This window comes from Leptodactylus fuscus, chromosome 1 (assembly GCF_031893055.1).
Source record: "Leptodactylus fuscus isolate aLepFus1 chromosome 1, aLepFus1.hap2, whole genome shotgun sequence".
In the NCBI taxonomy this organism is placed as follows: Eukaryota; Metazoa; Chordata; class Amphibia; order Anura; family Leptodactylidae; genus Leptodactylus; species Leptodactylus fuscus.
The window spans coordinates 361,327,291-361,399,379 of record NC_134265.1 but is presented as its reverse complement, the minus strand read 5'-3'; the positions used below and the strand labels follow the sequence as shown (position 1 = coordinate 361,399,379).

General features: G+C 43.1%; 1 protein-coding gene across 1 annotated transcript; it reads right to left on the bottom strand.

Moving 5' to 3' along the window:
• Positions 1-12,858: 12,858 nt before the first annotated feature.
• Positions 12,859-71,468, bottom strand: VAX2 (ventral anterior homeobox 2). The gene is made up of 3 exons (XM_075261845.1): positions 71,210-71,468; positions 55,170-55,357; positions 12,859-14,116 (listed from the first exon to the last, which is right to left on the bottom strand). The coding sequence occupies exons 1-3, from the start codon at positions 71,466-71,468 to the stop codon at positions 13,652-13,654; spliced, it is 912 nt and encodes a 303-aa protein (XP_075117946.1). The 3' UTR covers positions 12,859-13,651.
• Between the last annotated feature and the right edge of the window lie 621 nt (positions 71,469-72,089).

Sequence of the window (72,089 nt, the reverse complement as noted above, 5' to 3'; positions counted from 1 at the left end):
ATATATATAGCATCTCAGATACATGTCCCCGGCCTTATTATATATATACCACCTCAGATACATGTCCCCGGCCATATCATATATATACCACCTCAGATACATGTCCCCGGCCATATCATGTATATACCATCTCAGATACATGTCCCCGGCCTTGTATATATATATCATTTATATACCACCTCAGATACATGTCCCCGGCCTTGTATATATATAGCATCTCAGATACATGTCCCCGGCCTTATTATATATATACCACCTCAGATACATGTCCCCGGCCATATCATATATATACCACACCAGATACATGTCCCCGGCCTTGTATATATATAGCATCTCAGATACATGTCCCCGGCCTTATCATATATATATAGCATCTCAGATACATGTCCCCGGCCTTATTATATATATACCCCCTCAGATACATGTCCCCGGCCTTATCATATATATACCACCTCAGATACATGTCCTCGGCCTTATCATATATATACCACCTCAGATACATGTCCCGGCCATATCATATATATACCACCTCAGATACATGTCCCCGGCCTTATCATATATATACCACCTCAGATACATGTCCCGGTCATATCATATATATACCACCTCAGATACATGTCCCCGGCCATATCATGTATATACCATCTCAGATACATGTCCCCGGCCTTGTATATATATATCATTTATATACCACCTCAGATACATGTCCCCGGCCATATCATATATATACCACCTCAGATACATGTCCCGGCCATATCATATATATACCACCTCAGATACATGTCCCCGGCCATATCATGTATATACCATCTCAGATACATGTCCCCGGCCTTGTATATATATATCATTTATATACCACCTCAGATACATGTCCCCGGCCTTGTATATATATAGCATCTCAGATACATGTCCCCGGCCTTATTATATATATACCACCTCAGATACATGTCCCCGGCCATATCATATATATACCACACCAGATACATGTCCCCGGCCTTGTATATATATATCATTTATATACCACCTCAGATACATGTCCCCGGCCTTATAATATATATATAGCATCTCAGATACATGTCCCCGGCCTTATTATATATATACCCCCTCAGATACATGTCCCCGGCCTTATCATATATATACCACCTCAGATACATGTCCCCGGCCGTATCATGTATATACCATCTCAGATACATGTCCCCGGCCTTGTATATATATATCATTTATATACCACCTCAGATACATGTCCCGGCCATATCATATATATACCACCTCAGATACATGTCCCCGGCCATATCATGTATATACCATCTCAGATACATGTCCCCGGCCTTGTATATATATATCATTTATATTCCACCTCAGATACATGTCCCCGGCCTTGTATATATATAGCATCTCAGATACATGTCCCCGGCCTTATTATATATATACCACCTCAGATACATGTCCCCGGCCATATCATATATATACCACACCAGATACATGTCCCCGGCCTTGTATATATATAGCATCTCAGATACATGTCCCCGGCCTTATCATATATATATAGCATCTCAGATACATGTCCCCGGCCTTATTATATATATACCACCTCAGATACATGTCCCCGGCCGTATCATGTATATACCATCTCAGATACATGTCCCCGGCCTTATATATATATATATCATTTATACACCACCTCAGATACATGTCCCCGGCCGTATCATGTATATACCACCTCAGATACATGTCCCTGGCCTTATCATTTACAGTATATACCATCTCAGATACATGTCCCCGGCCTTATCATATATATATATATATATATATATATATATATATATATATATACCACCTCAGATACATGTCCCTGGCCTTATCATTTACAGTATATACCACCTCAGATACATCCCCGGCCTTATATATATATAAGGCCTTATATATATAAGGCCCTATATATATATATATATATATATATATATATATATATATATATATATATATATATATATATATATATATATATAATATATATATATATATATATTATATATATATATATATATATATATATATATATATATATATATATATATATAATTTATATACCACCTCAGATACATGTCCCCGGCCTAATCATATATATACCACCTCAGATACATGTCCTCGGCCTTATCATATATATATATATACCACCTCAGATACATGTCCCCGGCCTTATCATTTACAGTATATACCACCTCAGATACATCCCCGGCCTTATATATATATATATATATATATATATATATATATATATATAATTTATATACCACCTCAGATACATGTCCCCGGCCTTATCATTTACAGTATATACCATCTCAGATACATGTCCCCGGCCGTTATATATATATACCACCTCAGATACATGTCCCCGGCCTTATCATTTACAGTATATACCACCTCAGATACATGTCCCCGGCCCTTATATATATATACCACCTCAGATACATGTCCCCGGCCTTATCATTTACAGTATATACCACCTCAGATACATGTCCCCGGCCCTTATATATATATATACCACCTCAGATACATGTCCCCGGCCTTATATATATATATATATATATATATATATATATATATATATATATATATATATATATTTATATCATTTATATACCACCTCAGATACATGTCCCCGGCCTTATCATTTACAGTATATACCATCTCAGATACATGTCCCCGGCCTTATCATATATATATATACCACCTCAGATACATGTCCTCGGCCTTATCATTTACAGTATATACCATCTCAGATACATGTCCCCGGCCTTATCATATATATATATACCACCTCAGATACATGTCCTCGGCCTTATCATTTACAGTATATACCATCTCAGATACATGTCCCCGGCCTTATATATATATATATATATATAACTGACCAGGGCCACCGTATATGACCGTGAGGTGTCAGAGGGTGACGACTTTTGGAAACTATTTAGGATCTAATGGCCAGGGATGCGTGGAGTGCGACAAAATGTTACCAAGCCACGCCCCTAATTACATGCCCCACCCCTTTTTACGTGTAATGCATTGTCTGGAGAAATTAGTGCAGCGGGCTAGGGTCCTTATTCTGCGCCCCTCCACCCTATATAATGCCCCCAATGTGGCCGCCGTACAGTATACTGCCCCCATAGTGGCTCTCACATTGTATAATGCCTCTTGATTGGCTCACACATTATAATGCTCCCTTGTGGCACCACTCAGTATACTGCCTCCTTGTGGCCCCACATAGTATACTACCCTTTTGTGGCCCTACATAATATAATGCCCCTTTATGGCTCTCACTCAGTATAATAATACATATAAGACCCCTCCCTTAGCAGCACTGATTGCTCGGGAATGGTGGGGGCTACAGAAAAAAATCCTACTTTGATAGAATCAGTAGAGAAGAGTCTATAAGACTAGAGCTGCAGTTGGCAGGGTCATCCCATGTGTCCTCCAACATCTTAGTCTATCAGTGTCCCATAGGAGTTAATTAATTAATTAGTTAGTTATTAGTTAGTTTCTACCTAAGAGTTATGGAGGTGAAATTCTTACAATCTCCATCTATATCCAATAAGTGAATGGACCAAAAGGGGTTCTCCAGTCTGGGCAAGAGGGATTAAGAAATCTTTTTGATCCCTGTGGATCTATAGAAAAATCTGCAACAAAAAACTGTGTTTTTGCATCATGGGGCCTCAGCCTTGAAGTCAATGCAGCAAATCTCTAAAGACTGGAATCTTGTAAATAATTCTGAAGAAAAAGCAAATTGTTTCAATGAATTGCCCAAAATATCATAAATATATCCTAAGTTTGGCCGAGCTATGCTGCCCCGCCCCTATGACTACCCCTGCCCCTACACCTGCCCCTACGACAGCCCCTGCCCCTATGACTGCCCCTGCCCCTACGACTGCCCTTACACCTGCCCCTATGACTGCCCCTGCCTCTACACCTGCCCCTTCCCCTATGACTGCCCCTATGACTGCCCCTGCCCCTACACCCGCCCCTGCCCCTACACCTGCCCCTACACCTGCTACACTGCAGGAATTATTTCATCATTTTTATCAGAGAGGGAGAAATTCAAGTCCCTTGTTCTGATCTTAGTGTCTCAGTGCACCAGGGATACTGCTATTAACCCCTTACTGCCCTAGTGCACCAGGGATACTGCTATTAACCCCTTACTGCCCTAGTGCACCAGGGGTACTGCTATTAACCCTTTACTATCCCAGTGCACCAGGGGTACTGCTATTAACCCTTTACTGTCCCAGTGCACCAGGGGTACTGCTATTAACCCCTGACTGCCCTAGTGCACCAGGGATACTGCTATTAACCCCTTACTGCCCTAGTGCACCAGGGGTACTGCTATTAACCCTTTACTATCCCAGTGCACCAGGGGTACTGCTATTAACCCTTTACTGTCCCAGTGCACCAGGGGTACTGCTATTAACCCATTACTGTCCCAATGCACCAGGGATACTGCTATTAACACCTTACTGCCCTAGTGCACCAGGAATATCGCCATTAACCCCTATCTGCCCTAGTTCACAAGGAATGCCGCCATTAACCCCTTTCTGCCCCAGTGCTCCATGAATACTACCATTAACTCCTAACTGCCCTAGTGCACGTCATACCCACCTACCCCTACAAGTCTGATGTACAGTCCCTGTCCCCTTTCTCTCCTCTGCCGGGGTTCATTTAGAAAGAAATGGAGACTTTCACAATCCCAATGAGCCCAGGACAGTAAAGTGGAAATAAGAGGTAGACAATATGGATGGCCCGGTGCCTGGCACTGAGGGCATTCAACTGGTGTAAAGACACCTTGGCAATTGTTCAGTTTCCCTGCAGCGCCACCATAGGGGAAATGAAGCATTACACAGTGTCCTTAGAAATGAATAGGTTGTGTTTGCTGCAGGACAGGACCGGCCCTTCAGAGGACACAGAGGAGCCTTGTTCTAATAAAGCGGGACTTGCAGTATAGGAGACTGTATTCTAGCACTTTGTGTGTCTTTAGATCTTCTGCTAGTCCTCCAGAGTAATACTGAAGACCATGGCTGCCCTCCATAACACCACATGACCTGATTGTCAGGACTCTCACACAGACACTTTCCATATTACTGACAAGATCTGGTAAAGTAGAGTATAAATATTTCTTCTGACAACACGAGAGGCAGACAATGGATATAATATAATGTAATAACAAGCCTCTTATCTGTGCGCCCTATGGAAACATCTAAAGTGGAAAAACCAGTTCTGCAGTCACACCGCCCGCGCCATAATCACCTACATTTATCCATCTTCCCACACAATTATCTCCCGGTAAGTGACTCGCAGATGTCAGGCTCAGGGTGACGGCGCAGTCCGTGCTCCCAACACAATGTCTACTATAATAGGGAATGATACACACTGGGCTCACACACTGCAATATAATGGCAAATTACAGGCAAGACAGCGGCCACCGACAACATAACCTAAGGGTCCCGCCTAGATTAGATCATGTGTCTATGTATACAGTGTGTGTGTACATACAACTGCTGTACAATGTATATACTGGAATGGACGGTGCCGGTATAACCTGGGTGTCTCCTGTATATAATTATATATCTACAGCTGGTATAACCTGGGTGTCTCCTGTATATAATTATATATGTACAGCCGGTATAACCTGGGTATATACTGTATATAGTTATATATGTACAGCTGGTATAACCTGGGTATATACTGTATATAATTATATATGCTGGTATAACCTGGGTATCTCCTGTATATAATTATATATGTACACCTGGTATAACCTGGGTATCTCCTGTATATAATTCTATATGTACAGCTGGTATAACCTGGGTATCTCCTGTATATAATTCTATATGTACAGCTGGTATAACCTGGGTATCTCCTATATATAATTATATATGTACAGGTGGTATAACCTGGGTATATACTGTATATAATTATATATGTACAGCTGGTATAACCTGGGTATCTCCTGTATATAATTATATATGTGCAGCTGGTATAACCTGGGTATCTCCTGTATATAATTATATATGTACAGCTGCTATAACCTGTGTATATACTGTATATAATTATATATGTACAGCTGGTATTACCTGGGTATATACTGTATATAATTATATATGTACAGCTAGTATAACCTGGGTATACACTGTATATAATTATATATGTACAGCTGGTATAACCTGGGTATCTCCTGTATATAATTCTATAAGTACAGCCGGTATAACCTGGGTATCTCCTGTATATAATTGTATATGTACAGCTGGTATAACCTGGGCATACACTGTATATAATTATATATGTTCAGCTGGTATAACCTGGGTATCTCCTGTATATAATTGTATCTGTACAGCTGGTATAACCTGGGTATACACTGTATATAATTATATATGTACATCTGGTATAACTTGGGTATATACATTACTGTATATAATTATATATGTACAGTCCGGTATAACCTGGGTATACACTGTATATAATTATATATGTACTGCTGGTACAACCTGGATATATACTGTATATAATTATATATGTACAGCTATTATAACCTGGGTATATACTGTATACAATTATATATGTGCAGCTGGTATAACCTGGGGATCTCTTGTATATAATCCTATATGTACAACTGGTATAACCTGGGTATCTCCTGTATATAATTAGATATGTACAGCCGGTATAACCTGGGTATCTCCTGTATATAATTCTATATGTACAGCTGGTATAACCTGGGTATCTCCTGTATATAATTATATATGTACAGCTGGTATAACCTGGGTATATACAGTACTGTATATAATTCTATATGTACAGCTGGTATAATCTGTGGATCTCCTGTATATAATTCTATGTGTACAGCTGGTATAACCTGGGGATCTCCTGTATATAATTGTATATGTACACCTGGTATAACCTGGGTATACACTGTATATAATTATACATGTACAGCTAGTATAACCTGGGTATACACTGTATATAATTATATATGTACAGCTGGTATAACCTGGGTATCTCCTGTATATAATTCTATATGTACAGCTAGTATAACCTGGGTATCTCCTGTATATAATTATACATGTACAGCTGGTATAACCTGGGTATACACTGTATATAATTATATCTGTACAGCTGGTATAACCTGTGGATCTCCTGTATATAATTCTATGTGTACAGCTGGTATAACCTGGGGATCTCCTGTATATAATTGTATATGTACACCTGGTATAACCTGGGTATACACTGTATATAATTATACATGTACAGCTAGTATAACCTGGGTATACACTGTATATAATTATATATGTACAGCTGGTATAACCTGGGTATCTCCTGTATATAATTCTATATGTACAGCTAGTATAACCTGGGTATCTCCTGTATATAATTATACATGTACAGCTGGTATAACCTGGGTATACACTGTATATAATTATATCTGTACAGCTGGTATAACCTGGGGATCTCCTGTATATAATTGTATATGTACAGCTGGTATAACCTGGGTATACACTGTATATAATTATATATGTACATCTGGTATAACTTGGGTATATACATTACTGTATATAATTATATATGTACAGTCTGGTATAACCTGGGTATACACTGTATATAATTATATATGTACTGCTGGTACAACCTGGGTATATACTGTATATAATTATATATGTACAGCTATTATAACCTGGGAATATACTGTATACAATTATATATGTGCAGCTGGTATAACCTGGGGATCTCTTGTATATAATCCTATATGTACAACTGGTATAACCTGGGTATCTCCTGTATATAATTAGATATGTACAGCCGGTATAACCTGGGTATCTCCTGTATATAATTCTATATATACAGCTGGTATAACCTGGGTATATCCTGTATATATTTATATATGTGCAGCTGGTATAACCTGGGTATATACAGTACTGTATATAATTCTATATGTACAGCTGGTATAATCTGTGGATCTCCTGTATATAATTCTATGTGTACAGCTGGTATAACCTGGGGATCTCCTGTATATAATTGTATATGTACAGCTGGTATAACCTGGGTATACACTGTATATAATTATACATGTACAGCTGGTATAACCTGGGTATACACTGTATATAATTATATATGTACAGCTGGTATAACCTGGGTATCTCCTGTATATAATTCTATATGTACAGCTAGTATAACCTGGGTATATACTGTATATAATTATACATGTACAGCTGGTATAACCTGGGTATACACTGTATATAATTATATCTGTACAGCTGGTATAACCTGGGGATCTCCTGTATATAATTCTTTATGTACAGCTGGTATAACCTGGGTATCTCCTGTATATAATTATATATGTACAGCTGGTATAACCTGGGGATCTCCTGTATAAAATTCTATTTGTACAGCTGGTATAACCTGGGGATCTCCTGTATATAATTCTATATGTACAGCCGGTATAACCTGGGTATCTTCTGTACATAATTCTATATGTACAGCTGGTATAACCTGGGTATCTCCTGTATATAATTATATTTGTACAGCTGGTATAACCTGGGGATCTCCTGTATATAATTCTATATGTACAGCCGGTATAACCTGGGTATCTTCTGTACATAATTATATATGTACAGCTGGTATAACCTGGGTATCTCCTGTATATAATTATATATGTACAGTCGGTATAACCTGGGTATCTCCTGTATATAATTATATATGTACAGCTGGTATAACCTGGGGATGTCCTGTATATAATTCTATTTGTACAGCTGGTATAACCTGGGTATATACATTACTGTATATAATTAAAAATGTAGAGTACGGTATAACATGGTTATATACTGTATATAATTATATATGTACAGCTGGTATAACCTGGGTATCTCCTGTATATAATTATATATGTACAGCTGGTATATCCTGGGTATCTCCTGTATATAATAATACATGTACAGCTGGTATAACCTGGGTATATACTGTATATAATTATATATGTACAGCTGGTATAACCTGGGTATCTCCTGTATATAATTCTATATATACAGCTGGTATAACCTGGGTATCTCCTGTATATAATTATATATGTACAGCTGGTATAACCTGGGTATATACTGTATATAATTATATATGTACAGCTGGTATAACCTGGGTATACACTGTATATAATTCTATATGTACAGCTGGTATAACCTGGGTATCTCCTGTATATAATTATATATGTACATCTGGTATAACCTGGGTATATACTGTATATAATTATATATGCTGGTATAACCTGGGTATCTCCTGTATATAATTATATATGTACAGCTGGTATAACCTGGGTATCTCCTGTATATAATTGTATCTGTACAGCTGGTATAACCTGGGTATATACTGTATATAATTCTATATGTACAGCTGGTATAACCTGGGTATATACTGTATATAATTATATATGTACAGCTGGTATAACCTGGGTATACACTGTATATAATTCTATATGTACAGCTGGTATAACCTGGGTATCTCCTGTATATAATTATATATGTACATCTGGTATAACCTGGGTATATACTGTATATAATTATATATGTACAGCTGGTATAACCTGGGTATCTCCTGTATATAATTATATATGTACAGTCGGTATAACCTGGGTATATACTGTATATAATTATATATGTACAGCTGGTATAACCTGGGTATCTCCTGTATATAATTATATCTGTACAGCTGGTATAACCTGGGTATATACTGTATATAATTATATATGTACAGCTGGTATAACCTGGGTATATACTGTATATAATTAAATATGTACAGCCGGTATAACCTGGGTATCTCCTGTATATAATTGTATATGTACAGCTGGTATTACCTGGGTATATACTGTATATAGTGATATATTTATAGCCGGGATAACCTTGGTATATACTGTATATAATTCTGTATGTACATCTGGTATAACCTGGGTATCTCCTGTATATAATTGTGTATGTACAGCTGGTATAACCTGGGTATACACTGTATATAATTCTATATGTACAGCTGGTATAACCTGGGTATCTCCTGTATATAATTATATATGTACAGCTGGTATAACCTGGGTATCTCCTGTATATAATTATATATGTACAGCCGGTATAACCTGGGTATATACTGTATATAATTATATATGTACAGCTGGTATAACCTGGGTATCTCCTGTATATAATTATATCTGTACAGCTGGTATAACCTGGGTATATACTGTATATAATTATATATGTACAGCTGGTATAACCTGGGTATATACTGTATATAATTAAATATGTACAGCCGGTATAACCTGGGTATCTCCTGTATATAATTGTATATGTACAGCTGGTATTACCTGGGTATATACTGTATATAGTGATATATTTATAGCCGGGATAACCTTGGTATATACTGTATATAATTCTGTATGTACAGCTGGTATAACCTGGGTATCTCCTGTATATAATTGTGTATGTACAGCTGGTATAACCTGGGTATACACTGTATATAATTCTATATGTACAGCTGGTATAACCTGGGTATCTCCTGTATATAATTATATATGTACATATGGTATAACCTGGGGATCTCCTGTATATAATTATATATGTACAGCTGGTATAACCTGGGTATCTCCTGTATATAATTATATATGTACATATGGTATAACCTGGGGATCTCCTGTATATAATTCTATATGTACAGTCGGTATAACCTGGGTATATACTGTATATAATTATATATGTACAGCTGGTATAACCTGGGTATCTCCTATATATAATTATATATGTACAGTCGGTATAACCTGGGTATCTCCTGTATATAATTATATATGTACAGCTGGTATAACCTGGGTATCTCCTATATATAATTATATATGTACAGTCGGTATAACCTGGGTATCTCCTGTATATAATTATATATGTTCAGTCGGTATAACCTGGGTATATACTGTATATGTACCGTTGGCTTCAGAAATTCTTTCTCCTTTGTATTTCCCATTAGGTCAGACCTTTCTCATATATGAAGGACACAGTCACAAGTCTAATTTACCAAAAGCAGAGAAGTTTTATTTTGTGAGGATGAAGAAAAAAAATTATTTGTCAAAACAATTTTCAGTACCGAGCACCAAGCACAACATCACTTTGTCCTTAAAATTACATAAAATATGAATTTAGATTTTTTTTCAAGAGGACAAAAGATAAATTAGAACTGGTCACAGGACAACTACAACATCCTTCTCTGTCTATGTCGGCAGCAGGGGATACACAGTATTACATCCTATGTGTGGCCAGACGCTACCTACATCAGTACCACCCAATACCCCCAAAGCCATGTTCTCATCTGGGACTCATTACATCATTTGGGGTTCAATTAATTCCAAAATGGCGCCACCATTAGGTTAAAGAACCATGGTGTAATCCATGGATGTCTTATTGGCACCAGATACTTATGACCAGGCCAACCAACAGTGGTCAAGATTAGATAAAACCACAGATGCCAAGAGTCCTATGACCGAAGGCTTTCAGGGCATGCTATGATTTGGGCCACAACTGTGTCTAGAAATAAGTTTCTTGGTTGGACAATCCTTGGCATCCCAGCAGGTCGCCAAATCTTGTAGTGCAATGTGGTCACCACTTGAAGAAAGTACAAATTTGAAGAGTTCCTGTTATAAATAGTGTAAACCAAGTTTGAAATGAGTGGTTGGCTAGAATTTGAGGAGAACCAAGCACCTCAAGCAGATGGGAAGGTTGACACCTGAACCCATCTTTGGACAGTACTGGTTAATCTTCTGTCCCCAACAGGTCTGGACATTGGGGCTGGTTGAGCATTCAACGTTGGGTTCAACTGAAGGTCTATATATGCCAATTTTGGTGGGTTCCAGTGGTGGAACCCCAATGCCAATGCTTTCTTTTTGGTCAAGTCTTCCCTTAGATGATGTCTCCCTACCAGAAGTCCCATCCCGGGAGCACAACACGGTGTTCAGACACCTCAAATAATTGTACAACTTTATTTTTGAGGGTTTACCTGGGTTTGGGAAAAAAAGCTTATCTGCTGGCCCAACATTAATTTTACATGGAACCGTTCTTTCCCATCTACAGTTACTGAATTTTTAGCAACTACAAACCAGACGTCATCTCCGCACTAAGTTATAATAAATAGCAATGATCGATCCTTTTCTGTAGAGTTTAGCTAGGCTCAAACTTTCCGTCATTGAGGGGATTTATTCTGCAGGAAGCGATAACAGTCAACAGGGGTTCCTATAGAAAAACTGTATTGTGCAGGATCGGAGGGGGGTGGAATGGAGATGGTGGACTTTATGTCACTGTTGATATTTGATGTTCATAGATGGATATTCAGTACATGGCCAAAAGTACAGGAGCTCACGTCAACATGGGACTGTCTTAGAAGATCACCAAGATGTCAGTTTGTCAAATTCAGTTCTTCGGGAAAATTATTCTGAGGAACGACCCTCAACAACCCCTAGGAAATAGACCATGGTACCCTTTAAATTTAGATATATTCTACTTGACCATAATTGTGGGCCCACCAGAGGATATTCTCGTACTCTGGTGGACCATTCCAACATTGGTCAAATTTATCTAATACAAATTTCCAGTTTTGGTCTGCAGTGGAGACATCCAACCTCGAAGGGTTATGATGGAGCAACCATGATGGGAATGATGGAGTTACCATGTATAAGCCCAAGATCACCATGCTCAAGGCCAGGTGGAGTGGTGTGAAGCCACCACCATTGGTGATGTGATGTTTGGAGAGGAAGAAGATTGGAGGGGGCACAATAATTTTACTTGATGGACCATAGTTTTTTAATAAGATCTTCAAAAAGTACGTGTTGAGAGGTGCACATACTTTCTGCAATGGACTGTAATATACATGGTTTATATAATTATGTTACGAGAGTACGTTGCAGTAGATGGGACTAGTTGGGACATATAAGACAGTAAAATTTGTAGGTATCGAATGAATGTTCTAAATTAGTTGTCTCCAGTCAACATATTGTCCACTTGTCTCCATCCCCTCTCACATGAATGGACATCGCCCCTTCACGATCTGTGCACTTTTCTCCTAGGACGCCCTGTGATCCAGGGGGCCCTGCTCCTTCCACCATGTCCCTGATTTTGGTCAGTTCATGATTTTTCACAGTGATCTCATAAATTCTGGATAGACAAGGTGACATGGTTCCATATGCATTAAATGACACGTATGTGTTAGAAGAGTTTTACCATACAAGTATAATGAATGCCCCACCCCCACCCCCTTTTTTCAGTCTTGAATGAACTTCTTGTCGTGTCTTTTCTTAGTTCAGCATTTACACAGGGCGATCACACGATGGAACATCTCACTTAGCAATGTGGCAAGAGTGCTTACGGACCGATTAACAGCGGCAGAAAAACTCAGGACCGGCGCCCCCCACTGGACGTGCCGTAGAGCTGCCTCTATACTCTGTACAAATTTTTGTCATCACCGTGAGAACAAACACACACACCACTAGACACATTTGGTTGAAAAGTCTCTTGATTTTTGACTTGCAAGACCAGTAAGTAGGTGTGTGGGCAGAAAAAGCAAACACAGTGGACTTGACTTTGACACCTTCACATCAGAACAATTCTTAGGAACTTGATTTTTTGCTGGAGATATTGTCTTTTCTTTCCAGCCGGGTATAAGGCTCAAAGGCTGAGCTTCCTAGTCCATACCCAGTGGGTATTTCATGTAGGCCTCCCAGTAGAGGGCCCGGGAAACAAAGCGGAGCTGGTAGCCTTGGAGAAGTGGAGGAAGCTAAGGATGGGACTTGGAGGGTGAAGGCACCAGCTCCAGGCGGGGTACTACTTATGCTGGGTGATGTGCTTCCCGATGTTCCCAGGCTGGACCCATTCGCTGATGAATTGCCTATTGGGTTTTGACTAGGAGAAAGCAAGTTGGGTGGAGCCGGAACCGATAATAGTCTACCTTGTTCCAACAACCGTAAAATATTACACGTCGCGAATGACTCCGAGGTTGACGAGGAACGTTTTTCAGAGTCCCTACTCTGGTCCTTCTTCTGTTTGGTCCTGCGATTCTGAAACCAGACCTTGACCTGAAAAGGAGGATACAGAGAGTGAGAACCATGTAGTAGATCATTTATGGACCAAATATACGTATACAGTAGTGAAACAGGATCCACTCAAGTGTAGGGGTCATGGGGATTTGATCGTTTGAGGCAAAACCATATGGCGATAAATCGTGGCATACATATTAGATTAACTTCAGCTAAACCTAGAGATTTCATTGAGACTGGCCAACCATCTAATGTGCATTGGATGTTCTTCTGACATTTGTTGGAAAAAAAATGGAGTAGACATGTTGATTTTCGATATGCCCTGTCCTATGTTCTCAAGGTAGATAATGCTGAGGTCCTATGACATGTACAACCCCATGCTTGTTATTCAGATTAGAAGCCACATCACTCACTGAACGTGCAACCTCTTCAACCAGCCGATCTCTGGGGGTCCCAAGCATTGGACCCCCACCAATCACATATTGATGATCTTTCCTAGAGAGAGGATGTATTCAGTCTTATTTTTACATTGTCGTTCTCTAGTCTTTCTGTTCTTTAGCTCAGTCCTCGGTTACATAATGACCTCTTCGTTTTCCTGAGCAAATTCTTCAATGTTTAACCATATCTCCCCGCAGATCTGTCACATCCCGGAGACTGGAAACTGAACTGGGTCTATTAATAGCACAAGAAAAGTGACTGCACATAAAATGGAAAGAAGTACATGCATGATGTCAAGGGCTACACAACTTCTTCTTAAAGGGATGGTATGACCTATGTTCTTTAAGGTGACCTTGTTATAGGTGTCTTCCTGATGACTAAAACGAAAGGTCTATCAGTTTCAAGTGATGATGCATTCCGAAGAAAAGAGAGATCCATTAAAACTTGGGGGCGCTGTTGCATTGGCATCTATGGAGGATATTGGTGGTGCAAACGAGGTACTGCAAGTCATGCATCGCAATATACTCAGTAGGTCATATTCCCTAATAAAACCTAGCACCTGAATCATAGAATAAAGGTCACCATTCAGTATTGAGTCCTAAAGGGATTGTCACATGATAAGAACTTATTATCTATGCACAGTAAGGGTCTATTTTTTGGGGGTCCTACAGCTGGAGCTCCGAAAGAATTGGGGCCTTGTGTCCACCAGTTGAATGGTCGCTTGATTCAGTTCTATTCAGTCTACATTGTCTTTAAGCATACATGCACAACCGTCACTCCCTACATACGGGGGTCATGGGACCCCATTCTCGCCATTGATGTGAACCCCCAGATATCAGATACCTGAGGCCAGGTGAAAAGTTGTTAATGTTGGACAACTCCTTACTAGAGATGGGCAAACCTCTGAAGATTTGTTCATGTGCTTCAGACCAAGGATTTGTTTCTGGACAAAATGGTTGTCACAAACCAGAAATGCTGTCATTACATTTGGGGTCTCCTCAGGCCTCAGAGTATAATAATAGGAGGCCCAGGGCGGTGTGGAAACAGAATAAACCGTTATACTCACTTTCCCTCACCTCTCTTGGGCATCCTCGTGGTGCCTGGTGCTTTCTTGGGGTCCTTTTCTAGCCTCATGGGTGACATTTAGCAATGTGTGGGCCTTAGTGGTCACATGGGCTACTCAGATGTCCCAAGATGATGGTGTTCCCCATGGGACCATTGAGGGCCAGTCATAGGTCTCAGCAGTCCCCTGACATCACCAAGGAGGCTGTAAGAGGCTAGAAGAAGACCTGAGGGAGTGTTGGACATCACCAAGGAGTCCAGAAGAGGTGATGGAAAGACTATTAGAGATGGGTGAGCCTCTAAGGATTCATTTAGATTACAATTTAGGTGTTTTGGGTCCAAGATTTGTTTTTGGGTTGAACAAGTTAATGACATCATGACTCTCAGTGTGCCCATGTAACCACTGGTGTCCCAAGTCCATGACGTCAACCTCTTATGATCCTCCACCTGTTATACTCTGGAGTCTGAAGAAATTGTGAACTCAACAGACAGATATTGACCACAGAACAAGGTTACTTTAAACGCTGGAGTCTATTTCCCCGGGCGTCTGGTTTCCGTATAGTCTGGGTAGACATGACTTCTGTCTGGCACGATGGATGTGAGAAGAGGCAGAACACATTCAGTCTTGTATTTAAAGCCCTCGAGGGGCACGAAGACCATTAACTGATATGTAAGAAGAAATCAGAAGGAAGATCCTTATTGTCCTTCTATTAGGGTTTTCTTACAATTTAGTGACCAACATTGACAATGAATATTCTTCTAAATCCAATAGACCTACAATATCCATGTCTGATGTACCCAGAGCACGAGTCTGGTCCTCGTACCGAAAAATAGATGAATTTCTAGATGAAAGCAGACAAGTTTTTCTAATTCTAGACAATCCACTTAATAAATGGACGCCGACTCTACCGACACCCAGATTGTAGGTACAAAATCCTGATGACACATAGTAGTATTGAGATATCTACATTCTGGGGTACAAGTGGGCAACCTTTAAGGAAAACATTCCCGAGGGAGACGATGGTTGGCTCGTAAGTTATTGAAATCAATTTGCTATTTTCTAGAACCTATCAGAGTATGCCCACAACAATCTTCTATAGAAGTCAATGGAGATAGATATGGCATAGGCATAGGCCCGCTCTAGTGGTGACAGCAGCATGTCACTATATATTTTGTATAGGCTCCCTCATGGGGTGCCTGTGCTAGACGGCGGTCAATGGAGATGTAGAAAAGTAGAGATGAGTGAATTGGTTCTGAATAAACAGGGTTGACCATCATTTTCCAAAAGTTTAAGGTTCTTCCAAAGCCCAAAACTTCTGGGGTTTGTCGCCCACAAGCCTTTATTATACACTGGAGTCTCTTTAGACCCTGGAGTATAATTAGTGGGGGCACAGGGGAGGTGGAGAAATATAATAAACACTTAGGCTACCTCATGGCATTTGGCACTCCCTCGGCCTCTTCTGGCTTATTCCAGCCTCTTGGGTGATGTCATGGGCCCTGGGAGACCATTGAGGCCAATGATTAGGCCTCAGTTCTCACAGCGCACACCCACATCATGATACTGGAACATCAGCCATGAGGCCAGGATGTAGAGGGATCGTAGGATGCCATGAAGTGACCTAAGGGTAAGTTCACACGTGAGTTTTTTGGGCTGGATTTTGACGCAGAATCCGGCTCAAAAAACCATCTCCCATTGAAATCAATGGGAGCCAGTCATTTCCTTTTTCCGTGGGTGATTCCGTGGTTGACGCGTGGTGGTGAACCCCAAAATTTACATTTTCGGTTTGAGCTCAAAACTTTTGGAAAATTTGTGGAGCCAGTTTGTGTCCTGGGTACCTAAGAGAGCTCTAACAATTCTCTCAGATATGAGTATTTAGATACAGGGCTCACCAAATATTTGTCCTGGGTGAAGACAAATCTAGATACGTCTCTACCAAAAGGTGTTCCTGGAGTTCCGGTCACTAAAAACAACCAGAACTAGAAATATCATACCAATCTTTGTCACGAAGAAGGTGACAACTGTGAAGCACACCCCAGGGTGAGAAGTGATGTCTCCTATCAGTCTAGTGACCTGCCCCAGGGGTTCAGAATTTTGACATTTCTATCCCCTCCACCATTCCTGTCTATTCTATACCTTTTCTATACCTCTCCATGGGACTGATGAAGATAGTGGAGTACAACACTGACTCTTCATGGGACTGATGAAGATAGTGGAGTACAGCACAGACTCTTCCTGGGACTGATGAAGATAGTGGAGTAGAACACTGATTCTTCATGGGACTGATGAAGATAGTGGAGTACAGCACTGACTCTTCAAGGGACTGATGAAGATAGTGGAGTACAACACTGATTCTTCATGGGACTGATGAAGATAGTGGAGTACAACACTGATTCTTCATGGGACTGATGAAGATAGTGGAGTACAACACTGATCTTCATGGGACTGATGAAGATAGTGGAGTACAACACTGACTCTTCATGGGACTGATGAAGATAGTGGAATACAACACTGACTCTTCATGGGACTGATGAAGATAGTGGAGTACAACACTGACTCTTCATGGGACTGATGAAGATAGTGGAGTACAGCACAGACTCTTCCTGGGACTGATGAAGATAGTGGAGTAGAACACTGATTCTTCATGGGACTGATGAAGATAGTGGAGTACAGCACTGACTCTTCAAGGGACTGATGAAGATAGTGGAGTACAACACTGATTCTTCATGGGACTGATGAAGATAGTGGAGTACAACACTGATCTTCATGGGACTGATGAAGATAGTGGAGTACAACACTGACTCTTCATGGGACTGATGAAGATAGTGGAATACAACACTGACTCTTCATGGGACTGATGAAGATAGTGGAGTACAACACTGACTCTTCATGGGACTGATGAAGATAGTGGAGTACAACACTGACTCTTCATGGGACTGATGAAGATAGTGGAGTACAACACTGATTCTTCATGGGACTGATGAAGATAGTGGAGTACAGCACAGACTCTTCATGGGACTGATGAAGATAGTGGAGTACAGCACAGACTCTTCATGGGACTGATGAAGATAGTGGAGTACAACACTGATTCTTCATGGGACTAATGAAGATAGTGGAGTACAGCACAGACTCTTCATGGGACTGATGAAGATAGTGGAGTACAGCACAGACTCTTCATGGGACTGATGAAGATAGTGGATTACAGCACAGACTCTTCATGGGACTGATGAAGATAGTGGAGTACAACACTGACTCTTTGTGGGACTGATGAAGATGGAGTACAACACTGATTCTTCATGGGACTGATGAAGATAGTGGAGTACAGCACTGACTCTTCATGGGACTGATGAAGATAGTGGAGTACAGCACTGACTCTTTGTGGGACTGATGAAGATAGTGGATTACAGCACAGACTCTTCATGGGACTGATGAAGATAGTGGAGTACAACACTGATTCTTCATGGGACTGATGAAGATAGTGGAGTACAACACAGACTCTTCATGGGACTGATGAAGATAGTGGAGTACAACACTGACTCTTCATGGGACTGATGAAGATAGTGGAGTACAGCACAGACTCTTCATGGGACTGATGAAGATAGTGGAGTACAGCACAGACTCTTCATGGGACTGATGAAGATAGTGGAGTACAACACTGACTCTTCATGGGACTGATGAAGATAGTGGAGTACAACACTGACTCTTCGTGGGACTGATGAAGATAGTGGCGAAACGTCTCATATTTGAAGGCAATAGCAAACTTGAGTCTTAATTTGTGATCCCCCGATGCTAAGAGCTCGGGTGCATGTGGCTAGCCGTAGTACACAATTAAAGGGGATCCCACGTTATGTCCTCACCTTGGTTACATAAATATACCCTTAAGAAAGGGATTATTAAAAAAGTGGACAATCCCTTTAAGAGGCTTAGCATTTTCTAACTCTTTTCTAACCATCATTTATGCAGCTGCCAGTCAGAAGCGGGTGAGATTATAGACCTGCCAGGAGCGAGGCTGTATCTTTCATGTATCATATTCCCGTCTAAGCTTTTTACATTGGGAACAGGACTTCATCTTTGGGTATAATTTCTGTGATTTCAGGGGAGACCACATGAATTCCTGTATTAAGTGCCGTGCGCCGGCTCTTTCATGCAGCAGTTAATTAGCCCGTCTGCCGTGGACAGCCATTCATGTCACACTTTATGTACTCCCAGCAGGCCGGCTTCCATTCTGGAAAAGCCTTCGCTACAAATGGGATTTATTCAGTACGGAGAAAGTCTCACCCTTTTAGTCATCATTCATGTCTCCGGTCTGAAAAGGAATCGGAGCAGAGAAGGCGAACAATAGCCTTGGCCTCCACCACATTTACAGGAGACGTGGCGGCACAATGGAGGCATGCAGATGTAACAGCGCCATGGACAGATGCGAGCACGCCAAACAAGACTGTCAAAGTAGACTTAAAAAATTGCAAAAAACGTACAAAATAAATATTACCGTAAAATCACCGGGTTATCAAATATTATCAGACGGACAAAGAAGTCAATAGAGCGGACTGGAAGCTTCTACATTCAAACTGGAAAAGTAGAAGCCGTCAGACAAATATTCGTCTTGTTAAGAATTTGTGTCAATGGTGACCCCACTATGGAGATTGTCTAAGCGCGGAATGAATGTTTGTTAGACTCACAAGGACATCGGTATGGCGGCACCTCCGTCTGTATAAGACTGAGATTACAGATTTGCTCAGTTGGCAGCTCTTTGGTTGTTGCCAGATTAGTAAATTTAACAACTTTCTAGAAGAAGCTCCAGGTCTTCTGGTTTCCTCCATGGATATTTTGTAGATTTTTTCAGTAGATATAAGAAGCCTGTTGTGTGGAGGCAAAAACCAACTAAAAGAGCTACCATATGGTGACAAAATGTCCTGAAAATGTATGAAATGTCACATGGTGGAGTGAACTTTCTTAGTTCTTAAAGGAGTGTGTCACTACAGAGCCAGCATATCATCTCAGCCCTGCAGATAGATAGGTTACTGTCACCAGATCCAGCATATCACCCCAGCCCTGCAGATAGATAGGTTACTGTCACCAGAACCAGCATATCACCCCAGCCCTGCAGATAGATAGGTTACTGTCACCAGATCCAGCATATCACCCCAGCCCTGCAGATAGATAGGTTACTGTCACCAGATCCAGCATATCACCCCAGCCCTGCAGATAGATAGGTTACTGTCACCAGAACCAGCATATCACCCCAGCCCTGCAGATAGATAGGTTACTGTCACCAGAACCAGCATATCACCCCAGCCCTGCAGATAGATAGGTTACTGTCACCAGAACCAGCATATCACCCCAGCCCTGCAGATAGATAGGTTACTGTCACCAGAACCAGCATATCCCCCCAGCCCTGCAGATAGATAGGTTACTGACACCAGAACCAGCATATCACCCCAGCCATGCAGATAGATAGGTTACTGTCACCAGAACCAGCATATCACCCCAGCCCTGCAGATAGATAGGTTACTGTCACCAGAACGAGCATATCCCCCCAGCCCTGCAGATAGATAGGTTACTGTCACCAGAACCAGCATATCCCCCCAGCCCTGTAGATAGATAGGTTACTGTCACCAGAACCAGCATATCCCCCCAGCCCTGCAGATAGATAGGTTACTGTCACCAGAACCAGCATATCGGAGCCCTGCAGATAGATAGGTTACTGTCACCAGAACCAGCATATCACCCCAGCCCTGCAGATAGATAGGTTACTGTCACCAGAACCAGCATATCACCCCAGCCCTGCAGATAGATAGGTTACTGTCACCAGAACCAGCATATCACCCCAGCCCTGCAGATAGATAGGTTAGTGTCACCAGAACCAATATATCACCCCAGCCCTGCAGATAGATAGGTTAGTGTCACCAGAACCAGCATATCACCCCAGCCTGCAGATAGATAGGTTAGTGTCACCAGAACCAGCATATCACCACAGCCCTGCAGATAGATAGGTTACTGTCACCAGACCCAGCATATCACCCCAGTCCTGCAGATAGATAGGTTACTGTCACCAGACCCAGCATATCACCCCAGCCCTGCAGATAGATAGGTTACTGTCACCAGACCCAGCATATCACCCCAGCCCTGCAGATAGATAGGTTAGTGTCACCAGAACCAGCATATCACCCCAGCCCTGCAGATAGATAGGTTACTGTCACCAGACCCAGCGTATCACCCCAGCCCTGCAGATAGATAGGTTAGTATCACCAGACCCAGCATATCACCCCAGCCCTGCAGATAGATAGGTTAGTGTCACCAGAACCAGAATATCACCTCAGCCCTGCAGATAGATAGGTTACTGTCACCAGACCCAGCATATCACCCCAGCCCTGCAGATAGATAGGTTACTGTCACCAGAACCAGCATATCACCCCAGCCCTGCAGATAGATAGGTTACTATAACCAGAACCAGCATATCACCCCAGCTCTGCAGATAGATAGGTTAGTGTCACCAGACCTAGCATATCACCTCAGCCCTGCAGATAGATAGGTTACTGTCACCAGAACCAACATATCACCCCAGTCCTGCAGATAGATAGGTTACTGTCACCAGAACCAGCATATCACCCCAGCCCTGCAGATAGATAGGTTACTGTCACCAGTACCAGCATATCACCCCAGTCCTGCAGATAGATAGGTTACTATCACCAGTACCAGCATATCACCCCAGCCCTGCAGATAGATAGGTTAGTGTCACCAGTACCAGCATATCACCCCAGTCCTGCAGATAGATAGGTTACTATCACCAGTACCAGCACATCACCCCAGCCCTGCAGATAGATAGGTTACTGTCACCAGAACCAGCATATCACCCCAGCCCTGCAGATAGATAGGTTACTGTCACCTGAATCATACAGTGTTTTCTCCTTGTGAATTCCCTTCTGGTAACCAAAATAGACAGAACACCGACACAATATTTTGCCCGAAGACCACCATAAACTGTAGTCAGTCAGTGTGATAGATTAAGTGCTTATTACATAGCACATTCTGTATTGTACAGACCTGATTTACCTGGGAAGCGTCATTCTGATGATGTCATAAGTTATAATACAGCAGTAATAATCTATTTCCACAGTAATACAAAAATGTATCAATATAATGTTACAATCGTCCAGTGCGTAGACCAGGAGGCTCAACCCCACAAATTCTACAGATTTCATATATTAGGAGTTATCAAGCTGTGATAAATCTTTCCTATCAGCATCGGCCTGATCCACCAGAGGATCCTCACGTGTCCCAGGCTCTAACACAATAATGGTCCAGCAGAAGACACCCAGATGTGCAGGATATTATGGGGAGAATCAGATTGTCTATTTGGCACAAGGAACTTGTACCTGACTACGTACCACTGGCTGCGCAGTGGGTGGGGCTGTGACAACCTAACATGATTTTGACTTTGAAGGAGGCCGGTTGTCACAATTGCAAACGATTTTAACATATTAATGAACGTCTGATCACAACGGAGAACGACTACATGTGTTAACCCAGATGAATAGGAGAACGTTTCTATTAGGTGGAGTTATCCTTGAAAACTAGATTCTTCTAACAATGGGAGATTTTATTTCTGTATTATTTCCTTTTTATATTTCCTTAGAATCTGATAACATCCTCTAACAGATCGAGACGGGCCGCCTTGTTTTATGACTGAGCACAATTTGCGACTCAATATCTGGAACAATGGTCGCCGCTTGGAGGACTGAAGTTGCTATTTGACTGCGCTATGCTAGCAGTTATAAAAAATCAATAGGAATGTACGACATAGTATTGTCTGCGCTGTGTGATTTTTACAACAAAATGGACCATTATCTCCCTCTGACCGCAGAAGCAGAAACTCGGCATGGCTCCTTAATCAGCCGAGGCATTAAAGAGCTGTATTTTCTCTGGAGTCAAACAGCCGCGCTCAATCCATCTACAAAAACAGCCTCGGCGCCGCTCCATGTCTACTCGGTCTACGCCAACTATGTATAGGAACCAGACTAAACCGTAAATACACTACTGACCGTATGCAGAAGGTAGGGCGCTAAACACATCACTGTAATGCTAAGAGTTATCCCAACCCCATGTATTATACATGATGCCCCGAGTGGTGGTGACCTCCTTCGGGAAGATGTTGAGTCCCGCAAAACCTGTCAAGGAATGAAGAACACGAACATGACATAGAGTTGAAAATGTTGACTTGGCCTCCAATGTTAATGGAGTCGGTCATTGGTGGAAAAAGAAGTCCGAACCACGAAGGAAGCGCATCAAAGGTCACCAGACCTAGAGGATCGACTGATAAGGTCACTATCAAATATTGGTGGGGTCCAGTCGTGAGAGTGATAATTCGGTTTTGGTATGAGAGGACAATCTATTCTTCTATCTCAATATTGCCATGAGTGACATGACAACAATGCTTAGCCTCATGGCGAGTGATAAAATATGGTCGACGGGCTTGGTAAAGTCATGGCATCAAAGCGATAGGTACGGGGAAGAACTGGTTTATGTCTTTGAAGAAGGATCATCTAATTCCACTTGTAGACAACAATCTACTGTTGCAAAAAAGAATACTATTGTCAAGCTCCTTATTATCCGTTCACCACAACAACATTCAAGTCTTGGCCAGGTCAACTGTCTTGGTAAAGTCAAAATATAGACATGGCCAAAGAATGGGGGAACGTTTTTGAAGGAGACTCTTTTTGCTCCACTCATGGACCACATTCTACTTTTTAATGCTGACTTTGTTGAAGGAGGATAATTATTTTCAAGGTCATTACAAAACCATTCAAGATTGTGCAGGGTCAACAGTCTTGGCAGTGGCGTAACTACCGCCATAGCAGCCGAGGCGGCTACCACAGGGCCCGGGAGACAGCCGCTACCGCTGCGTTTTTTTCTTAAAAGGCTGTTATCAGTTGGAGTTATTCCAGCCGGGTAACGGGCCCTATTTACTTACCGATCATGGCAGGGCCGGGATCGGTAAGTGACACCGCAGGCCCCACAAACACTATCATTATACTCGGGGGTCCCGAGTATAATGATTGGAGGACCAGGAGAGGAAAGAAACATAAACAACACTGTTACTTACCTCTCCACGATTCAGGCAGGCTTCAGCCCTAGTCGTCTGATGTCTCATGACCCCTGAAAAGACCCCAGAGTATAATAATTGTTTATTGGTGTCCACAGTGGGGCATAATACAGTGTGGAGGGGCCACTATGGGGGATAATACTGTGTGCAGGGGCCACTATGGGGGATAATACTGTGTGCAGGGGCCACTATGGGGGATAATACTGTGTGGAGGGGTCACTATGGGGTACAATACTGTGTGTAGGGGTCACTATGGGGGATATTACTGTGTGGAGGGGCCACTATGGGGTAAAATACTGTGTGCAGGGGCCTCTATGGGGCATAATACTGTGTACAGGGCCACTATGGGACATAATACTGTGTGGAGGGGCCACTATGGGGGATAATACTGTGTGCAGGGTCCAATATGGGGCATAATAGAGCGTGCAGGAATGCGTAGGAGGGGGTCGGTTGAGGTCTTTGGTGTCGGTCGGGGGGGGGGGGGACCATGTCAAAAGTTCGCCACGGGGCCCCACCATTCCTTGTTACACCACTGAGTCTTGGTAACATCATGGTACAGCAAAGGCTAAAGAAGAGATTAACATTTCTGAAGGTGGATCTTCTTGTTCCATGTGTGGACAACAATCTACTGTTCAGTGCCGACATTGTTGAAAGAGAATAACTATTTTCAAGGTCATTATCAGGCAAACATTACAAGATTGTGCAGGGTCAACAGTCTTCGTAAAGTCACGGTAAATCAATGGCTAAAGAAGTGATTGACATTTTCGAAGGCAGATCTTCTTACTCCACACATGGACAACAGTCTACTACTAGTCTTCAGTCTTCAAGGTCATTATTGGCCATACATTACAAAAACATTCAAGATTGTGCAGGGTCAACAGTCTTGATAAAGTCACGGTACATCAAAGACTAAAGAAGTGGTTGACATTTTTGAAAGTGGATCTTCTTCTTCCATGTGTGGACAACAGTCTACTGTTCAATGCCGACATTGTCAAAAGAGGACAATTATTTTCGGGCAAACATTACAAGATTGTGCAGGGTCAACAGTCTTGGTAAAGTCATGGTCCATCAATGGCTAAAGAAATGATTGACATTTTTGAAGGTGGATCTTCTTCCATGTGTGGAGAACAGTCTACCATTCAGTGCCAACATTGTCGAAAAAGGATAATTATTTTCACGCAAACATTTCAAGATTGAGCAAGGTCAATAGTCTTGGTAAAGTCATGGTCCATCAATGGCTAAAGAAGTGATTGACATTTTTGAAGGTGGATCTTCTTGTTCCATGTGTGGACAACAATCTACTGTTCAGTGCCGACATTGTCGAAAGAAGATAATTATTTTCAAGGTCGTTATTGGGCAAACATTACAAGATTGTGCAGAGTCAACAGTCTTCGTAAAGTCACGGTAAATCAATGGCTAAAGAAGTGGTTGACATTTTCAAAGGTGGATCTTCTTACTCCACACATGGACAACAGTCTACTAGTCTTCAGTCTTCAAGGTCATTATTGGCCATACATTACAAAAACATTCAAGATTGTGCAAGGTCAACAGTCTTGATAAAGTCACGGTACATCAATGGTTAAAGAAGTGGTTGACATTTTTGAAGGTGGATCTTCTTCTTCCATGTGTGGACAACAGTCTACTCTTCAGTGCCAACATTGTCGAAAGAGAATAATTATTTTTGGGCAAACATTACAAGATTGTGCAGGGTCAACAGTCTTGGTAAAGTCATGGACAACAGTCTACTAGTCTTCAGTCTTCAAGGTCATTATTGGTCATACATTACAAAAACATTCAAGATTGTGCAAGGTCAACAGTCTTGGTAAAGTCATGGTACATCAATGGCTAAAGAAATGATTGACATTTTCGAAGGCAGATCCTCTTACTCCACACATGGACAACAGTCTACTCTTCAGCGCCGACATTGCCGAAAGACAATAACTATTTTCAAGATCATCACTCACTGTTCACGACAACAACATTCAAGACTGTGCAAGGTCAACAGTCTTGGTAAAGTCATGGTCCATCAATGGCTAAAGAAGTGATTGACATTTTCGAAAGCAGATCTTCTTACTCCACACATGGACAACAGCCTACTCTTCAGCGCCGACATTGCCGAAAGACGATGACTATTTTCAAGATCATCACTCACTGTTCACGACAACATTCAAGACTGTGCAAGGTCAACAGTCTTGGTAAAGTCATGGTACACTAGGATTAAAGACGGGGCCGCAATAATATAGGCATGGTGAACAATCGGTTAACATTTTTGAAGGAGGATCATCTAATTTCACTTGTGGACAACAGTCTACTGTTCAACGCCGACATTGTCAAAAGAAGATAATTATTTTCAAGGTCATTATTGACCGTACGCTACAAAACGGTTGAAGACTGCTGATAAAGAACACCCTGCGCCTCGAGACTGGATAAAATTTCAGCAATGTACCATAGAGGCCCAATTCCAACCATTTCACGGCTATTATCGAGACCGTCTGAATAATTGTTTCCAATTTTCCCCTAAATCTTGGGAATTGTATGTGGTTTTAGAGGAGCGGAACTCATTTCCAGCAGGCCCAGTGCGTTTTTTTTTTATTTTTTATTTTTTTCCTAGGTCTGATAAAGACAATTGATACGGGTAAGTGGGCTTCTTTTTCCAGTTTGTCTTTCGAGATAATGAGGTTGATGTCTAAATGTAGTTTTCCTAGTAAATATGGCTAGGAAATATAAATTAAAATACATGTAGTGGGTCTGCAGGAGCCAGCGTGTAAAAGAATAAGTGGCTGAGCGAAATCATTCATTATATTAAAAAAAACGCTGTTATTGTTAAGTGAATGTGACAGACACAAAAGGCAGCACAAGTGCCTGCTGGGAAATCCCTTGCCCTAAGCCCACTCTGTTGTTTAAGTAAATCATTTTCTGCGCGGCTTAAGAAAAGGACAATTACAGTTTTCATTTTTGCTTTTTACACTCGGAGATTGTGGAGCGTAGACCGTGCTTAGGACTAAAGTGCAGAGCTTGGCCCGACGCTGAGTTATTAAACACAGACCAGCAGCGTGGAGGACGCAGACGTAAAAAAACCCTGAAAACAAACAAAAGTCGCTTCGTTGGGTTTATTATGTGGGTGCCGAAGTCTGGGATCGAGTGCACGTTACGGCTTGACTTCATTCAACGACGCGACTTCGTTGGCGGTCCAAAAAAATTTCACATACAATAACTGAAAATCTAGAATATTGGTCGGTGATACGGTGTAATATATAATTAACTGCTTACGGTAATGGAGAATTCTGGTTGTAATTGATATCACCATCGCTGGTCCAGTAAGTATCCTCCGCTATACGGGTCTTCCGGTCAATATCTTTCTTCAGATTCTGAAGGTTTGGTATGGATTGTACATTATCTTTCTTCTACTCTTTATGTTGATCGCATTGAGGATTAGACTTTGTATGGACCAAGTATGGGCCAAGTATGGGCTATGTATGGGCCAAGTATGGGCTTTGTATGGACCAAGTATGGGCTTTGCATGGGCCAAGTATGGGCTTTGTATGGACCAAGTGTGGACTTTGTATGGGCCAAGTATGGGCTTTGTATGGGCCAAGTATGGGCTTTGTATGGACCAAGTATGGGCTTTCTATGAGCCAAGTATGGGTTTTCTATGGACCAAGTATGGGCTTTGTATGGGCCAAGTATGGGCTGCCAAGTAGACTGAGAAAAGGGAGCCGCCACTGCTCTGAGAATATTTCTGGCTCACATCTGGTTCACAGGTTGGGTTCTCCATTTGGAGACTCCATTGCAGTATCCATTGAAAATTAGCTGAATACAAGTCAGTTAAACAAAATGGACACCCAAAGGACCCCATCATAGTCCATTGGGTTCTGTATATAGCCATCATTTAATACATCCATTTGTATCTGCTTACTGTTCCTCTGCTCCTTCAATGAACCAGAGGAGCAGAAAGAAGAACACAAGTGTGAACCTAGAAGACCTGGATATTTTCACCAACCCTCTTACCACAGATATCATAGACATTTTGCTTAATTTTTTGTAATCACCAGTAGATGGGCTGTCTCTTTACATTTTATATTCGGAGCAAGTCTCTTTTTGGTGACAGTTTTGGGTCTTAGATCTTCAAGACTTCCAGTATCACATTGATGATAACTTTTTTGTCTCCATCCATTGGAGTGGTGGTTTTCATCTTACTTATTTTTGTAGGACAAGATTTAGGCACACACAGTTGTATGTGGCATTTGTAATTTAAGGGTCTAGATTTGAACAAGATCCCCAACATGGCATTTGCAGATCAAGAGTCTAGATTTGGAAAAGATCCCCAACATAGGTTTTTCAGGTCAAGGGTCTAGATTTGGACAAGATCCCGATGAAGCATTTACAGTTCAAGGGTCTAGATTTGGACAAGAACCCCAATGTAGCATTTGCAGGTCAAGGATCTAGATTTGAACAAGGACCCCGACTTTTCGAATTTTCGTTTCAACGTCCAAGCACCTGATACAGTTCACTCGACCTCAACCAAAGTTTCTATCTGCTCGGCCTCATATAACACATCCTTCCTCAGTTAAATATCCAACATCAATTCTGAGTTTTAACTTGTAACTTTTGGAAACTGCTCACATCTTGCTAGTCCTGTAGAAAACAAATGATTATTATAATTTAATGCAACTCTTGGCTTTGTCCGGAGCAGAACATAAGATTATTTGCTTGCCACCATAATAACCTGACCTTTGTGTACTTGGACAACCCGCTGCTATTCTTATTACAGGGAAGGACCTAATCTATACCAACAAAGGGCTATAAAAAAAGGGAAAAAAAAAACTTTTTTGTGTACTTTAGTGGGAGTAAAATGCCAGAGCTTTTTATTCTGTCAGTATGCGCCTTCCTCCTCCTGCCTTTGCTCCTCGGGTGAGTTCTATTCTAGAAACCTGGCATATCTCCATCAAATCAAAATTAGGCTAGTTCTAGCACCCAATATGGCATCTCGCGTGTGGCTCTGCTAAAGCTCCCTGCGCCCGGCTCTCTTCATACTGAACAATTCACACACCTTGCAATCTAGCATTGGCAATAGCCAGGACAATAGAGCCACGCACGTGCAGAGACTCTGATTGTATGGGGGACGTGAGACACACATTTATGCAAGGAGCTAATCCCGGTAACAAGCTCTGCCATGCTATGTTGTTTTATTTTTACACCCTGCTTCTGCAATGGGCGTGCGTCGAAACCAGGCGGGTCAGCACAATGGCAGCTGTAGGGGGAACTGTAGTTTGCTTCTATTTCTCTATTTGCTGGTCCTGGACCCAACATTATAACAATTATGGCTGTACAAAAATTACACAGGGACTAAACAGCATCCAGGCAAAAGCTGATTTTATTTGATATTTTTTTTATCAAAATTATTTAACCCCTCCAGTGCCTGGCCCTTGGACATAGGTCCACCAAGTCCATGCTAGAAGGCAAAATCCCAGACGAGCAGACACTAAATGCCTATCAGGGGAGATATTGTTCCCCAAATCAAAAATACCAGAGTAAAGCCTCGAGTCAATGTCCCTTCTCTAGCAATCTAGTACATATAACTTGTAATGTTCCAGGTCTATCTTGTACAATGCATCCACCATCACAGCCATGGACCTTCTGCTTTTCTTCCCATCCCATTGAAGTCAATTTTTTGCTGGTGCCCTCAAAAATTGTACATGACTTTGGAGAAGAATGTTTTTTGGGTTTTTATGCACATAAAAGATTTAAAAAACAGTATCAAGCTCAAGATCAAAATTATAGGTCACCATTTATACCTACAAGGCTGGGGGATAGTGAGTGTTTCGATTGACAGGCGTAACTTTTACTCAGGTGATAGATCCCATGAAGAACGGAATGTGGATGGAGGTGACAAGTGCTCGGACTCAGGTCAATCCCTTTGTATTGGCAAATCAATTGTCAATTAATTTAATCCTTCCATTTCTATGACAAAAGGTTGGTGCTGACCAGTTTGGAAATGAGTTGTGAGAAAGGGTCAACTGCAAAAGTAGAAGATGAGATTCTCAATAGTTAATGGAGGAAACACAATAAGGACTATAATAATCTGAGGCCTCACATGGCCGAACCTCATTTGCCACTCATAGTGTTATCATTTTGGCAAAAGCTCCTTTGACGGAAAGTAATAGAAATCTGGCCCTACATAAAGTGGGTCTGGGGTGATATGCTGGTTCTGGTGACACTAACCTATCTATCTGCAGGACTGGGGTGATATGCTGGTTCTGGTGACACTAACCTATCTATCTGCAGGACTGGGGTGATATGCTGGTTCTGGTGACAGTAACCTATCTATCTGCAGGGCTGAGGTGATATGCTGGTTCTGGTGTCAGTAACCTATCTATCTGCAGGGCTGGGGTGATATGCTGGTTCTGGTGACAGTAACCTATCTATCTGCAGGGTTGGGGTGATATGCTGGTTCTGGTGACACTAACCTATCTATCTGCAGGGCTGGAGTGATATGCTGGTTCTGGTGACAGTAACCTATCTATCTGCAGGGCTGGGGTGATATGCTGGTTCTGGTGACAGTAACCTATCTATCTGCAGTGCTGGGGTGATATGCTGGGTCTGGTGACAGTAACCTATCTATCTGCAGGACTGGGGTGATATGCTGGGTCTGGTGACAGTAACCTATCTATCTGCAGGGCTGGAGTGATATGCTGGTTCTGGTGACACTAACCTATCTATCTGCAGGGCTGGGGTGATATACTGGTTCTGGTGACACTAACCTATCTATCTGAAGGGCTGGGGTGATATGCTGGTTCTGGTGACAGTAACCTATCTATCTGCAGGGCTGAGGTGATATGCTGGTTCTGGTGACAGTAACCTATCTATCTGCAGGGCTGGGGTGATATGCTGGTTCTGGTGACAGTAACCTATCTATCTGCAGGGCTGGGGTGATATGCTGGTTCTGGTGACAGTAACCTATCTATCTGCAGTGCTGGGGTGATATGCTGGGTCTGGTGACAGTAACCTATCTATCTGCAGGACTGGGGTGATATGCTGGGTCTGGTGACAGTAACCTATCTATCTGCAGGGCTGGAGTGATATGCTGGTTCTGGTGACACTAACCTATCTATCTGCAGGGCTGGGGTGATATACTGGTTCTGGTGACACTAACCTATCTATCTGAAGGGCTGGGGTGATATGCTGGTTCTGGTGACAGTAACCTATCTATCTGCAGGGCTGGGGTGATATGCTGGGTCTGGTGACAGTAACCTATCTATCTGCAGGGCTGGGGTGATCTGCTGGTTCTGGTGACACTAACCTATCTATCTGCAGGGCTGGGGTGATATACTGGTTCTGGTGACACTAACCTATCTATCTGAAGGGCTGGGGTGATATGCTGGTTCTGGTGACAGTAACCTATCTATCTGCAGGGCTGGGGTGATATGCTGGGTCTGGTGACAGTAACCTATCTATCTGCAGGGCTGGGGTGATCTGCTGGTTCTGGTGACAGTAACCTATCTATCTGCAGGGCTGGGGTGATATGCTGGTACTGGTGACAGTAACCTATCTATCTGCAGGGCTGGGGTGATATGCTGGTTTTGGTGACAGTAACCTATCTATCTGCAGGGCTGGGGTGATATGCTGGTTTTGGTGACAGTAACCTATCTAAATGCAGGGCTGGGGTGATATGCTGGTTTTGGTGACAGTAACCTATCTAAATGCAGGGCTGGGGTGATATGCTGGTTCTGGTGACAGTAACCTATCTATCTGCAGGGCTGGGGTGATATGCTGGTCCTGGTGACAGTAACCTATCTATCTGCAGGGCTGGGGTGATATACTGGTTCTGGTGACAGTAACCTATCTATCTGCAGGGCTGGGGTGATATGCTGGTTCTGGTGACACTAACCTATCTATCTGCAGAGCTGGGGTGATATGCTGGGTCTGGTGACAGTAACCTATCTATCTGCAGGACTGGGGTGATATGCTGGTTCTGGTGACAGTAACCTATCTATCTGCAGGGCTGGGGTGATATACTGGTTCTGGTGACAGTAACCTATCTATCTGCAGGGCTGGGGTGATATACTGGTTCTGGTGACAGTAACCTATCTATCTGCAGGGCTGGGGTGATATGCTGGTTCTGATGACCCTAACCTATCTATCTGCAGGGCTGGGGTGATATGCTGGTTCTGGTGACACTAACCTATCTATCTGCAGGACTGGGGTGATATGCTGGGTCTGGTGACAGCAACCTATCTATCTGCAGGGCTGGGGTGATATGCTGGTTCTGGTGACAGTAACCTATCTATCTGCAGGGCTGGGGTGATATCCTGGGTCTGGTGATACTAACCTATCTATCTGCAGGGCTGGGGTGATATGCTGGTTCTGATGACCCTAACCTATCTATCTGCAGGACTGGGGTGATATGCTGGTTCTGGTGACAGTAACCTATCTATCTGCAGGGTTGGGGTGATATGCTGGTTCTGGTGACACTAATCTATCTATCTGCAGGGCTGGGGTGATATGCTGGTTCTGGTGACACTAACCTATCTATCTGCAGGGCTGGGGTGATATACTGGCTCTGGTGACACTAACCTATCTATCTGCAGGGCTGGGGTGATATACTGGGTCTGGTGACACTAACCTTTCTATCTGCAGGGCTGGGGTGATATACTGGGGTCTGGTGACAGTAACCTATCTATCTGCAGGGTTGGGGTGATATGCTGGGTCTGGTGACAGTAACCTATCTATCTGCAGGGCTGGGGTGATATACTGGTTCTGGTGACACTAACCTATCTATCTGCAGGGCTGGGGTGATATACTGGTTCTGGTGACACTAACCTATCTATCTGCAGGGCTGGGGTGATATACTGGCTCTGGTGACACTAACCTATCTATCTGCAGGGCTGGGGTGATATACTGGGTCTGGTGACACTAACCTTTCTATCTGCAGGGCTGGGGTGATATACTGGGGTCTGGTGACAGTAACCTATCTATCTGCAGGGTTGGGGTGATATGCTGGGTCTGGTGACAGTAACCTATCTATCTGCAGGGCTGGGGTGATATACTGGTTCTGGTGACACTAACCTATCTATCTGCAGGGCTGGGGTGATATACTGGTTCTGGTGACACTAACCTATCTATCTGCAGGGCTGGGGTGATATACTGGGTCTGGTGACATATACTTGTTTGGTTATGTTTGGTTAGAAAAGTTTACAAATGCACTTAAAGAGGAGAGTAGAAAGCTACTTGACACATGTGATGGTGATTTATTTCCATTTACAACAATGGGTAATGCATACTAAAATCCAACATGTCTGATCCTTCTGTAGTTGGGACCCCCTGTACATATTACATAGTACCTCTGAATTTTTTGTATGTAAAGATATCCATACATTTACAAGGCCAGTGTAGTTAGGATTGTCCAACTATCGCTCGAGACCGCATGTGTCAGCTCCTCATTGGAAGGAAGGAAAACTCCATATATACCATACACCACTCATTTCAGAGCCACATAGTGTTATATGTATATGTGTTATCATCCTTCAGAATAGCTATCATGTAGTGTCCCACTTATCACAAATTAGGCGAGTGTTACTCTTCTGTTTTATAAAGGCCTCTGGCTGTACCGTAGAGTTGTCACTAGCCCACCTGGCATCTAATGATAAGGATATGACTCTGCTTATTCTGTCCAAACCTATACAACACAGAAAGGTAAAAAATGAACAGCAAAAACCAGAGCTTTACGCCAGACCAGGAAGGGGTCATCCTTACACCCACCTTATTGGCGCTTTGTGCCATACTTCTCATACTGCCGTATTGGAACGGACATAGCCAAATAACAGAAATACCAGGCGAACCAGCAGAGCATTCACATAAGGTTGTACAATATCAGTTATATACTGTGTGTATAATGTTATTATCCTGCTTTATAAAGGCATCAGCAGTACAATGAAGTGACCATTAACTCACCGTCTAATGATAGTTCTATTACTGCTCATCCTGTCCCAGTCTATATAAAAAAGCTGGATGACTGAACTACAGAAGCCAGAGTTATGGGACAGTCAAGACAAGGGGAGCATAGTCCCTACAAATATAGGTTCAGACCAGTTGCTATGAAGTTCCCAAAAGATATTGATGCCAAGAGCTATACTTCTCCAGCAGTACAATAAAGCTATCATTGCCTTACCTTCCACCTAATGATATTTATATGGCTTATCATGTTCCAGTCTACACAGTAAAGCTGGCAACTGAACTGCAGAAACCAAAGCTATGGCTCGTCCCAGGAAAGTGGTGTCCCTACTCATATGTGTTATCATGCTTCAGACCAGCTACTGTATCATACCCCACAAATCTTGATGTCTAGGGCTGTACTTTCCCATATTGGAAGTGGAACAACCAAATACCAGTAATACTAGGTAAACCACCAGAGCCTTCACATAAAGGTGAACAATATCCGTTATATTCTGTGTATATAGTGTTACTATCCTGCCTTATAAAGGTCTCCAGTAGTACAATAGAGCTGTCATTAACTCACCTACTATCTAATGACAATGATATGGCTCATTCTGTCCCAGTCTATACAACAAAGCCGATGCGTGAACTGTAGAAACCAGATTCCAGACCAGGAAAGTGGAATCTCTACATATACGAATTATCATGTTTTGGAACCGTTACCATGTAGTTTCCCTAATGACTGAGATAATTTTTTTCCGGTGCCATATCGAAATGGGCACAGCCATATACCAGTAAGGCTTCATGCACACAACCATTGTTTTTCATGGATAGAACACTTACCCATTATTTTCTATGGCTTCATACACACGTCTGTGTATTATTAAAGGTTCATAGGGTCAGTGGAGGCACAGGAGGCACATATATATCATCTATGTACTGGCCATGCCATTTACCCACATACCCCAGATATGTACATGCTCAGGTGCGAATAACCTAATACTAGGTGAGCTATTACATTTTTCACATAAAAATGGACAATATCAATTATGTTCTGTATGTAGTGTTACTGTCCTGCAGCAGTATAATAGTGCTGTCACTAGCCCACTTACCATCTAATGACAATAATATGGCTCATCCTGTAACAGTCTATACAGCAAAGCTGATGAGTGAACTATAGAAACCAGATTCCAGACCAGGAAAGTGGCATCCCTATATGTATGTATTATCACACTGGCCAAGTATCTGGCCGAGTTACCTTGTAGTTTCCTCACCGATCCTCATGACTGAGGTTGAACTTCTCATGGTACGGGCACAGCCAAATACCAGTAAGGCTTCATGTAAGGTTGAGTGATTGGGATCAGAAAAGATTGGATCCCGATTGGCGATCGAGTAAATTTCACGATCGCTCAACCCACTTACCTGCACAGAACCGCTGCTGCTCCACAGAGCTCCGGGCCATTGTTCTCTCCTCTCCTCTCTCTTCGCACGAAGGCAGAGCGCTGCTTGCGCCCCCTCCTCCCTAGGCTAGTGTTACTGCTGGGAGTAGGCGGGGCTTGTTGTGGCTTAGGTGAGTGTGGGTGGGTACAGGGAGGGGAGACATGAGTGATGCACCAGTCACACCAGCCTAGGGAGGCGGGAGCGCCCAGAGCTGCGGGGAGTGGTGTACACACTGGGAGAGGAGGCGGCAGTGATTCTGTGCAGGTAAGTGGGGGGGACTAAATTGCTTGCAGATTTTTTAATCACTACACAGCGTGGAATCCAAAAATTGAAGCCTTCAATGTTTGGACTCCACACTGTGTAGTGAACAGGATCATTTTAAAAAACCGATTTTCGGTCAATAAAAAAATCCCATTGACTTACATTACGATCGGAATTGGGATCGGGTTCGAATTGAAAATGATCGGAAAACGGATTTAAAAATCGATCCTGATATCTCAAGATCGACTCAACCCTAATTATCAGTGTCCTAGCCTATGTTTTTCATAGCTAACGTATACCCATTATATTCTAAAAGTTTCCGACAGTACAATGGAGCTGTCACTATCTCATGATAAATAGATGACTCTGCCTAACATATCCCAGTCTATACAATAAAGTTGGGAAATGAATTGCATAAACCAACGTTATGGATCATTCCAGATCAGGAAAGCAGCGTTCCTACCTGTATGCATTACCACGTTTTGGATCCAGCTACCATCTATTTGCCCTCCAAACTTGAGACCTGGGGTTACACTTTCCCAGTGCCATATTGGAATTGGGGACAGTCAAATAATAGTATTAATAGGAGAACCACTAGAGCCCTCATATTACTGAGTGCCCCTTCGGAAATTACTATATATTGTATATATTAGGATGATGGTAGTTGGCCCCTGTTCAGAACTTGCAATTACTCGTGAAAATGCACCAAACACAGTTCACACATGGCAGCAGTGCACATTACTATACGCTATTAGGAATATATCCTACTAATGTGTTTTGGATGTTTCTGTGTTTGGATGTTTGTTCCTCAATCACACCTACACGGGCAAACGGATTTGTCTGAAAATGCGCACATACATACCTTGGGTCCCGGATTGAACGATAGGCTACATGCAATTCCCGTACACCACCGCAATTCACTCCCGCTTCTCACGGTTCAATTCACTGCAGGACCCGGCACGCTGTAGGACCTGGGATGACGTCATCCCAGCCCTTTCAGCAGCTCACCTGACTGCGTGCTGCTTCTCTATGTGGGCAAAGTTATCGTCCAGCCGCCGTGCAGACCAACATGGCGTCTCTGAGAGGTCCGGAGCGTCCTGCACAAGGGCCTCTACTCTGGGGCAGCGACAAGTCCATATGCTGCCCCACCTGTGTGGCCTCACCTCAGCCGGACAGGGGGTCGCCTGCGCCGCACTCTGGAACACCGGTTCGGCCAGCTGTCCCACAGCGTCTGCAGTCTCTGGACACTACAAGTCGGAACATCGGTGCATGGGAAGCCCAGGGTGTGGTGAGGACGGGGCCACAGGTTGGTAGGAGGAAAGGGGATACACGGTCAGCAGGGTCTGGTGGAGGTAAGAGGGGCACGGGGTAGGTAAGACGGGGGAAGGGGGCATGGGGAAGGAGGAAGGAGTGACCACATGGGGAAGTGGGTAGGGACAAAGGGGGGTGGCGGGCACCAGGAGGGAGACCAGGTAAAGAGTTCCAGCGGGCCTCAGGGTGGGGGGCCACGGGGTAGGTAAGACGGGGGAAGGGGGCATGGGGTAGGGGGAAAAAGGAGGCACGGAGTAGGTAACACGGGAGGAGGGGGCATGTTTCTGGGAGGCAAAGGGGCACGATATAGGAGGAAGGAGTGACCACATGGGGAAGCAGGTAGGGAGAAAGGGGGGTGGCGGGTGCCAGGAGGGAGAGGAGGTAAACAGTTCCAGCAGGCCGCAGGGTGGGCCCCCAGGGTCCATGGACCCACAGGTGTAGGAAGGGCCCGCTGCGGACACAAGGCAAAGGAACAAGCCTGCGCACCGCTCCAGGTGGGTTCCACAGGGGGTCGGGGTTCCGCGGACAAAGTTGCGGGTAAAAGCTAGTAACCCTATATGTAACAGATGGCTACAGTCTTAATGTATTAGGAGGGTATCTAAGCCACCTTATAGGTATATGTCCAAACCAGAACATCAGATAGTTTACTACATGGGACAATTAAAGGCATGTTTAGAAGCTCAACAGAAGATGTGTGGTCTACAACATCTAGAATTATAGACATATTAGGACATCTATAAGATATTTATCCCCATGTACACAAATAATGAGTCCTGAGACGTCTTGGATTATCACCAGTGTGTGGCATATGCTCCTCACATGTCTGGAGGGAATCTTATAGGTCCTGGCACTTCTGGAGGTTGACCATTTGCATAGAGCATGCATAACATAATCTCGCAGACTCCCTTCTAAGAAGGTGTCTGTCAAAGTGACAGCTGGTCTCCAACGCAAGACGTTCCAATGGTAATTCCAGGTGGTAAATCGCTTCTGATGCACCATAACATGGGAGCCCCAGACTCAATTTGTAAGAGGCTTTGATGGAACAGGTTGCTTTAATAAGAGAAGGATAGGACAGCTGCAATCTGGAAATCTGTAGCTATAAGGGGCCACCAGTTTCCACGGTCCTTCTCCAGGGGCAGCAAGGGAAGAAAGTGAAATGGAAGTGGAGGGAAGAGAGAAATGAAGTGATTTCAGCATTCCTGGCGGAGCTATTACCAAGCGTCTTGAGAAAACACTTACTGTAAGAGGCGTGTTTTTTCAGGATTCAATTCAAGGGAACGAAGGCTTGTTTTTATAAACAGGCAAATGACTCAGCTTGTAATCTCAGCTGGCGACCATTCAATTATTATTATAACTGAGCCCCCTGCTGGAGCTTTCCATATTTCATCCGCAGAAACCTCACGAACAAACACTCTGCCTGGTTATTTCCTCGTCTGCACTAAATCTCCCTTTCTCTTTAACAAATGACAAGTCGTAGAAAACGTGGAACGGAAAAGATAACAAAGATGCTGCCGCCCCCCTAAGCCTACGAGGGGTCATCTCATTAGATGTATGTCTATAGAGGAGAAGTAATGTATTTACTCCTGTCTTTTCAATAGCTGTATATATTTTTTTATTATTTTTAATTACTCCCTGGGGTGGCCATATTGGAGACACACTCCCCCCCGACCCCATGTATTTCCAGTATAGACAGTGCGGCAGTGCGCTGAGAAGAATGAGATGTCAATATACGGAGAAATATCATAGACGTATACAATCTACAGGAAGTAATGGCGTATAGCCCCTCCCCCGGAGACCATGGAATAACCTCAAGCTATATACAGAACTGAATACAGTGTTACTATCCTTTGAATAAACAAAAAAGTAAAGTAGTGGCTCACTGAATTTTCATGTGGTGGTCAGATCTTCCGGGTGCACGGCCAGAAAAATCCCGGACTCCTGGGATAATCAACAGTGTGTAGAATACAAAAATGATCCAGTCCGCACTCCAGAGATGACCTTTTTTCTAAAATTTAACTTTTAATTTTCCATACGTAAAAATGGGTAAATCTAGTACAAACAAAAAAACGTGATAGTGAAGACACAAAAGTGTTTTAAAATCCCATCATTCGAGACCTGGCTGACGCGTTTCCGGGTATGCTGTACCCCTTAGTCATAGCCAGATTACCCATTTTTACGTATGGAAAATTAAAAGTTAAATTTTAGAAAAAAGGTCATCTCTGGAGTGCGGACTGGATCATTTTTGTATTCTACACAGTGTTACTATCCTGCCTTATAAAGTCCTTTGGCAGTATGATAGAGCTGTCATTACCTAGAATGTATTGATAATGAGATGACTCTGCGGATACTGACCCAATCTATACAGCAAAGCTGTAAGTTATAAAGATGGAATGCAAGTAGGCAAAAAGCTTAATCCTTAAAGGCTAACCCCCTATCCTTATGTCCTATATGGGGTAAGAGACATCATAGCCCCTAAGTTTGGTTGCTCCCGCTTTGGTGGATATCATTTGTCCTCGTATTACAAGGATGACTACCGTTTAGTTAAACTTTTCTATGTCATTGATCATGAAAGGTTGACATTTGACCAGCTATTATTCCTGGGGTGCCAGGAGCTGGTAAGGGCATTCTCTAAAACCAGATATTGGGGGCCTATCCTTAGGATAAGTCACCAGTATCAGACCGGTGGGGGTTTCATATCTTATAACACCCATTGTTCAGCTACTGAGGCCCTCAGATCTGTAGCTCCATACTCTGTGTAGTGGTCACATCTAGGTAGACTTCCTGATTATAGTGAATGCCGGTGGCCATGTCAGGGGTGTTGTTCCAGGTCAGACCCCTACCATTCTAAATTGATAACCTACACTCGGAATAAGTCATCAGTATCAGATCGGTGGAGTTTTGCTATCTGACAACCCATTGATCACCTTCGGCGACCCCAGATCTGTAGCTCCATACTCTGTTTAGAGGCCATGTCAGGGTAGACTGCTCAGCTCCTATACTAGTACAAGCCGTAACAATGGTGCATGATTGGTGGGTGTGCCAATTGTCGGACACGGCCGAGGACAAGCCGTTAATATCTTCCATGGACAACTATTTAATTTCTCCAGATTTTGAGATATTCTGCCTTTTATGCAACATACAAATATAAAAAACCCATAATATAGAGATCCCAGATACTGTCCAACAACGGCAGAGAAAATAGGGCAAATAATTGGTCAGTGGGAGGACGAAGCAGCACAAAAATGAAAAAAAACATCCCACCTGTCTGGGCCTCATCGGTCCTGAAAGACAATGAAAAATCTGATCAAGAGAACCATGGGAAGAAAATTGAAAAATAAGGAGAACAACGAATGGAAACGGGAGGGGAGTCGACCGCGGGTCCTCAGCGGTCCGTGCTTCTTAGGACTCCATATATACAAAGCTGACCATCCCCCCTTCTAGGATGACTTGAGATATTTTTAATCTACAATATAAGGCCATACACTTATACCACCAGTATATATCATATCCTATCCATCTTACAGTTGTATCCAAAGAACTACATGGTGACCGAACTGGAGGATGATGACAGCGACCCGAGAAGACTCCGTGACATAGACTTTCCTATCTCTATAGTACTGTGCCATTATGTTATTAACACTTTGTTTACATCATATTTAGTGAACTTTTAAGATGTGGACCCCTGAGAGGACACACATATATGGCCCAACTTCCATTGACCTACCCAATGAAAGGGCAGCCGAATCCCCAATGTAGATAGATTTTGTAGATCATCCAAGCAACACACACACATCCGCAGGTCTGGCTATCACTAGGTTGCAGTTATCAGCACAAAAATGGTTAGGAGGAGTTACCCAGTCACAAAGAAGGACACAACAAGGGCCCAAACTTGACAGTGGTTCCCTAAAATGCAAAGTTACCTTTCTCACCATGGGATCAGTGGACCAGAATCAACCAGTGACTACCCGATCCTCACAGAGGTTAATATGGTCATCTCCAATAGGCCCCACTTCTCACTAGGTTCACTACCGTCTGGGTTCCCACCCTGTACTGGCATAGAAATACCCCGAACTGATGGGCTGCCATAATGGTCTGAACTAAACACGGATGAACCAGTTCGTAGTCAGTCTGGCTTGTTACAAAACTCAACATTTTTGAGGTTCACCATCCACAAATCATTACTATAGGGTCATTAAGCCCCACAGGACCACTGATGCCCCATCACAGGTCTCAGCAGTGACCCAAGGGCACATGAAGACGATAAAAGAGGTCCCAAAAGACCAGAAGAGCCCACAAGTGAAGATCACTGGAAAAGAAGACCTGACACCTGACAATGGTGGGCATTTTGGTTAGTTTTTGTCTATTTTGTCCGAACCTCCGCGGAGCTGAGTGTTGTATTAAGTCCTGTTGGGACTATGTTTCTGGTCTATTCCCTGACATATACCAATGTCTTATTTTTGAGGGGCTGTAACAATGACTGAATAAAAGAATACGCGTTGTCCATGGTGGGCGATGTCACTCTATGTTTTGCGCTGCAGGGTGGGATGGCATGGTTGAGGTCCTGGTGTCGTGCACCCTCTGACTTTAGGGTTAGACATGACATTATGACTGGCTGCTATCACAACACAATGATGGAGTTCACTATATGCAGTTGTCTATCATTGTGGCACCCCATCGGCACCATGTACATCATTCACATGACCACTGCGGCCAACCCTTAGCCTCTCACGTGCCATACATGAAAGTGAGACCAGTGATCGGCTGCTGCAATGAATGATATCCCTGACGCCATTGCTGAAGGACCATGTGAGACCACCGGAGCTCCAATGCTGGACAGATGAAGGATTTAACAGGTAAGTAATGTCTATAATGGAAAATCCCATGCAAACCCCTGAGATTCGCCATATGGAGGGCTACAGAGATGAATGGAGCCATCTTTGTATGGTAATATATGGATATTAGAACACACTACATAGACCTGTCCTACAATGGACATTCTCAAGGTAGGTACACCGTTCTTACAAAAACTCCTTTTTGGGTATTAAACCCTAAAACAAGTAGAGGTGGCCGGGAATGTACGACAGACGTCTAGCCGGACGCTCAGAAGGATGGGGCTGGTTTGCTGTCCTTTTGTCCAAAAAATGTCATTAGGACTTAACGAGAGTCATCCAGAAGCAAAAAGGTAAAGAAGAAACTATCCCTCTAAAAGGGAGACACTTGGATTTGGGATGGAAACCCCATTGGGATCTGTAAAGCTCAATGTAAAGTAAATGCCCCCCCTCGTCTTCCAGAATCGACCTGGTACATGTTGTTTTCGAGTAGTGATAGTCCTAGTCCATCAGTGATCTTCTCGCTATGGAGGTGCCATGGTACCTGACGCCAATGGATGCGGCTGCTTTTTATTCGTACATATTGTAGGGGGGGCTCGGTTGTGCCCTGTGGATGACCCGGGCCTCTAAATCTGTTCAGCCGCAGTGACTGTGACCTCAGTCGATTAAGCCTTAAGCTCTGCACTTTGGTTGGGGGATTAAACCATGATAGGGATGTCAGCAGCTACACGTCCTTGACATGTTTATCGATAGGCGTGTAATATGTGCGCGTGTACATACCAACCTAGACGTATAGTTAGAATCGGGAGCTCAAAATGACCCATAAAACTCATAGAGTAACATATAATGCAGTCGTAGCGGAATTAATGGGCGATGGCAAGGAATATGATGGACGCAACCATTATGTATCTGCACACGAGCCTATAGGAGACGTCTATGTATAGACACTGCTGTCTGTTGCCGGGGGGGTGGACCATGGCGGATGCATCTCTGCATTCAGCGACCTACTTATACTGCAGCTGCCCAGCTCCTCTCTGTCTCAGGATCCAAAGACCAGATGCTTCTTTACAGATTTCCTCCTTGAACTTATAACCTATAAGAAATTATTAACCTATCTGTGACTTGTGCCTTACACACGTATGGACCGTACACTTATTAGTCATACCGTATGTGCGACCGGCGACCTGTACTGAGTGTAGATTATATATGTCCATATGAATATGGGGGGAAAAATAGGATTTAGTGACACATAATATTATGAAGAATTGAAAACCCTAAATAATATACCTTATATTGTCCCCCCTGTATACATATGTGCACAGATACCATGTAAAATCTGTTACATGGAAACAATGAAATGACACTCGGGGTACAGGATAATGACAGGCTGATACTTGGGGTACAGGATAATGACAGGCTGATACTCGGGGTACAGGATAATGACAGGCTGATACTTGGGGTACAGGATAATGACAGGCTGATACTTGGGGTACAGGATAATGACAGGCTGATACTTGGGGTACAGGATAATGACAGGCTGATACTTGGGGTACAGGATAATGACAGGCTGATACTTGGGGTGCAGGATAATGACAGGCTGATACTTGGGGTACAGGATAATGACAGGCTGATACTTGGGGTACAGGATAATGACAGGCTGACACTTGGGGTACAGGATAATGACAGGCTGATACTTGGGGTACAGGATAATGACAGGCTGACACTTGGGGTACAGGATAATGACAGGCTGATACTTGGGGTACAGGATAATGACAGGCTGACACTTGGGGTACAGGATAATGACAGGCTGACACTTGGGGTACAGGATAATGACAGGCTGATACTTGGGGTACAGGATAATGACAGGCTGATACTTGGGTACAGGATAATGACAGGCTGATACTCGGGGTACAGGATAATGACAGGCAGATACTTGGGGTACAGGATAATGACAAGCTGATACTTGGGGTACAGGATAATGACAGGCTGATACTTGGGGTACAGGATAATTACAGGCTGATACTTGGGGTACAGGATAATGACAGGCTGATACTTGGGGTACAGGATAATGACTCGCTGATACTTGGGGTACAGGATAATGACAGGCTGATACTTGGGGTACAGGATAATGACAGGCTGACACTTGGGGTACAGGATAATGACAGGCTGATACTTGGGGTACAGGATAATGACAGGCTGATACTTGGGGTACAGGATAATGACAGGCTGACACTTTGGGTACCGGATAATGACAGGCTGATACTTGGGGTACAGGATAATGACAGGCTGATACTCGGGGTACAGGATAATGACAGGCTGATACTTGGGGTACAGGATAATGACAGGCTGATACTTGGGGTACAGGATAATGACAGGCTGATACTTGGGGTACAGGATAATGACAGGCTGACACTTGGGGTACAGGATAATGACAGGCTGATACTTGGGGTACAGGATAATGACTCGCTGATACTTGGGGTACAGGATAATGACAGGCTGATACTTGGGGTACAGGATAATGACAGGCTGATACTTGGGGTACAGGATAATGACAGGCTGATACTTGGGGTACAGGATAATGACAGGCTGATACTTGGGGTACAGGATAATGACAGGCTGATACTTGGGGTACAGGATAATGACAGGCTGATACTTGGGGTACAGGATAATGACAGGCTGACACTTGGGGTACAGGATAATGACAGGCTGATACTCGGGGTACAGGATAATGACAGGCAGATACTTGGGGTACAGGATAATGACAAGCTGATACTTGGGGTACAGGATAATGACAGGCTGATACTTGGGGTACAGGATAATGACAGGCTGATACTTGGGGTACAGGATAATGACAGGCTGATACTTGGGGTACAGGATAATGACAGGCTGACACTTTGGGTACCGGATAATGACAGGCTGATACTCGGGGTACAGGATAATGACAGGCTGATACTTGGGGTACAGGATAATGACAGGCTGATACTTGGGGTACAGGATAATGACAGGCTGATACTTGGGGTACAGGATAATGACAGGCTGACACTTGGGGTACAGGATAATGACAGGCTGATACTTGGGGTACAGGATAATGACTCGCTGATACTTGGGGTACAGGATAATGACAGGCTGATACTTGGGGTACAGGGTAATGACAGGCTGATACTTGGGGTACAGGATAATGACAGGCTGACACTTGGGGTACAGGATAATGACAGGCTGACACTTGGGGTACAGGATAATGACAGGCTGATACTTGGGGTACAGGATAATGACAGGCTGATACTTGGGGTACAGGATAATGACAGGCTGATACTTGGGGTACAGGATAATGACTCTCTGATACTTGGGGTGCAGGATAATGACAGGCTGATACTTGGGGTACAGGATAATGACAGGCTGATACTTGGGTACAGGATAATGACAGGCTGATACTTGGGGTACAGGATAATGACAGGCAGATACTTGGGGTACAGGATAATGACAAGCTGATACTTGGGGTACAGGATAATGACAGGCTGATACTTGGGGTACAGGATAATTACAGGCTGATACTTGGGGTACAGGATAATGACAGGCTGATACTTGGGGTACAGGATAATGACTCGCTGATACTTGGGGTACAGGATAATGACAGGCTCATACTTGGGGTACAGGATAATGACAGGCTGACACTTGGGGTACAGGATAATGACAGGCTGATACTTGGGGTACAGGATAATGACAGGCTGATACTTGGGGTACAGGATAATGACAAGCTGATACTTGGGGTACAGGATAATGACAGGCTGATACTTGGGGTACAGGATAATTACAGGCTGATACTTGGGGTACAGGATAATGACAGGCTGATACTTGGGGTACAGGATAATGACTCGCTGATACTTGGGGTACAGGATAATGACAGGCTGATACTTGGGGTACAGGATAATGACAGGCTGACACTTGGGGTACAGGATAATGACAGGCTGATACTTGGGGTACAGGATAATGACAGGCTGATACTTGGGGTACAGGATAATGACAGGCTGACACTTTGGGTACCGGATAATGACAGGCTGATACTTGGGGTACAGGATAATGACAGGCTGATACTCGGGGTACAGGATAATGACAGGCTGATACTTGGGGTACAGGATAATGACAGGCTGATACTTGGGGTACAGGATAATGACAGGCTGATACTTGGGGTACAGGATAATGACAGGCTGACACTTGGGGTACAGGATAATGACAGGCTGATACTTGGGGTACAGGATAATGACTCGCTGATACTTGGGGTACAGGATAATGACAGGCTGATACTTGGGGTACAGGGTAATGACAGGCTGATACTTGGGGTACAGGATAATGACAGGCTGACACTTGGGGTACAGGATAATGACAGGCTGACACTTGGGGTACAGGATAATGACAGGCTGATACTTGGGGTACAGGATAATGACAGGCTGATACTTGGGGTACAGGATAATGACAGGCTGATACTTGGGGTACAGGATAATGACAGGCTGATACTTGGGGTACAGGATAATGACAGGCTGACACTTGGGGTACAGGATAATGACAGGCTGATACTTGGGGTACAGGATAATGACAGGCTGATACTTGGGGTACAGGATAATGACAGGCTGATACTTGGGGTACAGGATAATGACTCTCTGATACTTGGGGTGCAGGATAATGACAGGCTGATACTTGGGGTACAGGATAATGACAGGCTGATACTTGGGGTACAGGATAATGACAGGCTGATACTTGGGGTACAGGATAATGACAGGCTGATACTTGGGGTACAGGATAATGACAGGCTGATACTTGGGGTACAGGATAATGACAGGCTGATACTTGGGGTACAGGATAATGACAGGCTGACACTTGGGGTACAGGATAATGACAGGCTGATACTCGGGGTACAGGATAATGACAGGCAGATACTTGGGGTACAGGATAATGACAAGCTGATACTTGGGGTACAGGATAATGACAGGCTGATACTTGGGGTACAGGATAATGACAGGCTGATACTTGGGGTACAGGATAATGACAGGCTGATACTTGGGGTACAGGATAATGACAGGCTGACACTTTGGGTACCGGATAATGACAGGCTGATACTCGGGGTACAGGATAATGACAGGCTGATACTTGGGGTACAGGATAATGACAGGCTGATACTTGGGGTACAGGATAATGACAGGCTGATACTTGGGGTACAGGATAATGACAGGCTGACACTTGGGGTACAGGATAATGACAGGCTGATACTTGGGGTACAGGATAATGACTCGCTGATACTTGGGGTACAGGATAATGACAGGCTGATACTTGGGGTACAGGGTAATGACAGGCTGATACTTGGGGTACAGGATAATGACAGGCTGACACTTGGGGTACAGGATAATGACAGGCTGACACTTGGGGTACAGGATAATGACATGCTGATACTTGGGGTACAGGATAATGACAGGCTGACACTTGGGGTACAGGATAACGACAGGCTGACACTTGGGGTACAGGATAATGACTCGCTGATACTTGGGGTACAGGATAATGACAGGCTGATACTTGGGGTACAGGATAATGACAGGCTGATACTTGGGGTACAGGATAATGACAGGCTGACACTTGGGGTACAGGATAATGACAGGCTGATACTTGGGGTACAGGATAATGACAGGCTGATACTTGGGGTACAGGATAATGACAGGCTGATACTTGGGGTACAGGATAATGACTCTCTGATACTTGGGGTGCAGGATAATGACAGGCTGATACTTGGGGTACAGGATAATGACAGGCTGATACTTGGGGTACAGGATAATGACAGGCTGATACTTGGGGTACAGGATAATGACAGGCTGATACTTGGGGTACAGGATAATGACAGGCTGATACTTGGGGTACAGGATAATGACAGGCTGATACTTGGGGTACAGGATAATGACAGGCTGACACTTGGGGTACAGGATAATGACAGGCTGATACTTGGGGTACAGGATAATGACAGGCTGACACTTGGGGTACAGGATAATGACAGGCTGATACTTGGGGTACAGGATAATGACAGGCTGACACTTGGGGTACAGGATAATGACAGGCTGATACTTGGGGTACAGGATAATGACAGGCTGATACTTGGGGTACAGGATAATGACAGGCTGATACTTGGGTACAGGATAATGACAGGCTGATACTCGGGGTACAGGATAATGACAGGCAGATACTTGGGGTACAGGATAATGACAAGCTGATACTTGGGGTACAGGATAATGACAGGCTGATACTTGGGGTACAGGATAATGACAGGCTGATACTTGGGGTACAGGATAATGACTCGCTGATACTCGGGGTACAGGATAATGACAGGCTGATACTTGGGGTACAGGATAATGACTCGCTGATACTTGGGGTACAGGATAATGACAGGCTGATACTTGGGGTACAGGATAATGACAGGCTGACACTTGGGGTACAGGATAATGACAGGCTGACACTTGGGGTACAGGATAATGACAGGCTGATACTTGGGGTACAGGATAATGACAGGCTGATACTTGGGGTACAGGATAATGACAGGCTGACACTTTGGGTACCGGATAATGACAGGCTGATACTTGGGGTACAGGATAATGACAGGCTGACACTTTGGGTACCGGATAATGACAGGCTGATACTCGGGGTACAGGATAATGACAGGCTGATACTTGGGGTACAGGATAATGACAGGCTGATACTTGGGGTACAGGATAATGACAGGCTGATACTTGGGGTACAGGATAATGACAGGCTGACACTTGGGGTACAGGATAATGACTCGCTGATACTTGGGGTACAGGATAATGACAGGCTGATACTTGGGGTACAGGATAATGACAGGCTGACACTTGGGGTACAGGATAATGACAGGCTGATACTTGGGGTACAGGATAATGACAGGCTGACACTTGGGGTACAGGATAATGACAGGCTGATACTTGGGGTACAGGATAATGACAGGCTGATACTTGGGGTACAGGATAATGACAGGCTGACACTTGGGTACAGGATAATGACAGGCTGATACTTGGGGTACAGGATAATGACAGGCTGATACTTGGGTACAGGATAATGACAGGCTGATACTCGGGGTACAGGATAATGACAGGCAGATACTTGGGGTACAGGATAATGACAGGCTGATACTTGGGGTACAGGATAATGACAGGCTGACACTTGGGGTACAGGATAATGACAGGCTGACACTTGGGGTACAGGATAATGACAGGCTGATACTTGGGGTACAGGATAATGACAGGCTGATACTTGGGGTACAGGATAATGACAGGCTGACACTTTGGGTACCGGATAATGACAGGCTGATACTTGGGGTACAGGATAATGACAGGCTGACACTTTGGGTACCGGATAATGACAGGCTGATACTCGGGGTACAGGATAATGACAGGCTGATACTCGGGGTACAGGATAATGACAGGCTGATACTTGGGGTACAGGATAATGACAGGCTGATACTTGGGGTACAGGATAATGACAGGCTGATACTTGGGGTACAGGATAATGACAGGCTGACACTTGGGGTACAGGATAATGACTCGCTGATACTTGGGGTACAGGATAATGACAGGCTGATACTTGGGGTACAGGATAATGACAGGCTGACACTTGGGGTACAGGATAATGACAGGCTGATACTTGGGGTACAGGATAATGACAGGCTGACAATGGGGGTACAGGATAATGACAGGCTGATACTTGGGGTACAGGATAATGACAGGCTGATACTTGGGGTACAGGATAATGACAGGCTGATACTTGGGGTACAGGATAATGACAGGCTGATACTCGGGGTACAGGATAATGACACGCTGATACTCGGGGTACAGGATAATGACAGGCTGATACTTGGGGTACAGGATAATGACAGGCTGATACTCGGGGTACAGGATAATGACAGGCTGATACTCGGGGTACAGGATAATGACAGGCTGATACTTGGGGTACAGGATAATGACAGGCTGATACTCGGGGTACAGGATAATGACAGGCTGATACTTGGGGTACAGGATAATGACAGGCTGATACTTGGGGTACAGGGTAATGACAGGCTGATACTTGGGGTACAGGATAATGACAGGCTGATACTTGGGGTACAGGATAATGACAGGCTGATACTTGGGGTACAGGATAATGACAGGCTGATACTTGGGGTACAGGATAATGACAGGCTGATACTTGGGGTACAGGATAATGACAGGCTGATACTTGGGGTACAGGATAATGACAGGCTGATACTCGGGGTACAGGATAATGACAGGCTGATACTTGGGGTACAGGATAATGACAGGCTGACACTTGGGGTACAGGGTAATGACAGGCTGATACTTGGGGTACAGGATAATGACAGGCTGATACTTGGGGTACAGGATAATGACAGGCTGACACTTGGGGTACAGGATAATGACAGGCTGATACTTGGGGTACAGGATAATGACAGGCTGATACTTGGGGTACAGGATAATGACAGGCTGACACTTGGGGTACAGGATAATGACTCGCTGATACTTGGGGTACAGGATAATGACAGGCTGATACTTGGGGTACAGGATAATGACAGGCTGACACTTGGGGTACAGGATAATGACAGGCTGATACTTGGGGTACAGGATAATGACAGGCTGACAATGGGGGTACAGGATAATGACAGGCTGATACTTGGGGTACAGGATAATGACAGGCTGATACTTGGGGTACAGGATAATGACAGGCTGATACTTGGGGTACAGGATAATGACAGGCTGATACTCGGGGTACAGGATAATGACACGCTGATACTCGGGGTACAGGATAATGACAGGCTGATACTTGGGGTACAGGATAATGACAGGCTGATACTCGGGGTACAGGATAATGACAGGCTGATACTCGGGGTACAGGATAATGACAGGCTGATACTTGGGGTACAGGATAATGACAGGCTGATACTCGGGGTACAGGATAATGACAGGCTGATACTTGGGGTACAGGATAATGACAGGCTGATACTTGGGGTACAGGGTAATGACAGGCTGATACTTGGGGTACAGGATAATGACAGGCTGATACTTGGGGTACAGGATAATGACAGGCTGATACTTGGGGTACAGGATAATGACAGGCTGATACTTGGGGTACAGGATAATGACAGGCTGATACTTGGGGTACAGGATAATGACAGGCTGATACTTGGGGTACAGGATAATGACAGGCTGATACTCGGGGTACAGGATAATGACAGGCTGATACTTGGGGTACAGGATAATGACAGGCTGACACTTGGGGTACAGGGTAATGACAGGCTGATACTTGGGGTACAGGATAATGACAGGCTGATACTTGGGGTACAGGATAATGACAGGCTGACACTTGGGGTACAGGATAATGACAGGCTGATACTTGGGGTACAGGATAATGGCAGGCTGATACTCGGGGTACAGGATAATGGCAGGCTGATACTCGGGGTACAGGATAATGACAGGCTGATACTTGGGGTACAGGATAATGACAGGCTGATACTTGGGGTACAGGATAATGACAGGCTGATACTTGGGGTACAGGATAATGACAGGCTGATACTTGGGGTACAGGATAATGACAGGCTGATACTTGGGGTACAGGATAATGACAGGCTGATACTTGGGGTACAGGATAATGACAGGCTGATACTTGGGGTACAGGGTAATGACAGACTGATGTTCCTGATTGTCGCATCCCATCTAATCTGATATTGCTGACCTGTCCTTAGTCCTTACTGCACATAATATTTTCGCCCCTACCACACAAGCCTTTCGGGTATTTCTGTAGCTTGGAGCTGATTTGGTGGACTTGGTTCGGCCATGCATTGGGTGACATATTATTTGTGCCGTACATGTGCAGTCACTGCAGAGACTTGTCTGGCCAGATAAACCAGGAGACATCAATGAGGACTTATATCTGAGAATCAGACGCAATGTTTCGCTGCCTTCAGTTCTATCAGTAGTCAGCACCATCATGTAGGTGGACATTGGCTTTAAGACACTGTCCCTGAGTAATACAGTCTTGTAGATGTGGAAGAAGATTGAGGTCACCACCAAACCCCACAGTGTGACATCATCCGCAGTCTAATAAACTTGGTAGATCTGGTTTCCAGACGTTAGACTTTCTGCTCTTTTGCTATCGGTTTGTCTCGTGAGCGCTACTTGATAAATCTTGATTACTATTTTCATCGCACTCACATTAAACCATTCATTAGCTCCCGGCACAGTCAGCAGGCACAACGATCAGAGCGCTCAGATACCATTTACTTCCCTTCCACAGTCTCTCTTACCCTGTATCACTAAAGGGTCACGTATGAGCAGCAAGAACCGGAGAACTGAATAAACCCGGACCGGGATCAGGGCATTGGCCCATATTCTGCACATGAATATTAGTATATAAAAATCACAAGTCTATCCAGTATAGAGAGGTGACATCACTAAATATCCTGCCTACACACCAGTGACATCACTAAATATCCTGCCTACACACCAGTGACATCACTGAGAATACAACCTAACCATTCACTACACACCAGTGACATCACTGAGAATACAACCTAACTACTCAATACATACCAGTGACATCACTGACAACACAACCTAACCATTCACTACACACCAGTGACATCACTGAGAATACAACCTAACCATTCACTACACACCAGTGACATCACTGAGAATACAACCTAACCATTCACTACACACCAGTGACATCACTGAGAATACAACCTAACCATTCACTACACACCAGTGACATCACTGAGAATACATCCTAACCATTCACTACACACCAGTGACATCACTGACAACACAACCTAACCATTCACTACACACCAGTGACATCACTGAGAATACAACCTAACTACTCAATACATACCAGTGACATCACTGAGAATACAACCTAACCATTCACTACACACCAGTGACATCACTGAGAATACAACCTAACCATTCACTACACACCAGTGACATCACTGAGAATACAACCTAACCATTCACTACACACCAGTGACATCACTGAGAATACAACCTAACCATTCACTACTCACCAGTGACATCACTGAGAATACAACCTAACCATTCACTACACACCAGTGACATCACTGAGAATACAACCTAACCACTCACTACTCACCAGTGACATCACTGAGAATACAACCTAACCATTCACTACACACCAGTGACATCACTGAGAATACAACCTAACCATTCACTACACACCAGTGACATCACTGAGAATACAACCTAACCATTCACTACACACCAGTGACATCACTGAGAATACAACCTAACCACTCACTACTCACCAGTGACATCACTGAGAATACAACCTAACCATTCACTACTCACCAGTGACATCACTGAGAATACAACCTAACCATTCACTACACACCAGTGACATCACTGAGAATACAACCTAACCACTCACTACTCACCAGTGACATCACTGAGAATACAACCTAACCATTCACTACTCACCAGTGACATCACTGAGAATACAACCTAACCACTCACTACACACCAGTGACATCACTGAGAATACAACCTAACCATTCACTGCACACCAGTGACATCACTGAGAATACATCCTAACCATTCACTACACACCAGTGACATCACTGACAACACAACCTAACCATTCACTACACACCAGTGACATCACTGAGAATACAATTTAACTACTCAATACATACCAGTGACATCACTGAGAATACAACCTAACCATTCACTACACACCAGTGACATCACTGAGAATACAACCTAACCATTCACTACACACCAGTGACATCACTGAGAATACAACCTAACCATTCACTACACACCAGTGACATCACTGAGAATACAACCTAACCATTCACTACTCACCAGTGACATCACTGAGAATACAACCTAACCATTCACTACACACCAGTGACATCACTGAGAATACAACCTAACCACTCACTACTCACCAGTGACATCACTGAGAATACAACCTAACCATTCACTACACACCAGTGACATCACTGAGAATACAACCTAACCATTCACTACACACCAGTGACATCACTGAGAATACAACCTAACCATTCACTACACACCAGTGACATCACTGAGAATACAACCTAACCACTCACTACTCACCAGTGACATCACTGAGAATACAACCTAACCATTCACTACTCACCAGTGACATCACTGAGAATACAACCTAACCACTCACTACACACCAGTGACATCACTGAGAATACAACCTAACCATTCACTGCACACCAGTGACATCACTGAGAATACAACCTAACCATTCACTACACACCAGTGACATCACTGAGAATACAACCTAACCATTCACTGCACACCAGTGACATCACTGAGAATACAACCTAACCATTCACTGCACACCAGTGACATCACTGAGAATACAACCTAACCATTCACTACACACCAGTGACATCACTGAGAATACAACCTAACCATTCACTGCACACCAGTGACATCACTGAGAATACAACCTAACCATTCACTACACACCAGTGACATCACTGACCATGCAGCCTCTCTACCCCATGGTTCATATCGTTGCAGTTGCAATAGTTGCAGTCTGCTTCAGGAAAGGAAAATAGAGAATTATAAATTCTAATCAGTATTGAACAAATCTGGAGCCATCTGACAAAAACATTGGTCTCACCTGGGTTTCGGACAAGTTGAGCTGTCTGGCCAGTTCCGTTCTCTCTCTGCCGACGACGTATTGGCACCTCTGGAACTCCAGCTCCAAGCGGTACAGCTGCTCTGCAGTGAAGGAGGTTCTGGTGCGCTTTGGCCGATCGAGGTCCAGGCCTTTTGGGAGAACAATCTCCCGGATCGTCCCTTTGGCATCTTGATGGGAAAAAAAGAGACAAAAAGTCAACATCAGAAGAGCGAACGAGTCTCCTAATGTCACCAATTCCACTGAGTCATTGGACACCAATTCATAGAAATTTGTTGTATTGATTCTTTAATCTTGGAAGACAAGATTGTAATGACTGAGGACTCTGTAGGGTCGGAAACGTGATACCTCTACCTCTGCGAAATGGGGGATAAGTAGGGATAATACAGTTATCTGCGCTATGTTAGATAGTCAATGGACATGAAAACCAGATAGATTGGTAAGGCTAAGAAAGATACTTGTTATTGTTTGGTAAAGGTTCACGTTGACCCCATATTGAATCTACTGGGAAGTCTGGTAGAATTCAACCCCAACATGTCTTTCTATACTGGGGAATTGATTTCCCACCACATCCCACGGAAGCTTAATCTGTATGAGATCTGGAAAATTTGGAACCCAGTAACTCTTTGTCATTGTCATCAGACCATGAACAAGGTAACAAAGTCTATTATCCTGGAGAAAGATATAACTGCCATTAGGGGGCACTGCTGTCATGTGGGGGCCCTGCTGTCAAGTGGGGACACTGGTGTCATGTGGGGGCCCTGCTGTCATGTGGGGGCACTGCTGTCATGATCCTGCCGAAAGAGGTAATTGCCATTGGGGGCACTGCAGTCATTATCTTACAGAAAGAAATAACTGCCACTAGGGGGCACCAATATCATGTGGGGGTTCTTAGCTTGTATAGTGTTTAGTTAGGTAGTACATGTCATGGTAACATCCAATGCCAGGATCAAAGATTTCACCCACTATAGCTCAAAGGCAATGGTCACCAACTGGCTGTAATTTGGCAATAAGTGGCTGTACCCATATATGTTATTGTGGCCCACCATGTAGAGCACCGAGGATGCAGCCTCACTGACCATATATGAGCACTGTAAGCCAAGCCCAGGTGGAACCTGAAGGAACATAAAGAATGGAGCTCAACTACTACTTCTCTTTTCAATCCACTCTTGGTTTTGGGTTCAAAAACTTCATAAAAAAGCCCTGAATGAGTTCTACCCTTAGGTCATATTCACTCTGTCAGTTTTAGGCCAGTATTTTTCCCCCAGTATTTGGCCAAATCCAAGAGACAGAGAAAATCCATACTGTAAAAACTGGTACCTCTTCCATCTTCTAGAACCACCACTGGTTTTGGCTTCAGACAGACCCATTAGGTGTTGTTCGGTGTTCAGGACGTAGGTGTCTATATATCTCTCCATATAGTCAGAGGTAGAGATAGAAACATGACAGCTCACCAGCCTTGTGTGATTTTCTCATTGTGTCTACTACCTTGCAGATTTAGGACATCACATCGCTGCTCGTCATTCTCAGGTCATTTTGGGTCACAAGCAAAGTCTATTTATATCAGTGAGTGCAAATAACACAGCCTGAGATGAGGAGCTTTAGGTTGATGTTATCCACAGACCTTGAGGATGCTAAGAAATCTAAAAATGAAAGATGAACGGGTGTGGGCACCTTTATATGTTATTGAGTAGATAGTGATGGTGGTGGGGTCTATGTATAGGGGATCCCACCATTCATATAAATGACGGAGCTGTAGTTCTCTACAGCTCTAGAACCTCTTTGGCTTTAGGCGTCATGTGTATTGACACAGCACACAAAATCACTACAGTTCCATGTACAGTTACATAGTAGATGAGGTTGGATGAAGACACAAGTCCATCAAGTCCAACCGATAAGCCTACAGTGTTGATCCATTGGAAGGCAAAAAAAAAACAAAAACGAGGCTTATGGCAGGGGATAAAATTCCTGATTCTGGATCAATTACCAAAATCTAAAACCCTTAACCCTTAACCCATAATATTGTTCTGTATCACTGTGTCCCTGTGATGTTGGGTGGAGAACGAGGTAGATATCTCAATAGGATACCACAGACACAAGAGGCTGACTATGTTGGGTGGAGAACGTGGTAGATATCTCAACAGGATACCACAGACACAAGAGGCTGACTATGTTGGGTGGAGAACGTGGTAGATATCTCGACAGGATACCACAGACACAAGAAGCTGACTATGTTGGGTGGACAACATGGTAGATATTTCAACAGGATACCACAGACACAAGAGGCTGACTATGTTGGGTGGAGAACGTGGTAGATATCTCAACAGGATAGCACAGACACAAGAAGCTGACTATGTTGGGTGGAGAACGTGGTAGATATCTAGACAGGATACCACAGACACAAGAAGATGGTCCAAAAAAACAAGTTTACTTCCATTGAGGCACAGATCTTGATGGTGACAACTCAATGGTGGGACAAGGATTGGCAGTCATTCTAAATCGAGGCATAGTTCTTCGACAGACAGGAACAAAAAACTATTTCATTTGACTATAGATCCCTTGGGCAAAGTTCTAGATTGACTACTAGCACTGATAAGGGATATGCCCAAAGGGGTCCTTGGACATGGCTCACTTTTGGGCCCTTGGACATGGCTCACTTTTGGGCCCTTGGACATGGCTCACTTTTGGGTCCTTGGACATGGCTCACTTTTGGGCCCTTGGACATGGCTCACTTTTAGGCCCTTGGACATGGCTCACTTTTAGGCCCTTGGACATGGCTCACTTTTAGGCCCTTGGACATGGCTCATCACTTCTCAGCACTTCTCAGATCAGCTTTCAGGACTGTCGTGGCCACTTGTCAGTACTCAGTCTACTAACAGGATAAGACTAGGGCTACACATCAACAACAAAAAGTTGCAAAGACGTTATGCAAGTAAAAGAGTTGTGCGAGTCTAGGGATATATTGAGGCATGTGTCCCGCAATGTCAAGTCACACACAAGTCTTTTGTAGAGTTGTAATGGTTGTAGAATAAGTCGAGGCGCACTCAAATCCCGACACATACGACCTTTAACAAAAATCCAAAATGCTTGGATGTTCTGCAACTCTCATGATGCAGCTACATGGAATGGCACGTCATAATGTGACAACATAAAGAATGCAGTGAAATTTTTGTTACTTGACTTCTGTGTGACTTTTTGTTGTGTGACACAGGTCACTGTGTATCCCTATTCTAAACACCACCATCTCCAGAACCACATATGTCTGCCATTGACTAGAACATACAAGTAGTTGCAGTTGTCCCACAGGTCTAGGGTTGCATTAGGTCTAGAGTGTTACCCATGCATTGATCATAATAGTCCTTGATAAGCCTTTTGACGTGTTATCGCTCTACTCTACACAGTCTTTTTGTCTTGTTCTCAGTGGCCTCCTCAATAATAACTTGAAGTATGTCCTGTTTTCTCTTACACCTGTCCAACTCTATTCTATACTGTTTCTACATTCTAGATTTCTCTTGACCAGCTATCTCAGCCCCACTCAGCCCAAATATTCCCCTATCAGCCCAAACACATCTTTTGTGCCTCAGGAGGACCCAACTTTGTTGCAGGAGTGGATCACTTTGGCAAATATTCAAAAAATGTTTTGTACCAATCCAGATCTGGTTTCTAGTCTAGTCCAATGAATGTTATGTTGCATGCTTTGGTGCCCAATCTTCCTAACATTATCTCAGGGTTCCCATATGTTGAAACCTCCAACTGATGAATCATCAAGGAATAGAGACTGGGGCTGCAGCTCCATCTGAGACTGAAAGACTCATGGCTTATGGCTCCCAATAGCGTAGACCAGGTAAAAGCCATGGCCGGCAGCTTCTGTAGGGATTGTGGTGTTACATGGAGGCCAGTCATCCCGTAATACAAGGATATCTCGAGTCCTCCAGAGAGGTTGGCTCATACATCATTCCCATCCATGACCTGAGAGGGTATACAGACATGGGTTGTCTTCTTGAGACACTTCCTGCACTTGAGGTTGGTTCCTAACACAGAGGATTAATCGTAACTGTAACGACCAATACTACACCACACTTGCATTATTTATCCTCCACCATAAAGTTTGTAAAGACAGAAAGAAACTGTTCCAGAATTGCTGTCCCCTTTTCATCTTACCCACCAAAAAATTGAATACAAAAAGCTGTATGCTCCCCAAAACGATACCAATAAAACTACAGGTTGTCCTGCAAAAAACAAGCCACCTCACAGTCTGCTCAATGGAGGAGTTGTAGGTCTTGTTTTTATTGTGTAAAAGTAGTCAAACATAACAAAAACTATATAAATGAGGTATCGCTGTGATCGTAGCGACCTGCCGGAAAAAGTTATCACATCATAAGACCACATGGTGAATGCTGTAAAAAAAAAACATCCCAAAACAATGGGAGGTGTAAAAAAAAATGATGGCACAACAGTGTCACTAAAGGGTTATTGGGAGACTAAAAAGTAGGTTTTTGTGGGATGAGCTGTATTGTTCAAAGGAATTAAAAACATCCAGGACAAGGTCCACCCTACCACTATACGTATAAAGCAATTGACTTTTTAGGTTTTTCACCTCTTCTATTTTTCTGCCAATGGAGCTGTATTTTTTGTGGGCTGAGCTGTATTTCTTAAAGGAGTTATATAGGGAACAAAAATGTCTAGCATAAGGTTTTACTTTTTCAGTACAAATTGATTTTTTGAAAGTTTTTCATCTCTTTTATATTATTCTGCTGATGTAGATGTATTTTTTGTGGGATGAGCTGTATTTTTTAAAGGAATTGTCCGGGAAATGTGGAGATGAAACAAGTAAAAATAATCTTTCATCTTAAGGAAGTGCCCTTTAAATCCGATTTCTACCTCCCCATACCGTGCACAACCTTTAGTCCTGAGTTTATAAATCCCAGATAAGTGGATATTATAGTATGTCGGAGACAAGAGAAAGCGAAATGTCAAAAAATTTCAACCCTGCTATAAATTGTTCACGGATCAACATGCCTTCCATTCAGTGTGTTGTCAAGCAATAAAAGACTTCTCCGAGACATTAGGCATTTGACATTATAAATAAAGTCTATTGAAAAAGCCTTTACATAGTCCCGATCCAAAAAAGACGCTCTAGCTATATAGTCGATGACAGAGGGAGGCCAAAGCGAGCTCTAGGGGGTGCTAGGATCTACTGAGAAACCCTGCGAGATGCTACAAAGCCTTGTCAGATACTAATCCGTAGAGATGATATACATTGTATGTGCAATGGAAGAAATGGGAAACAGCAATATTTGATGTGACCCTTGAGTCCTCCTGGAAGTGATGATCTGCACCCCACAGATATAGCCCTGATCACAACATCATCCAGTCTGTCCGGGATGACATGAAGAGAGAGACGGATTGGAGCAAGCCTACATCCACAGAAGATCTGCGCTTAGCTCTCCAAGATGGCGGAGGGAACAACCTCCCTGCCCAGTTCTGCCAAAGACTGTCTACAAGTACCGAGAAGAACTGATGGAAGGCAAAGGGTAAAGGTCACACCGGATATTGATGAGATTTACATTTACATTTTACATGCCTAAAACTTTTGCAGGATGCTGTACACCCTATAGACAGACGGAGCTGAACTCAGCTATATAACATGCAACAGCGCCCTCTATCAACTTCATGTCAAAGAACTGACGCAAAGTGATGCACAAGCGGTTATCACAATACACTGAGGGGGGAGATCAGGAGCCTGGCGATCATACGATCCCTCCATCAAGATCTCATACTTCGGATATGGTCAAAGGAGAAATGTAGGGCTAAACCCTGCAAAAAGCCTAATGCAACATCCTGCCCAAAAAGTGTGCGCTACCCGGAACATGATCGATCTCTAGGTTTCTATTACAATGTTGCAAATCTGGAGGCCATTGCCTTCTTAACCAGGTGTTTTTGTCTCTTAAAGGAGCCTTTCACCAACCTAAGGACACCCTAAACCTACAGCGTTTCCTTATGTTGGTAGGGTTGGGGCCTCGAATCTGCACAATGCCTAAGTCCTGTCCTTTACAACATTGAGTAGTGTTACGCCCACCAGAGGTGAAGCCTGGAATCTTTCTGGCTCCCAGCGCATGCGCAAAGAAGTCTGTCCTCTGTTTCTGTGGTGGTTCTAGGGCGAGAAAGTTGGGAATTTAGTAGGATATGGAAGGAAGTGCTGGTGACAGGTTACCTTTAGTAGTCAGGGAGTGTTTTCTATAGCGGACTGTGCTATCTCTTCAACCACACAGTTACCCTGGAGTTCTCAAGATCAGTAGGAAGTGCTGAAGTAGGGTTCCTTGGGCCAACCAGATTCATTCCAGGGGCCCACCTTCCATCAACCCCCCTTGGACCCCCACAGACCTCAATAACCTTCATGGGTTGCCTTCTGCTAGACCTGTGTCATCCATTATTGTGCTAGGACATAGGCCAACAGAGGATGCTCTGGTACTATGGTGGGCTAATCCGACCCTGTCTGTACAAACTGGGACTCCTAAAAATTGGCAGTAAAAGAGGGGAGGTAAAAAAAAAAAAAACACAAAAAACAGCATACTCACCTGTCCCGGATTATCCACTGTGTCCACCCAGGGTAGTCCGATCCTGTCGGTTCCCTTCCAATGAGGCCTCTGATTGGTCTCAGGAGTCACATGACTGCTGAGGCCAATCAGCAGCCTTAGTGACGTTAGGAAGGGAATCGGGGACTCACGGGCAGGGATGTCACTGGTTCCCTTCTTGAGGCGGACGATAGACCTCAGCTGTTAGGTACTTCTGCTGGAAGACAACAATGGCGCTGTAGTACCGGACTGCGCAGGGAGGGACAAGGGACATGTTAGTATGGGGGTTTTTTTACCTCCTCCTCCGACCTAACTAAAAAATTTTAAAAAAATACCATTTTTGCCTGGACAACCCCTTTAAGTCCTATCAGATTGACAAGCCTTACATATTTTTAAAAATTCCTAATAATAATATGAGCTTTATATAAAATTCTGTATGAACTTTAGCACAGCCAATAGGATTAGGATTGTGCTAAATTACAACCCACCATCTTCTTAAGGCCGGGTGCACAAAGGGGTTTTTTGGCCTCCACCTCAGGTTCCAGTCCAAAATACGGGTAGCTGCGACTGAGTGCTGGTGCAGTGTATCGGTATCCAGTCGCGCACTCCGATGGGCCTAGTCCGGAGGAAGGAATGTCTTCAGGTGGATTCACGAGGCCACTCTGCCTGAAGAATGAGTATGTCCATTCTTTTTTCCGGGAGCCGGAACATACGGCTTCTGGAAAAAAGAACTGACCAGCTCCCATTGATTTCAATGGGAGCCAACTTTTTGGGCAGATGCAACCAAAAATACACCGTGTGAACTCAGCCTTAAGGATTGAGCAGACCCATCCCCTTCCTATATAAGTCCATGGAGACATAAGGTGAAGCATTTTAGACTCCACAGAGAGTAAAGATCTTCAGGTTCCAGTGAATTGTACAATACGGATCTGTGATTTGGAACTTTTTGGAGACCCCCTTCTGGCTTAGAATAGTTCCCTGATAAACTGGTTGAAAAACAATGGTTGGAAATGGAGCACAACATTGATGACTGCAATCACGAACCAATGTGGGGCGCTCTAGTTGTTCTCCGAAAATTAACCTGAAAATAACACTTTACCACAACACCCATAGATTGTAACGCCTGCTTATTTTCCTGGGGCTAAAGTGGAAATTGTACTTGGGCTACAGAATACGAAGCCTAGAATTAGACGGCCCTACAGCATGCAGACCCCCTATAGACCAGGGCATGTCTGTTTATTTTGAACATGGTTTTGCACCTCTTGCCTGAAGCCCCCAATTCCCGCTGATTCTTCCCTCGCAGATGGTTGTTCAGCGTCTCTATAAAAATGGCACAATATTATGTTTCAGAAACGCTTTGTTGATCCAATTCAGGGAGAACAAGGAAAGTAACCCGTAATTTAGCCCTAGCAGCTGTCAGATGCCTCATAAATACATATAGACAAGCGCAGCGAAATGCTCCTCTCCTCGCTACGTCAAGCGCTTCCTTCGGCATCATCTTAATGGTTTATGCACTTTGTCCTCGGAAAATAAGGGAGGAAAGCAAAACATCATGGCTTAAGAATACGCTTTTCCATATACAATAGTCTTAAAATGTGTTATTACAGTTGTGTCTTTTAATGGCTACCTGTTCCCCGGGACTGGCACCCATGGATCACAGTATTTGTGAGATGTCCAATCAAGGACGAACTAGTGGCTACAATCACGAACACCGAATGTCTCCACAAGTGGCAATTGGAGGTCCGGGGAATAGCATGCTACATATGGTAATGAGCGAAGATGGCAGCTCTTTTTTAGACCTAGTTTTCGTCTTTGTTTGACGTTATTGTGGCTTCGATCTCAAAGTGTTGTGAACCTATCCTAAAACCATTCCCAGGCCCCTATAACTACACGTAATTACCCATCACCTACTGTGTACTGAATCACTTGGACTACATAAATTCAGCCATCTCATGGGAAATTTATAGAGATGAAGGAATAGCTTTGTACTCAACTGGGTTTGTTAAGAATTTTTGGGGGTTCATTCAAATCTCTTCGTTCCATAGAATATAACATTAAGAATCCTGTGAACGTTTCACATTTCTGATCCCTCCGAGGCCCCACCAAAGTATCTGGTCTTCGTTCCTGAAGTCTTCTGGCCTCTTCGGGCTCTCTTTAATGAAACCCAAGGAGCCAGAAGACACTGGGAAAAAAAAAGAGCGGAGGAGCCTAGAATGGGCCGACAGTTACTATACACTCAGTCATAAATATAAGAAAACCGCTTCCGGTTCAAACCAAACAAGTTTTGGTCGAATCTTTGGAATATTCTCATGAGGTTCACCCATCACTGGTCATTTAGTTCTCTCCGGTTTTTGCTTTCCTAAGCATGTAGATAAAGAAAACTGCACAAATGGACGGCAAATGTATCAAAATGTTGTTCTGGAGTTAAAGAACGACGCTGCCGAAACAAAGTAACAACCTCGGAGACATCACCAATGGAACAAGATTGTATCAGATGAAAGGACGTTACTATAATTGAATAATATAATATACACCGATATACAAGAGGGGACCACGATGTAGAAAAAGGAGAACCTTCAATCATTTTTGTTGTCTAGAGGCAAAGATAATAAACTCGTAACATCACGAGAGCGACCAACATTAGCTAGAGCGTCAATACCAAGCCTATAAACATCTTCTATCAATGGTCCTACCGATATGACACATTGGTAATGGTGCCCATTATGTAATAGGATCAGTCAAAATCTGTATGTAGGTGCATATAATGTAATCATCCCATGTATTGTCAAAAATGTCCATGTCCTATGGACGGCCTGTAAACCTGCCGGTGCTTTCTTTTGGGTCATATGATGAATCTAGACAAAGACCATCTAGACCATCACAACTGTAAATCAACACAGAAAGATCAGGTCTGGCCATACACCGTACCACCAATATCCATTCAACTATTTCAATATCTATACCTTACCACATGGCTTTATAGCAAATGTACAAACTAATGGATTCTGGGTCCACAATAGAATGTGCTGATCAAAAATGTCTACGATTTTTTTTACAATTTACAAATTCTAATACAGACAAGATTATAACCCGATTTCTAGATTGTTTTCAGCATGGGGCAAATTTTACAAAAATTGGTAAAATTACAAAGGCCTATCTATTCTAAGTTCATTCTGATCTTTTTTTGATTTGTCAGTCTATTCAGTCTACTTATCTACCCCATGGGCTTCTAAGCCCTAAAGGTCATGATCTGGCATCATCCAGTGTCCACATAGAGTCGATGTGAGAGAATCCAGTTTGGCAAACCCATACCTACTGAACCTCTACAAAACATATCGAAGGGATCAATGTAGTCTTAATTCTTATTACCCTTGGTGTCACATTAGCAATTGTCCACGTTTAATAGAGTTGGAGGCATAAACCAGTCCAAAATAAACCTCAAATATGAAGATGAGTCAAAATTCACACAAATGTAGCAAGAAAAGTGGCAGCATCTCCAAGAAGAACGCTTACATTCACGTAGAAAGTCTGATTGATACAAATTTAGATTTGAGATTCCAATTGTTGGTTCCCAATGTATCAAATTTACTAAAAGTTCTGGATCTTTTAGTAAATTTGGAAGAATAAATCCACCGCATCTAGTGAAATTAAGATGGTTTCGCTTAACCAGAAAAAAAATTATAAACAAAAGAAAAAACATTCATGTGGATAGGTCCAAGCGTTTTAAAAATTTTTTATTTTGACCCATATTTTGAATTTTTCACATTTTTAATAGTAAAATGGTTGAAATGAATAAACATCAATGATACCGCTCCATTAGTCAAGGGTCCAGATTTTTTAAAATATTTAGTCACCATGACTTTCCACTATAGATTCGACCTAATATTGTGCCCTTATTTTTCAGATGTTTTTCTCCTCACATGGGATTGATGTTCTTGTTAACTAAGCAAACAAATCTCTTCTACAGCTCAAGGTGCCGGAGGGAAAGAAGATGCCAAAAACATTCACAAAGTGGTGACAAATAGAACCTGAGAGTATCTTCTGGCGTATACCCTATTCCTCCCGTGATACTCCTACTAGGTCTAGAAGACTTTATTGGTCTATCAACTCCAGGACAGGTGGTGAAGGTGCCAGTGGTGACCCAGGAGGACGTGCTGTAGCAGTCATGGGTTCATATGGGAGAAGTTTACTATCAAAACACAAGCCCTTTTTTTCGATACAATGTGTCACGCGCTCTGAACCCCAAGTCGGTCCAGTACGTACAACGTCCACTTTGGGTTTTTTGAAAAGGTGTTCTGGTCTCATGACTTGGGGCAGACCTGGGAATGTGACCACTATCAAGTCATAGATGGCTTCCAATTTTGTAGAGTCTTTTTGACTCCAATAATCGAGGACTCTTTAGGGGGATCACGTTGTATAATGGACATGGAATATGCGGATCCTCAGGATAGTGAGAAGACTCGTCGCTACGACTATAACATTCAATACAAAAGACCGAATTTATAAAAAAGGAAATCTCAATTGTAAAATTGTTTACTCCAATGGACAAAGCCATTGTTTATTGACGCACAAACGTCCGATGAGACGATTTTCTATCTCACTTAACCCTGCCCAGCATTCAGCTGCCTGTTCTCCACTTTATTGGACGCCATTACAATCCACTATTCTTACTAAACTAGTTCGGATTCTTTTTCTAACTCGCCAATTTTTGTCGTAAAATCACAAAAAAACAGGAGATTTTTTTTTTTCCCTTTTTTTGGGGGGGAAATTGTTGGTCGTGCTGTGAAAAGCTGCACTAAGCTTTTTGTGAATAGTTTGTTCATTACTGATTGCTACTCAGCATTGTTAAGACCTGAATTTATTTCCCAATGTCACTTTGGCAAATCTACATATTGACTATTTAAAGGCACCATGGGGATTCCTGCGAGGACGATGGATCCGACTGTCTATGCACGTATTATTATGACAAAGACAAAATGCTTTCTTTCGGCGAGATATTTCAGCCCCCCTGATGGCGAATCTATGTCAACCAATGCGGGCAGTCTCTGTTAATTGTGGAGCTTTGGGTGTGTTATATTGTTCTGATATGACTGACGCATTAAGCGTCATCTTCGGATGTAAAATATGCGTATGCTTGGGCTTATCTCAGCATATTTCATATTACAGTCCCTTATTGGCTAGGGGTTCCAAAAATTGCAATTCGTAACAACTAGACCATACAATATTCACATAACGTAGGGTACTGTATAGCCTATATAGGCTTCTAAGGTCGTGGGAACGAGCTACGATGCCTAACGTGAAGTCAAATTTTTTAAAATAATTTTTTAAAAATTTTAATTCAACACTTTCAAGATCATAAAATAAGAAAAAAATATAAATTAAGCAAAAAATTTTTTAAAAAATTAGATAAAATAAATCATTTGAATAGGATTTGATAGAAATAGATTGCAACGTCATGAATGAAACCGTCCATACGTGATAAATCAATAATATCCAGAATACAGACCAATTATAATAGTAGAAAAGTAGAAAAAAAGCGGCACTACCGAATTTTTTGCTACTTTTTGTACAGACCAATTATAATATTACACAAAATACGAATCAGAAATTACGCTACAACATGTTTATATTCTCATTCAAACTGATACATCACAAAGGTTTGCCGAAAACAAAAATTTCGCAATTTTCAGATATTTTGTAAAAAAAACGCAAAACAACAAAATAAAAATTGGTCCCGTTTTAAAAAATAAATGTGTAAATAAAATAATTTAAAAAAAAATCACAAAAACATGACATATCGGTATAAAACGATGGACGTGACAAGGACGCGAAATGTGACGAATATTATAACATTTCTAATGGAGAGGCCAAGGGGACAATAATAATAGTGGTCGACCAAACCATTGGCAAGTCTAAAAATATTATTTTATTAATTTTTTAAAATATTTTTTTCATGGAACATTAGTATCAGACTGATCAATAAAAAAATATATGTAATATTAGAATTTTTTCTAAAAAAATCATTATATTATATTAAATCTTTAATATATATTTTAAAAAAAAAAAGATTAATTATCATTAATTTTGATTTAATTAATTTATCAAAAATTTATCTCTCTCTCGATGTTCGTCTATAAATTTCGCTTTCCGTCGATCTAAAAACATTTCCCTACTTTTACCGCTCTCAATAAATAAAAAAAAAAAATCTTGAGTGCTCCGAGTCCACCATTTTGTTGTGGTTTAAGGCACCGAACGGCAAAATGGTGGCTGTCACTACTGATTCTTCTCATTAGAGTCTCAGCCCCTTAAAAGTAATCCAGAGTCAGTAACATTCAATTGTCAAAGTCAATTTTTTAAAAAAAAGTTTTGCAAACAAATTTACTCAAATTTTAAATATTACCGTAATCAATGAGTCAATGACCCTGGAGTGTATCATGTGGTTTATATACACGTAGCACTATTAGGTATGATGTATACGGTATATATAGGTTCATCACTGAACCATCAGTTTGACAAAGTCGTTGCACCTCCAGCCAAAGGCAAAGTAAAAAAAAAAAAAAAATCCAAAAATAAGCATGGTTGTAACCCTGGAATAGAGTGAATATAATGGCCCCGCCACTGGGTATATAGAGCAGCCTGACTCCTAATATCCCTACATTCAGTAGTTAACTTGTTTACACTTAATTAAGGAGTGTGTCTAATTACAAAGCTGAAACAACTAGTTAGGCACATACGCCATACTGTGGGCCACGTGGTACTTTTTTTTTTTTCTATTTTTTTTTTTTCCTCCCTTCGCACCTTGTAAAGAATTTCAAAACTTCCGGCTAAATCCAGGTCAATGGATAAAATTCCCTGATATTTTTTAAAAAAATTTCAAAAAAATTAATTTACGTTTTGTTTTAACAGCAAATTTTTTACAATTTTTTTTTTTAATAATGTGAAGCCTTAGCTGTGAGCGCAGCGCCACAACGGTGACATGATGGCCGCCTGCTCGTGAACTCGAGTTGACCTCTATAGCTCTCAAGGTATACAGGGCTGATAGACTGAAGCCATAGTCAACGCAGAGGAAGAGCGTGGTATATCATCGTCTTCAAATAAATTTTACACCACCGTGGGTTTATTTTGGCAAAATTGTCTTCCACTAATTAGTCTTAATTAAGGGAAAGTAACTAATGTGACAAAGTCCTCATTAACCCTGTTTGGTGCTACAGTATCATAAAGATGTTCTGACCTGATCGGTGGGTAACGGTCTCCAAAAACAATATTATACAACTTCCGATTGACCTGAAAATTTCCATCTACCCTGTCATTTTTGAGAATTGCCAATAAACCTTTAGTCTTCCTTCTCTTTATACTTAAGAATTGGTAAAACGTTCACGGTGCAGAAGAAGCAAATCTCTCGAATGTGTTCGTGACCGTCGTCTCGGAAAAAAAATGACAAGCTTTTGAGTCAGTCTATGGTATCTCAACAACGTAGGTCCTGAACTCCACAAAAACACAAGACTACGACATCCCCTCCTCAAACTTCCAAGTCGAGATTGAAAAATAGGATTTTTCTCAGACCTAGTCTCGACCGACTCAACCTCAAAGTCTTGCCGGAACGATTTATAGGTAAGTGTGTCTGTGTATGGATGTAAAAATAGAGAACCAAAAAATTCACTATTTATAGGGTTCCCCTAAGTTGTAACGGACCTCAGAACATAAGTGTGAGTGTATACTATTGTTTGTGAATGGAGGATACAAAATATTCACAATGGATAAGCGTTCCGTTGATCTAATAACACAACGGTAAGTGTATATTGTTGTTTCTTTTTGTTTGTGAACGTAGAATACAAAAAATTCACAATGTGTAGGGTTGCCTTTTGTTGTCGTTGACCTAATCAATAGTATGTGTAAGGATAGCGTTCCTGCGTTCACGTTTATCTAGTTTGCCCATGTAAGAGTTAAAAAGTTTTCCTCTATACCGGCCTACAGTCGGTGTGCCCGGCTTATTCACGCAGAGAGGCATAGGTAACATAGTATGTTTACACACATACACACACCTACTCACTTCTGTCAGTATACACAGTCACGGAACACAAAATAAGAATATGGCCAACATTCTATAGGTCTTCCTGAGCTTAGTCCTTAGTCACTATTTTGTATCACGTCGCTGAGACAAAGTTTCATCCAAAAATCCACCCTGCACAATCTCCGTCCCCGGTCCATTATTCCAGGATTTTATAGAATGTTATGCCCCACTTAACGACTTTATTGTCCAAAACTGACAATATTGTAAAAAAAAAACACGACAACGTAAAAATCCCCAAACACGAAATAAAAAATGTAAGAGGTCTGCTCAGATTCCCGGAGCAGATAAAGGCATCCCGACCCTCCACCGCTGCTCCTTACATAACCAGCACACCACAGACACGACGTTCCCTATAGGACACATTGGACTCCTCTGCTAAGAAACCCTTAGCCCAAAGCTCATAGAAAATTTGCCCCCTGCATTGGTCTTAAAATTCTACTTTTGATTCCCATCCAATCCCATCGCTCTGAAAGCAGAACGTTGTGTTTTTTTGCTAGAACTCGGGCTGACCGATACAATGTTTACATGCTACAGGCGACTCTGCTCGCACAGGGCCTCGTCCTGCTTGTTTGTGCGAATTGTTGAACAATAAAGTTGTGAATGGCTAATAATGAAAAAAAAAACAACACACACACACAAGGCTGAGACGTCTCGGAATATAAGGCATCTTTTTCAAAAATCCTGGAGACGGTCTCCGTGTTCAGGGACTCGGGGACTCTGTGTCTAAATATATCCTGAGCGGAGAGGTATTAGGGTAACGCTCCATACCGTGCCTCTCTCTCGGGCTTACCCATGCACGGATAATACGGTACATGCAATGACGTTACTCTGGAGCGATGTATACGGAGATAGTCCCTCGTCCTCCTCCTCCTCCTCCTCCTCGTATGCCGGCCACTCTATTGTAACTTTATACATATTTCAATAGCTTCATCTGCCTATGGATCCTATGCTTGGGACTAAATGCCAGATGGAGACAATAACGGGCTTTGTGTTCTGCCACGGAGTCCACGATAGCTCTCAATTAATAGTTTGTTTTTGGGGGTGAGAAAGCGAGATCACCACGGTGCGGACGCTAGAGGAACTGTGAGACATTGCGGTCGTTATCACGATCACGTAACTTTTACATGACAGGAAGCGGCGATGCACCTGCAGCTACGAGGACGTCCGCTGCCCTGACATAACATCTAGCGGACCGTTCGTTGAAGCGATTGGAGGCATTGGAGGGAATCAGAGCCCCCATTCGCACCGTTGGAAGGATAGGGATGTGTTCTCATGCTCACCCATCTCTCAGTTGCCTCCATTCATTCGCTTCTCTTCCATACCATTCCCTCCATGTCGTCGTCCCCCCCCCCCCCCTTCCCTTGTTAAATCCTTACCTCTGACCAGGATCCGTCGACAGTAATCAGCTTCTCCTGCGGACTGATTGTCCTGACCTTCCTCTTTGGACGATCCAGGGCTGGAGGTAGAGGTCACGGGAATGTCCTTAATGCTGTGGCCTCGTAAGGAACACTCTACATCAGCTCGGCTTCCCTTGTCTCTGAGTCGCTCTGTACACGACGTGGCTGACTTGCCACACAGAGGGCTTCTTCTCTCTTCGGACACTCCATCGCCCATACTAGTAGCCTGATCAAACATCAGGCGAAGCCCCCCCTAACCCCTAGGCTGGCCCCCTCCTTCCAATACCACTTTCGGAAAGGAGGAAAAACAAAAACAAACAAGCAACAATTCACCCAGAGAGCAGAAGTCAGCAGTCACATGCACGTAGGGCATCGGAGGCTCTGAACAAGTATTCCACCACGTAAGGTTTCGGCATGGTTGCCACCGTACACAAATGCAAGATCCCCTCAGCAACGTAGGTCTTTCTTAAGAGGTGCACACGTCAAGTTGTTCCCACATCTGAATTTTGGAGCGAGTTACAGGCACCGATCACGTACGGTAAAGAGCGTCTCCGAGTCAACTTATAGACAGTAATTTCTCGGATCGGGATGACTTTACTCCTTCTTTCTTCCTTTCTTTTTCTGCCCAGCCAAGTATGAAGAATTGTGAATGAATGAAGGAAGGCGTTGCAAGTGCCTCTTCTTCTTTTTTTTTTTTTTTCCAAGAGTTTGACAGTCCAAAAAATATCCTTCAGTCCTACAAAAAAAAAAAAACTTCTGGAGTCTGCAAAGCCCAATAGGTAAGGAAAGGAGGTAACGTCCTGATGTGGCGTCTACTGATCCCCAAGGCTCATCCTGTCCACCACCAAAGTCTTCTTTT

What these genes read in the sequence shown, in the direction of transcription:
- VAX2 (XM_075261845.1), bottom strand. Translation starts at nt 71,468, where the DNA reads ATGTTTGATCAGGCTACTAGTATGGGCGATGGAGTGTCCGAAGAGAGA. An exon ending in TCGACGGATCCTGGTCAGAG is followed by an intron (nt 55,358 to 71,209) that starts GTAAGGATTTAA and finishes TTTCCCATCAAG; the next exon opens with ATGCCAAAGGGACGATCCGG. An exon ending in TCAACTTGTCCGAAACCCAG is followed by an intron (nt 14,117 to 55,169) that starts GTGAGACCAATG and finishes CCTCCTTTTCAG; the next exon opens with GTCAAGGTCTGGTTTCAGAA.